The sequence below is a fragment of the Cajanus cajan genome, chromosome 3 (assembly GCF_000230855.2).
Source record: "Cajanus cajan strain Asha chromosome 3, NIPB_CcT2T_4, whole genome shotgun sequence".
Lineage (NCBI taxonomy): Eukaryota > Viridiplantae > Streptophyta > Magnoliopsida > Fabales > Fabaceae > Cajanus > Cajanus cajan.
In genome coordinates this window covers 10,183,275-10,255,363 of record NC_138519.1, presented here as the reverse complement: position 1 = coordinate 10,255,363, position 72,089 = coordinate 10,183,275, and the positions used below count along the sequence as shown (strand labels likewise).

The 72,089-nt window shown below is 33.8% G+C and overlaps 4 protein-coding genes and 1 long non-coding RNA gene across 7 annotated transcripts; 3 read left to right on the top strand and 2 right to left on the bottom strand.

Annotated features, from left to right (window-relative positions):
* Positions 1-10,869: 10,869 nt before the first annotated feature.
* LOC145956503 (uncharacterized) lies at positions 10,870-12,183 on the bottom strand. The gene is made up of 2 exons (XR_014432766.1): positions 12,115-12,183; positions 10,870-11,269 (listed from the first exon to the last, which is right to left on the bottom strand). It is a non-coding gene; the product is annotated as an uncharacterized LOC145956503 (long non-coding RNA).
* A 10,869-nt stretch (positions 12,184-23,052) lies between these two features.
* Positions 23,053-25,303, top strand: LOC145955523 (uncharacterized). The gene is made up of 2 exons (XM_083070360.1): positions 23,053-23,205; positions 23,396-25,303. The coding sequence occupies exon 2, from the start codon at positions 23,401-23,403 to the stop codon at positions 25,102-25,104; it is 1,704 nt and encodes a 567-aa protein (XP_082926486.1). The 5' UTR covers positions 23,053-23,205; positions 23,396-23,400; the 3' UTR covers positions 25,105-25,303.
* A 19,439-nt stretch (positions 25,304-44,742) lies between these two features.
* LOC109818838 (pyruvate decarboxylase 2) lies at positions 44,743-47,975 on the top strand. Of its 2 annotated transcripts, none has more exons than XM_029268925.2 (6): positions 44,743-45,301; positions 45,562-45,725; positions 46,037-46,687; positions 46,770-46,899; positions 47,163-47,351; positions 47,605-47,975. In XM_029268925.2, exons 1-6 carry the CDS (start codon positions 44,786-44,788, stop codon positions 47,773-47,775), a joined length of 1,821 nt encoding a protein of 606 aa, XP_029124758.1. In that variant the 5' UTR covers positions 44,743-44,785; the 3' UTR covers positions 47,776-47,975. The 2 variants fall into 2 exon arrangements, with proteins under 2 accessions (XP_029124758.1, XP_020239956.1); XM_020384367.3 differs by having other exon boundaries at positions 44,744-45,301; positions 46,782-46,899.
* Positions 47,976-54,086: 6,111 nt separating this feature from the next.
* LOC109818835 (cell division control protein 48 homolog C) lies at positions 54,087-61,808 on the top strand. 2 transcript variants are annotated; one of them, XM_029268926.2, is made up of 4 exons: positions 54,087-54,238; positions 59,569-59,721; positions 60,452-60,568; positions 61,245-61,467. In XM_029268926.2, the coding sequence occupies exons 2-4, from the start codon at positions 59,581-59,583 to the stop codon at positions 61,329-61,331; spliced, it is 345 nt and encodes a 114-aa protein (XP_029124759.1). In that variant the 5' UTR covers positions 54,087-54,238; positions 59,569-59,580; the 3' UTR covers positions 61,332-61,467. The 2 variants fall into 2 exon arrangements, with proteins under 2 accessions (XP_029124759.1, XP_082926485.1); XM_083070359.1 differs by lacking the exon at positions 61,245-61,467 and adding an exon at positions 61,489-61,808 and having other exon boundaries at positions 54,090-54,238.
* Positions 61,809-62,725: 917 nt separating this feature from the next.
* Positions 62,726-69,054, bottom strand: LOC109818837 (receptor-like protein 7). The gene is made up of 2 exons (XM_020384366.3): positions 65,621-69,054; positions 62,726-65,519 (listed from the first exon to the last, which is right to left on the bottom strand). The coding sequence occupies exon 1, from the start codon at positions 69,016-69,018 to the stop codon at positions 65,629-65,631; it is 3,390 nt and encodes a 1,129-aa protein (XP_020239955.2). The 5' UTR covers positions 69,019-69,054; the 3' UTR covers positions 62,726-65,519; positions 65,621-65,628.
* Between the last annotated feature and the right edge of the window lie 3,035 nt (positions 69,055-72,089).

The window sequence follows — 72,089 nt, the reverse complement described above, 5'->3', positions numbered from 1 at the left end:
AAGCCACATTTTACTTGGAAGGCCTTGGCAACATGATAGGAAAGCCATTCATGATGGTGTTACCAGTAAGATTCACCTGGTACACCTAGGCGAGAAGCATACCTTGAATCCTCTTTCACCTTCCCAAGTGTTGGAGGATCAAGTATTTATGAAATATAAAATAAAGGAAGAGAGGAGAAAAAGAAGGTTATAGAGTTGGAGGGTAGTGTCTCCTCTAAGGAAGTTGTTCGTAGAAGTCAATTTTCAATAAAATATTCTATTAAAAAATGTCTTATAGTTGAACAACCTCCTTACCTTCTCAATACTAAAAAGACACTACTCTTAGAAAAGAGTAAGGAGGATAGTGTCTCCTCCAAAAATCTTGTGATAAAGGAAAGTCACTTTTTTATTCAAAATGATTGTAAAAAGACTGTTCTTCTTCACAAAGATTTTAGCTATTTTTCTACCACTGCCACGAACTTAAAGCTTAAGATCCACAACCAAAATATTTTTGGAAAGAAAGGATCTCAAGTTCTTAGTCTGGTGAAGAAGTAGAGTTCACCTAGTTCTACTTCTTATGCTACTACTTCGGTGATGCCCAAAGTAGACAACCATTGTTTATTTAGGACTTCTTCTACTTTAATTGTTCTAATAAAGCACCCAACCTTTGATTTATATTATTTATTAGATACATCTCATGGTGTCTTATTTTCTATTTTTGATCTTAAGGGAAGTTCAAACTTCTTGGAACTTAACTTGACTACTTCCCTTCAAGACCAAAATTAGATTATATGACTCTTCTAAACTCTTTACACCCTCTTCCATGTTGTACCTAAAAAATTAATAGAATCAAGGGTTATCTAGGTAGTTTCCTTATTATATTTACTTTGTTTTCTTGTAGGCTCCAAGGTTACTTCATAAGGTACTTCAGGCAAGATACCTTAGTATTTAGGAGTACTTCACTAGTTTCTTATAGTTTTAGTACTTTCACATTTTTAGGATTTGGTTTTACACTTAGAGTACACTATAGTGAGGATCCTATTCTTATTCTTAGAGAAACCATCCTTCCTAGTCTAGGGACCCATGTTAGGACTATAGAAGGAATTCCTCATAGGGTGCACTTTCCACATGTATTGTATGAATATATCATTCCTAATGCTTTGTTTCTTGTTTTTTTAGGTGATGATATCTTTATGGAAGGACCACTGGATTTGAGGAAAAATATTTTTGAAAGGGGAGGGTATGATGGAAGTCTAATCCCCAAGGATCCTTTTGGAAGAGGTAAGACCAAGAAGGGTGAAGGTTGATCCATAGGAGAGCTCACACTTGAAGACCATTGGGCCTTTAACTAGGTCCATGGTTAGGAGGCTAGAGGAGACTTCTACAGAGGAGGTTCTTCTTAGACTTATGCTCAATATGAGCATTAAGTATGATTCCTATTTTTAGTCTCATAGTCTCTATTATACATACCTTATATAGTTTGAGTTCTTGTACCTTGTATATAATAGATACTTGTATAGGTTTATTTTTCCTTTGTATTTGTAAGGCACCTTTTCCTTTTCTTATAAGTCATCCCTTTAGTATTTTACGGTATGTTATTCGGAGACTTTTGCTCTATTTGACCTTGTATTAAAGGTCATTGATTTTCATATTTTTAGTAGTAAAATTGGGGTGACAAATAGTAAAGTGTGAATGTGAAGCTAGCAATTGGGCTTGTAATGGGCCTAGGCTAATTTTTACATATGAGGTTTGTTTTGCTCCATTTAATCCATGGAATTGATTTAGCTAGGTCTCACTCACAGTAGGTGAACCTAACTAAACCAATTCTAACATTTTTGGCTTGGATTAAGTGAAGGAAAACAAGATGGCCGCCTAGCTCTTCTAGCTTCTCCCACACACTTGGTTAGCTTATCCTACAAGCTTCTAGATTGGCTTACTCCACAAGCTTTGAAGCTTAGCTTGTTCCACAAGCTTCCAAGTTACTAGACCAATTAGCTTGAGTGTAAGAAGGCTAACCATGGTTCCCCTTGAACCATAGTTAGCCTAGCTTGCACCACAAGCCACCTCCTCACTATATAAGTCTTTTCCTTCACTTTGTAAACACTTTTGATGCATTATATGAGAGAACTCCAAAATTTCCTTTGAATTTTCTCTCTTCCTAAAGTCTCAAACCTTTTTGATTTCAATCCAATTCTCTTAATCTCTTCATACAAGAGTGTGGTGAGGATTGAAGTGGCTAATCTTCCTCCAAGGAGTGGCGCCACGTGATAGTGTTCTTCACCATTGTTGGTGAGTTCCAAAGCTTCATCCACCATTGGAGGCTTTGTAGAAGCTTTAAGGGAACCAAGGAGCCAAAGGTCTAGGGAGAAGCTTGAAGAGGAATCAACCACAATCTAGTTTCTACACAAGTGTCCATCGGAACTTGTAGTGTGCAAGGGTTTGTGCACAATTTATTTCAAAGAAGTGTGGAAATTTTAAACAAACATACAGATATCAAAGTCAAACTAAAACAGATATTTACAAAAAGAGTGAAAATGGGTAAAAATTTAATTATTATTTATATCATGCTAAATTTATCATTAAATGGGTCTGGCCCTCTTTAAGCTTCCCCAACAAAGTCCTCATCTATCGAAACCCAAAAAATTCTGATCTTGCCCACAGATGGTTTGGATTTTGTTTTGATAATATCATCAGTTTTATGAATGCCCAAAGACCAGACTAATCATTCACCAATAGTTTTTGAAAAAGAGATTGAAGGAGTCACCACCAACATTTTACTCAAAACATCGGGAAAAGGAAATAGTTTCAAAAGTAGATTATGGTTTTCATAGCCATAATCAAGTTCGAGGGTCAATTACACACGGGGAAGGTATTAATACCCCCACAACGCCCTAATTTGGTCCCCTTATGATGAATTTAACATAATATTTACCCTTTTTTTATTAGTCGATCGAGTGCTTGTTATTTACATTGTTACCGATTTATCACATGCTAGTAGGGTTATGAATGAAACAATTAGATAGTAAAAGAGAGGAGAGATAGAGAGAGAATAGATAAAAACCTCTAAAGCAAGCTTTATAAAGGGATCTTTAAATGTTGTGGTACAAAGGTGCGTTTTGGCAACCTTTCACTCTACAAAAGTCTCACAGACACTCTAAAATATAAGGAGAAGAGAGAGAGAATGAATAGCATAGGAATTTCTCGTTGTGTAAAGTGTGGAAAACTAAGCCTTGAGCACTCTTATATAGACACCCAGGGACGGGAACAACCATTCCCAACACTAGAACGGTCATTCTAGGCCATAAAATAGCACTTGGAAGGTTTTTGGGAACATGTCATTCCAAATTAGGGTTATAATGTAAAATTTAAGTTGGGAATGGCTATTCCGAGTTTGGGTAAGGTCGTTCCAACTTATTTCTTTCATAGTGAATTTGAATTGGGAATGACCGGTCTAGGGTTGGGAATGGTCGTTCCAAGATTTTTCCTATGGCTTTAAGTGTTCTGAGTGTTGGAGATTGTTGAAATGATGAAGATCATTGAGATGACAAGAAGACTCCATAAGAAGTTTTAGTTTTGATGATATTGTATAAATGATGTTTGAGCCTATGTAAAAGGCTATTGTATTGACTGTTACATATATAGGCTTGTGTGTGTGTTTGTTTATGTTTGATGATGATTGCTTAATTCAAGAATCTATCAAGCTTTTAAAGAAACCAGGAATTTGTTTTTTAAGTATTTCCATGAGTAAATATGAAGTAATAGATTATCTTGAAAAGGGTAATTTACTACCAAGTGTTTAAACATAGAAATATTATTTGATTCAAAACAAGAGTTTTCAAGGTAACTTTGTTAATCAAATTAACATTCAGGGTAATAGATTACCAAACCTGTTACTGGAAAAGGATATTTAAATGTCCTCTATGTTAATAGATTATCAAGTTTGTAACTAAACATATTTTCAAAGTACTCTCTGAGGTAATTATAGTTAGAAGAAAAACACATAGAAAGGGGGTTGAATATGTGTGTGTGTGAACGAAGAAATTTTAAAAAAGTTTTCACAGAGGGACTCTTTTTTGTCCAATAAAAACATTATTTTGAATACTTAAGAACTGTGCAGGATTTGCTTAACAAAGGATTTTATGTCTGACAGTTTATCGTCTGCACAAGAAAAAAATTTCTCAAAATAATAAGTTAAGTAAGTGTATTTTTCGTCTGAATAAAGTTACATTGATGAATAAGCAACAAATGAAATTTTCAGTATGATGTATTAACTAAAGAAAATTGTGTCTGAAACGTAGATAAATAATGCAAAGATTTTTATACTAGTTCGCTCAGACTGAGCTACGTCTAATCTCCTTCTTTTGAAGGGTTCCACTAGATTTTCAATTAAGTACAAGTATTATCACCACTTCTGGTTTGCCAAGTATTGTAGACTACTTCCTTCCTACTAGTCTTGTTCGTCTTTCTCCTTTTCTTTATCTTTCCTGTTCTCAATGGCTGGTAATGGTGGCGCCGCTTCTTTTGCGCTTGTCAAGGGCAAGGGCAAGGCGCGCGATAGCCGCCGCCGAAAAGAAAAAGGCAGAGAATCAACCTAAGGAGTCCATCCCCGGCATTCTTGGCTACGATTGGGTCAGGAGTGGCGTGGGGGACTTCCAGAGTGTGTTTAGGTCGTTCATGGAGATCAATGCAATGCGAAAATCGCATAGGATCTGTAATTCTTCTGTCTCCAAGTTCATCCGGCTCAAGCCTTTTATTGGTATTATAATTTTTTATGATAAAGTTTGTTTTTACAAAAGAAACAAAAATAGATACAATTTTGTTTAAGGACATAAATTGTCCATTATAAATTGTCAATTTTCATCATCTTTCTTCTAAGTGTAGGCAATCTCTATTCTTTGTATTAGTGTAGGGATAAAATGTCCTTAGACAACCCAAACTTTGTTTGATCTAAACTTGCTCTGCTTCATAATTATAAGGCTTAAGCTTTGTCTATTTACTTATGAGTAAAGGGCCACTTTTGTCTCTAAATTTGGTAGGTGCTGCCAAGTTTCACTAGTGTGTAGGAAATTTTTGTTGTGTTTTGGATATTCTATGTCAGTCGTATCATAGACTTTGGCAATATAAAATGTTTACACATTTTATAATGTCAATATTTGACATAAAAATTCTATTTTTTTATAGCGAGGATCAACATTTATCTACCAAATATGATATTTTAATCATGTAAGCACTGACTTTCTATGTCAAGTGTGACCACACCCACCATAAAAGTACACTTCCTATAGTAAGTGTGATTTCACTCAACATAAAAAGTTTCACATTCTATACTGGGTTGGACTTCACCCATCATAGAAAATATCACATTTTATGATGGGTGAGGCTACATTCGACATAGAATGTACACTATCTATAACGGGTAAGATCACATTCATCATAGAATATGAACTTTTTATTTATTTATTTATTTATTTTAAATATACTCTCATTTTAAATTTTTTTCGAAACTTGTAAATAAAAATAGATTTTCCAAACGATTTAATACAATATATGATGGAATCATGTCCAAGGATCAATTCTATAAAGAACCAAGATGAATGAAATAGACATGAAGGAAGAAGGCCTAAACACATGTTGAGCTTTGAGTTACTTTTTATAGTCAATTTCTTCTTCTTTGTAAATATTTTCTTTTATTTTTGATTTGGTATTTTTTTGCCATTTAGATTGGGAATTTGTTTCCTTGTATTTTTTTCCCTTTAGCGGTGTATTTAGAATTTTAGGGGAATTCAATTAGTATTTGAAAATTGTGCTTGTTGGACTTGTTTGGGCCAAGGAGCTTTTTCTCTCCAAAGTGGATGTCCACTTTATCCCACTCAATCTCTCATTGGCTTCATACAACACCCATCTAGTCACATGTTCCACACATTAGTCACACTTTTTGCATGTTTGCTTCTACACCATTTTTCTTACTACCACACCTCCATCACACCATCCACATTATGCCTAGTGTTTAACTCTCATTGGATGGCTGATGAAAATCTAATCCCTAAGGATCCCTTTGGAAGAGGTAAGACCAAGAAGGGTGAAGGTTGATCCAAGGAGGCTCACACTTGAAGACCATTGGGCCTTTAACTAGGTCCATGGTTAGGAGGCTAGAGGAGGCTTCTATAAAGGAGGTGCTTCTTAAACCTATGCTCAATATGAGTATTGAGTATGATTCCTCTTTTTAGTCTCATAGTCTTTATTGTAAATACATTGCTCTCCAAGCCTCTAGACCATGGGTGGTTAGCTAGACCTTACCATGGTTCCTAGTGAACCATGGTTAAGACTAGCTTACTCTCTAAGCTTCCTACTCCTATATACTTGTTTTCCTTTCGTTGTAAGACACTTTTTGAGATATTGAGAATTATTTTCTGAAGTTTACTTAGATTTTTCTCTTCTAAAAGTCCCTAAACCTCTTTGATATTCATCCAATTCTCTTATCCCTTCACTAGAAGAGTGTGGTGAGAATTGAAGAGACTTATCTCTTCATCAAGAAGTGGCGTCTCTTGGGAGAGTTCTCCACCAAACTGTGGTGGCTCTAAGGTCTCCTCCTCCATTGGAGACCTTAGCAAAGCTTAAGAAGAATCAAGGAGCCGAAGATCTAGGGAGAAACTTGAAGAGGAATCAACATCAATCCGGTTTTCCAACAAGTTTCCATCAATGGCCTGGATCTAGAAAAATGGCACCTAGAATTTGAAATTCAAATTTGAATTTTAAATTTTGGGAACCATGGTTTGAGTACAAATTAACGTAACCTAGATTACATTAACCATGGTTAGCTTAGCACTACAACCTACCAAACTCTATATATGCATGCTCCCTCCATATTATGTGTCACTTTTGATTATGAATAGAAATTGAGTTAAAATTTCTCTCTCAAAAGCTCTTAGTTCTTTCTTTGGAAAATCTCCTCCTTTTGAACTTTTATCAAGAAATTCTTCCTTGTGGAAAGTTCTTCAACTCTTCCTTTTTTCATTGTGAAGTGGTGTGTCATCTCTTTGTCTTGTCCACCATTTATGGTTTGCTTCCAAGCTTAGAGATCCATGGATGAAGATTGGAGCATCAATAGAGCTATTTGAAGAGATACACCAAACTTTTCCTCCACTAGTGATGGCAACTCCTAGTGAAGAAGATTGATGATCTTCACTCTTGAAGTTGCACAACCACTTGATCTTCTCTTTGAGGGAAGCTACACGTAAAATCCAGCCAAGAAATAAGAGATTGAACCGAAAAAGTGAAGGAGGGAAGCACCAATGCCAAAGTGAGTAAATGATTACTCACAAAATAGCTTGAGCCCAGAGAGAATTCTAGAGTTTAAGCTTCAGATAGGATGACTTTGAGGGGAGAAATGGATGAATAAATTTTAGATCTCTCATAAAATGATTCAAGGTGCTTACAAGAGTGAAATAATGGACTTAAATAGGCATGCTAGCTAGGCCAATTGGCGTCAATTTCAAACATGCACTTTGGCGCCAAGAATTTGAATTTCAAATGGAATTTGAATTCAAATTCTTTGGCTGCCATGTGTTGGTCGTGAATATAGAAGATCTATTGCATTTAGATTACATTTAGAGTGTGTTTAAATTGAATTTGATCATGCACATGTTCAGCCACCCTTGGCTAAAAACATGTGACCTAAATTCAACTTAAATGTCTTCTAAATGAAACCTAATTTAAGCTAACTTTGCCTTATTAAGTATTCCTTCTAATTTCATACTCTAATGGCTTAAACACAATGACCAACCAAATACAAACAATAGAATATAATAAAAGAGATAAAATGAGCCCAATATTGGGTACCAAAAGCCCAAAGGCCCATAAAGCCCAAAAACAGCCCCAATAAGCCTGTGGCCCAAACTTGCTAATCTATGTGGTCCAAAATAGAAGACCAAAATATATAAAATATATACTAATATAATATTTACAAAATAGAAGAAAATGGATATCTCAGGGTGTGACCTATGTAAGAAGAAACTTGGGCCTTCCAAGCCCATCGGGCCCATTGGGCTCTGACTAGCCTAAATCTTCATGTCTAACCCATTCCTCTTGGGACCTTCAAGGTATCACCTCTTGACCTCTTTGGCATGATTCCATCATCCCCTCCCTCTTGAAAAGGATTTGTCCTCAAATTGCGAGGGTCTCTATGATGGACATCATCACCTTCAATAATAAAATATCATGCATAAGAGGTGACATATTCAAATGACAATAGTCGAGAATACACCCTAAGAACAATCCTTCTATAAATCCTACCAAACAAATTTACACTAAGAAAGATAGAATCTCTAAGGTTATGGATAGGATCCTTACCTAGGCAAAGTCTATGTGTGTAGCTAAAACCTAGAAATGTGATGAAACTAAGACTATAGCAATTGAAAGAGTTATCCCTAAAAACTAAAACATCTTGCCCAAGGTTCCCTAGATACTGACCTAGGCATTTCCTAGAAAATAAAGAAAGTACTACAAGAAAACTTCCTAAAAAATTATGGATTATATTATTTGTTCGATAGTCATGAAAATATAGTGTCAAATTGAGTCTTGAGAACTCATATAAACTATATTTGCCTTGTAGGTAAGGAGTCAAATTGAGTTCAAATGAAGATGAACATCCCATAAGATCAAACATAGAACATAAGACATTACAAGTTGTATCTACCAAACAATATAAACTAAAAATTGGGTGCTTTATTAAAACAACTAGGGATGATGGAGTCCTAAAATTAGAAAAACTATCTTCTTTGGGCACCTCCAAAGAAGTAGTTTAAGAAGTAGAATTAGGTATAGTCCACTCCTTCTTCACTATATCTTGAAGTTGAGATTCTTTTTCTTGAAAAATGACTTGTTTCAAATTCTCAACTTTATGATCAATGGTATCATGAGGGTAAGAGTTAAGATCTTTATGAACAAAGAGAGCATTTTTTTAATGGTTGTTTGGTGATAAAGTAGTTATCTCTAGTCTCAAGTTCTTTAGAGGAGACACCTTCATCCTTACTCTTCCCTAAGAAAATTTTTTCTTTTCTTTTCTTTCTTTCTTTTTCTTTTCATTTTTTTTTATCCTCAAACACTTGGGATGATGTTAAAGGATAAATTTTTTTTTTCCTATCTTGATGTGTGAAGGATATTTTGTTAGTAAGGCCATCATGTATGGTTTGTTTATCAAATTGCCATGGCCTACCAAGCAAAATATGACAAGCCTCCATAGGGATTACATCACATAACACTATCTTTAAAATCCTTTATAGAAAACTTGACCTTCACTTGTTGATTCACCTCCAATTCCTCACCTTCATTGATCCAATGAAGTTTATAAGGTTGAGGGTGAGGAATAGTGGTGAGAGCTAGTTTGTCAACCAACCTTGTACTACAACAATTAGAACATGATCCACTATCAACAATGAGAGAACAAGATCTTTTGGAAACTAAATATCTTGTATGAAAGATGTTTTCTCTTTGTGATAATGAAGTAGGACAAGGTTGACTTCCAAGAAGCCTTTTGACCATAAGAAGATCACCATCAACGGGACAAAGTTTTTCTATTTTCTTTTCATGGTCACTAGCTTCCTCTTCACTCTCACTAGAAGATGAAGAAGATGAGGACTTTTTACTATAAATGTCTTTACCCCTTAATATCATAGTATTTTTAGTGGGGCATTGAGAAGCAATGTAGCCTCTACCTAGACATTTAAAACATTTGATTTCACTTGTCCTTGAGCTAGTGTGTGAGGTGATCTTTTTCTTCTCCACATCTTTATCATTTTCTTGAATTTTGGAGGGATTTTCTTTAGAATAATTCTTGGGTGAACTTGCCTCCCTCTTGATGTCTTCCTTGAAATAAGATTTAGAGTTGATATTTTTAGAAGATTTTCTAAGAAGTTGTTGTTCTACCCTTATACAAAGTTGGACCAAATCATCAAGGTCCCTATAAGGGAGTAACTCAACTCTATCTCTTATGTCAAAATTTAGACCACTCAAGAATCTTGCTATGGTCAATCTTTCCTCTTCCCTTATCCCAACCCTCATCAAATACAACTCCATTTTTTGTCTATATTCTTCCACACTCATATATTTTTGTTGGAGTCTTTGCAGCTTATCCATAAGCTCCCTACTATAATAAGAAGGAATGTGTCTTCTTCTCATAGCACTCATTAAGTCATTCCAATACTCAATGGGTGGATCATTATGGAGACGCCTTTCCCTAACCAAGGCTGTCCACCAATACATAGTCTGTCCTTGCACTACTATAAGATGCATATTCTACATCGGTTCTCTAAAGTCATCTACATCGGTTCTAAAATCGATGTAGAATAAAGCGATGTAGAAAATGTATACATTTTTACATTGGTTCTGAAAAACTGATGTAGATTTATGCTTAAATCTACATCGGTTCTCCAGAGAACCGATGTAGATTGCATTTTTTTATATAAAAAAATCATGCTTATAATACAGAAGAAGGGTGGATCTAATTTAACAATTTATTTCTCATTAAAATTATATATATCTATAGTCACTTTGATATCCTTTTACATTAAGGGGACTGGAAACTGACCATTATATATAAATGTAATGTATTTTTATTTTATTTTATTTTGATATTTTCACAGCTAAAAGTTCTTTTCTTTACAAAACATTAATATCCAGACAATGTATCATAACAAAATTACTTTTAGGTGAACATTCTCAAAATAAAATATTATTTGTACAAACGTAATCCTTCCAAAATACATTCAACCGAAAAGACACTTTAGCATATTTATGACCTTATCAAAAAGCACAAGCAACAAATATCATATAATTCCTAAGCGAGATCACAACCAAACATTTCAAAATATTAATTAAAAGATGTGATGTTGATTACAGAACCCAAAGGTTTAACATGCTAAAACTATTGGCAAGTACAGTTTTCCACAAAATGATGAATTCAATAAGTGTACATGTTGTTCTGTCTCATCCTATACTATAAAAAGCCACTATAAAACCAAAATCAGTAATTGTAGTTGGAATGCAGTCCCAAACGCAAAGCTTATGCATGTATGCAATACTTAAAAGGGATAACAAACATGAGGCATGAACAATAACTAGTGAAGGTTGACAATAGGTCCCAAAACAAACCAAATAAAACTCCGATAACCATGACAAATCTAATGAGATTTTCAATATACTTACAGAGGGAAATAAATAATCACGTGGATAAACTTTCAAGGAGAGTCCATTTTCAAAATAAAATGTGACAGCTGGAAATCCATCATCAACACTGCAACATAAAATAAAATAGTCATTACACTTCTATATTAAGTTGATACTGACATAAAAGGCATATGATATGCAAAGGTAATAGTCCAGTTATTGGTGCACTCCAACAATACATAATCAAAAGGTTCAAATAACTAATCCTACAATAATAGTAACTGATGAAACACCATTGAAGGAATCAGGCATATCATCATGAAACCATGAGAAGTCAATATATTATTTATGAGATATTGAGAACCATGTGACACAACACACAAGACTACTTGTCCGAAAGTAATATAGTTTACACCTTAACAATAGAATGTGATACAATACATTTTTCTTACAATCATAGTTTATTGCTCTGTGTTGGAGACAAATGCCTCTTTACCAAACAGTGGAGACAAACACTCACCTCCCAGCCAAATTTTAAAGGGAAATTTACCTAGAATAGTAGAAACAAACACGCACCCCCAACCATTCTTAATGTTACATATGCCACGCACCATAGGCACCAAGGCTATGGGAATGCAACTGTGCCATGTTCAATAGCCATGCGAAAAAAGTTTTAGTCAAAGTGACCTTCAAAAACATCATGCCATGACAGTATGGAAGCAATGTTAATAACATTGAAAAACCTGAACCATCATTATCAAAACCAAATACTTTATGCCCTTCTTCCACAACAAACCAAACAACAAAGAACTCTTCTAAAGCCTGTATGCCAAAGTAAGTTACCAAAACACCTATGCTTGTTCTAACCAAAAACAAGACACTATATACAAACATTATGTGTGCATGCATGTTTCTTTTTCAGATGTGTGTTCAAGAAAGAAAAGATGTGAATATGCATGTTATGCATCATACCTCTCAGAATATTGAAAGCATGTATACTCGTCATGGGGAGTCTGAACTTTTAGACCAGGTTGCTGAGAATTAGAAACTATTCATATGTGACACTCAATAATAGAAGCTGTTGAGAACCCACAAGAACTATAGATAAGGCTAAAGTAGAGCTAGTTTTAGGGCAATCCTCACCTCATGAGCTAGACTTCATTCCAGCAAATTTTGAAAAGTATAAAGGAAGGTAGCATCAAACACATCAAAAGATAAAATGCAATTCCATCTTACTGTTAAAGAAAACGAGAGAAAATGACTAAAACTGTTAGAGAAATATAAAATAAAAGAGATATAATCGTTCTCACTGAGTTCATGCAGCACTGCCGCCAATGGCAGTAGCACAGTGCCCATAGCCTCCTCACTCTCAACAGCACTCTTAACGCCTGAATTCAACCATAAAATCAAAGGCATCCAGCTTCCTAAAGCCACACAAGAACCAAATAGTAAAACACTAACAATTCTAACCAAGAGCTTACCTATCAATTCGGGTCAAGATATTCTCAGAAGACATAACCACCACTGGAATCTCTCTAAATACAGACGACTCCTGCAGAGATTAACAAAAGAAAAAAATTAAAAATCAAGGAGAAAAAGGGGAAAACCCACTACTATTAAATTAGCAAAACACTAACAATTCTCCCTTCTCTCTTCCATTCATCTACCACAACAAATTAAATTTAAAATAAAAAATAAAAAAATATTATTTCTCACCTTTATCTTCTTGAGTAATTCATATCCAGTCATCCCTTACATAGAATAGTCTGTCATAATCAAATTAACCTTCACACCTTGTCACCACAAAAATCATACAACAACATAAGCATCACTTCCAAGTGCCAAGTAAAAACCCCAAATTATTAAACAACCCAAAAGCCAAATTTGCTTACATCGAAACTAATGGAGCTCTTATCCCTATCCAACCCCAAATACTGCAGAGCCATGCTCCCACTCTCCACCACCGTCACTGCCAAAACCAAAAACCCATTTCCAAAAACCATCAAAAACTGATCCAGGTGCAAGAGAAAACACCAAAATTTTCCACCTTTAGTTACATACCTTTGCAAGATGAGATTTTTAGCAAGTGTTCAATGACCTTGCGATCGACGTGGCTGTCATCAATGACGAGCACATGTAACTTTCCGGCGCCCATTTCTGGCATGAGAAGATTAGCAGCGGTAGCCATGTTCCCTCGGTTCAATGAAGAAAGAAAAGGGGTGTGAGAAAAATGGGAGAAAAAAAAGGGATTCATGTAGTGTTAGGAAATTAGGGACAATGATGCGGTGGTTGAAGGAAGTGGTTGGAGTGGTGTTGGACGAGGAGAGTCTATCGAGCACGGTGGAGTCGATACGCACTTGAGCGTGGGACGTGGTGACGGTGAAGACGGAGGAGGAAGAGAGCGAAGAGGCCTTGGCCCCGAGTATGCTTTAACCTAGTGTATTCGCGGGGCACATATGAGGGGTTCACTTCTACATCGGTCATAAGAAAAACCGATGTAGAATAACTTCCTGATTCTATTTCTACATCGATCAATCATAAAACCGATGTAGAATTTCTCATATTTACATCATTTCTCCTCCCAACCGATGTAAATATGTTTTCATTTTCTATTTATTTACAAGTTTGCTACCGCGTTTATGATTTACATCGCTTATACTAAAATCGATGTAAATATAGCGATGTTAAACATTGTTTTTGTAGTAGTGTTGGAAAGCTAAGGTGGCCAGGGGAACTTTTATTTCTTCACCTACTTGATGACAAGTGAAGATTTGCTCCACTTTCATTTTCCAATCCAAGTAGGTGTCCACATCCTCTTTACCATGAAAGGGAGGAAGATCAACTCGTGATTCCCTCACCTTAGGTTCTCTAATGATTCTCCTAGGAGTAGGTTGATAGTATTCATCAATGTTTATGATAGAAAAGAATGGCTCAATTCAAGAGGGGGGTGAATTGGATTCTATGACACTTAAAAAATTCATCAGAGTTTTAAGAATCTTTATTTCAACTTAAACTTTTCTAATATGAATTCTCAAAGAAGTTACTTGAAAGACTTGCCAATGGGAATGAGTCCTATATACTTTCTTGATTAATCTTGACTAAGTTCAGTTTTAAGAACAACAAATATGCAATGTTTTGATCCAATTTAAAGCAATGTTAAGCATACAAACATATTAATCAAGATCAGCCATTTAATCACTCAATTAAGATTTTGCTCAATGTAAGAGATAAGGGTGAGAGAAGAATGCACAAGTATTTTATCCTGGTTCAGCCACTCCACATGTGACCTACATCCAGTCCTCAATCATAACCTGATCAAGATTTGTTCCACTATCTTAATGAAGAAGTTTTACAAGCATACAACACATGCATACACTCCTACATTCAAGATAATCACTTTCTTGCCCCCAAGAAAGCACTTCTTATAGAAATCCACTACAAGAATTCTTTACCACTTGAAAAATCTACTCAAGATTTTCTTACACATTACACAAAGAATTAAAGGAATGAATTCACCTGGAAGCTGAACAAATCAGACTATGAATTCCAAACAAATCTTAATCTTTCTCCCCTAATAATGTAGTGATGATGATGATCTCTTTCAAAGCATTTCACAAAATGTTTCTCTTCTTGGTTTCATAAAGAAAACACTTCAAGAAGGTCACAAAGACTTCACAATATCAATTTTTCTCTCTTTTGTTTTTAGTTCATCTCTCTTTTGAAGTTTCAAAGTGTGAAAGCTATTTATAAAGTTTTCAGATCCAGATAATCGATTATTTCTTAGGATAATTGATTATTTTGTTCTTCATGATTTCTGGAAACCACTCAAGAACAAAATAATCGATTATTCCAGAGAGTACTTCTTGGAATAATCGATTATTTCACAGATAATCGATTATTTCAGCAAGGCTTTTTTCACCTGTTGCTGGAATAATCGATTACATTTAATGATAATCGATTATTTTGAGTTAGCTTTCAAAAACTCGATTTTATACTTCAAAAATATTTCTAAGTGTTTTAAATCATCATCACACTCATTCTCAGTCAATTTAGATTAAGATTAACTCATGCACAAGGCATACACATGCAAAATAAACTAATCAAAGCAATACAACATAAAAACTTATGAGCTACTCCTATTACACATCATGATATTCATATCATCCTTTCTTGAATGGTTTGTGTCTTTGGTCAGGTTCAACTCCTTTGTTATCATCAAAACTCTTAGAATCCAGGGCTGAGTTAATTCATTTCCCCATGAATCTCAATAATCTCCCCCTTTTTTATGATGACAAACCAATATGTTTTGCAAACCAGTATTCTACATTGTTAGATGTGAGTAGCTTATTTTGCCTTGTTAATATTCAAACCTGCAAAACAACTCAAACCTTTCTCCCCCTTTGGACAACATCAAAAACATATAGGTATATATATATATATATATATATATATATATATATATATATATATATATATATATACATATATATATATGTGTGTGTGTGTGTGTGTGTGTGTGTGTATGGGTGTCCAGAGACATGGAATTAATTTTTGCAGATTGCACATGTATAGATATATGCACAAGAGTTACTTCCTCAACAACAATGCCACAAGACTAAATTGAATACAAGATTAAATCTTTCTTTTGGTAAAGGTTTTGGAAATATATAAGCTAATTGTTTATTTGTTTCAACAAACTCTACTACACAATCATTCTTTTGGATATGATCTTTTAAAAAATGATGTCTTATTTCTATATGCTTTGTCCTAGAATGTAAGATTGGATTTTTTGTGAGATTGATTGCACTTGTGTTGTCACATCTTAAAGGAATTTTGTTCAATTTAGTTCCATAATCTTTTAGTTGTTGTTTCATCCAGAGGATTTGTGCACAACAGCTGCCAACGACTATGTATTCAGCCTTAGATGTACTTAAAGCAACACATGCTTGCTTTTTTCTATGCCATGAGACAAGTGCACTTCCAAGTAGGTGACAAGTACCACTTGTACTCTTCCTATCAAGTCTACACCCAACATAGTCTGAATATGAATATCCTACCAGACTTGGTGAGACTCCTTTTGGATACCATAGTCCTACATTTGTTGTTCCTCTTAGATATTTAAGAATTCTTTTAACAAATTTCATATGAGACTCTTTTAGATTTGCTTGAAATCTTGCATACAAGCACACAACAAACATTATATCAAGTCTATTAGCTGTCAAATACAAAAGTGATCCAATAATACCTCTATATATTGAGTTATCAACAACTATCCCTTTCTCATCCAAGTCAAGATTGCATGAGTTTGATGTTGGTGTTGCAGCCTCATTACACCTTTCCATACCAAACTTTTTCAATAGTTCATTGCAATACTTGCTTTGACTTATAAAGATTCCATCACTCATTTGCTTAATTTGTAATCCCAAGAAAAATGTAAGCTCTCCCATCATGGACATCTCAAATTCACCTTGCATGGGCTTAGCAAATTCTTTACATAGAGAGAGACTAATAGATCCAAAAACAATGTCATCCACGTAGATTTGAACATACATTGTATCATTCTTAAATTTCTTTACAAACAATGTATTATCTACTTTACCTCTAACATAGTCATTCTCAATCAAAAATTTTCTCAACCTATCATACCATGATCTTGGAGCTTGTTTCAAACCATAGAGAGCCCTTTTAAGTTTATACACATGATTTAGATATTTAAAATCAACAAAACTAGATGGTTGCTCCACATAAACTTCTTGTATGAAACCATTTAGAAAATCATTCTTTACATCCATTTGGTATAGCTTGAAGTTCATTATTGAAGCATAAGCAAGTAGTAATCTAATAGCTTCTATCCTTGCTACAGGGGAAAAAGTCTCATCATAATCAATTCCCTCTTCTTGATTATACCCCTTAGCCACTAACCTTGCCTTATTTCTTATAATGATCCCAGATTCATCAAGATTATTCCTAAATACCCATTTAGTTCCAATTATTGGATAATCACTTGGTAATGGCACTAAATCCCAAACTTCATTCCTTTCAATTTGGTTTAGTTCCTCTTGCATAGTCATTAACCAATGTTCATAATGTAGTGCTTTATCTATTATTTTGGGTTCAACTTGTGAAACAAAATCCATAGTGTTACAAATATTCTTGATGGATCTTCTAGTTGTCACTCCTTTACGAATGTTTCCAATTATATTTTCAATTGATAAATCCTTAGAAGTTTTCCACTCCTTAGGCAAATGTTCACTTGTCTTTTCAATGGTTTCATTTGATTCACTCTCTTTAGGCATTTCACTTTGTTCATTTTCTAAGGGAGGTTGATCAAGAAAATCAGTTTAAGTCCTCTATTTCAGTTTGCTTTGTTTCTTGCTTGTTGGTTTCATCAAACACAACATGTACTGATTCTTCAACTACTAGAGTTCTCTTATTATATACTCTATAGGCTTTGCTATTTGTAGAGTAAACTAAGAAAATTGCTTCATTAGCTTTAGCATCAAATTTACCAAGTTGTTCCTTACCATTATTTAGCACAAAACATTTACAACCAAATACTCTAAAGTATGAGATATTAGGCTTCCTTCCTTTATAAATCTTATAAGGTGTTCTTTTTAGAATAGGCCTAATTAGAACCTTATTTAACACATGACATGCTGTGTTAATTACATCAGCCCAAAAGTATTTAGGTAGTTTAGTCTCATTCAACATAGTTCTAGCTAATTCCTCAAGAGAACTATTTTTCCTTTCCACAACCCCATTTTGTTAAGGTGTCCTAGGTGCTGAAAAATTATGATCAATGCCATGTTCCTCACAAAATTTTTGGAACAAAACATTTTGGAATTCTCCTCCATGATCACTTATAATTGAGGTAATATTTGTGTTTTTCTCATTTTGAACAAGCTTAGCGAATTTCTTAAGAGCAATGAAAGCTTCACTCTTATTTGCAAGAAACATAACCCAAGTATACCTTGAATAATCATCTACCATAACCAACCCATAGTAATTCCCTCCTAGACTCATGGTTCTTGAAGGACCAAACAAATCCATGTGAATTAATTGTAAAGGTCTAGAAGTTGAAATCAGATTTTTACTTTTAAAGCTAGCATTCACTTGCTTGCCTTTTTGACAAGCATCACATAGTTTGTCCTTGCTGAACTTGAGTTTAGGTAATCCAATTACTAACTCTTTTCTACTTAATTTGTTTAAATGATCCATGTGTATATGTGTTGCTCTTCTATGCCAAAGCCAAACATTTTCTTCCTTAGTGATCAAACACTTGGTGTTAGAAATTGTATGATGGAAATCTAATCCCCAAGGATCCCTTTGGAAGAGGTAAGACTGAGAAGGGTGAAGGTTGATCCAAGGAGGCTCACACTTGAAGACCATTGGGCCTTTAACTAGGTCCATGGTTAGGAGGCTAGAGGAGGCTTCTAGAGAGGAGGTGCTTCTTAGACCTATGCTCAATATGAGTATTGAGTATGATTCCTCTTTTTAGTCTCATAGTCTCTATTGTACATACATTGTATAGTTTGATTTCTTGTACCTTGTATATAGTAGATACTTGTATAGGTGTGTTTTTGCCTTTGTATTTGTGAGGCACTTTATTTCCTTTTATTAGCTATTGTATATTGTTTCTAGGGTAGCTTACTTGGACACTTTGACTCCATTTAACCTAATCTATAAATACACTCTTTTCTTAGTTTTCTAGTTGTAGGATTGGGAGTGGCATTAACAAGCTAGAGAGTGTAACTAGCAAGCTAAAGAGTGTTACTAGCAATTGGACCTAGAGATGGGCCTAGGCAAAATTTTACATATTAGACTCATTTTACTCCTAATTTTTCATAGATTTGATTTAGCTAGGTTTCATTCACATTGGGTGAACCTAACTAAACCAAATCAACATTTTTTTCAAAACCGGTTGGAGTAAAATAAAGTCCATGAGCCGCCCACCTTGATTTGTGTTCACATTGCTTGTTCACACTCAAGCTTAGAAGCTTGAAGCACAAGCTTTTCCTTAGCTTGCTTACCAAGCAAGCTAAATGAGTAGCTTGCTCTCCAAGCCTCTAGACCATGGATGGTTAGCTAGACCTTACCATGGTTCCTAGTGAACCATGGTTAAGGCTAGCTTGCTCTCTAAGCTTCCTACTCCTATATTTTCATTTTTCCTTCATTGTAAAACACTTTTGGATGTATTGAGATTTCATTTCTGAAATATTGTTCAGATTACTCTCTTCTAAAAGTCCCTAAACCTCTTTGATATTCATCCAATTCTCTTATCCCTTCACAAGAAGAGTGTGGTGAGAATTGAAGTGGCTTATCTCTTCATCAAGGAGTGGCGCCTCTTGGGAGTGTTCTCCACCAAACCGTGGTGGTTCTAAGGTCTCCTCCTCCATTGGAAACCTTAGCAAAGCTTAGGAAGAATCAAGGAGCCAAAGATCTAAGGAGGAGCTTGAAGAGGAATCAACATCAATCCGGTTTCTCAACAAGTTTTCCATCATTGTAATTGAATGTTCTAAGTCTAGCATGTAAATGTTATCAATTCTTTTCCAATAAATCTAATTTATTTTTTCAATTTATCACAAATCAAACAAGTATTATCAAATTCAATTTTAATTTCTTTATCACTAAGTTGGCTTATACTAAGCAAGTTATGTTTCAACCCTTCAACAAACAATACATTTTCAATCAATGTTGAGGAAGAAGAGTTACCAATATTTCCACAACCAAGAATCTTCCCTTTGTTGTTGTCACCATATGTAACAAATCCCTCATTCTTTAATTTCAGACTTGAGAAATTTGAAGGATCTCCAGTCATATGTCTTGAGCAGCCACTATCAAGATACCATAGCAAGCTTTTGGCTCTCAAGCATTCCTACAAAATCAAAAAATTGATTTAGGTACCCATGTGAAGGGTCCTTGATGGTTAGTTCTCAGCCTTTGGCCCTTTTTGATCCAAATCATTTCACCATTTGGAACACCATATTTTTTAGAATAGCAATTTCTTATTGTATGTCTTTTCTTACAACAATAAAAGCAAGTAGTTTGTTTTATGAAATTGCCTTTAAATTTTCTAAAAGATTGGTTTCTTTTGAAAACTTTTTCTTTTGATGACTTGTTCATGCTTTGATTAAAACCAAGTCCACTTCTACCAAAAGCATGTCTTTGCTTTCCCAAAATGATAATCAAATTTGCATTTCCATTTGTGAATTTTGCAAGAGAGTTTTTCAAATCAGCATTTTCTTTTTCCAAAACCTTGTAACTTTCACAATCAACTATTGAAGAAGGGGAGGTTTCACAATGAGCTTCATTGAAATTTAAAATTGTTTGCAGATTTTCATGTTCATTTTTCAAATTTTCAAGCTCTTGTTTAGCTCTAATTAAAGCATTTTCATACCATGACAATTTGCTTTTAAGCTTAGAATTTAAAGCATCTAATTTCACAACCTCTTTGTGAATTTGAATGAAAGATTCTTGAAGTTGATCATAATCAGAATTAGATTCAAGATCAGAATCACTTACTATTGTATCTTGATCAGCTCCAGCCATTAAACATAAGGTTTTTTCCTCAAATTCAGATTCATCACTTGTTGTGCTTGAGTCATGGTCTTCCCAAGCTATGTAGGTTCTTTTTCCTTTGTTGTTTTTCTTCCATTTATTTTCCTCTTGTTGCTTCTTTAGAAGGTTGGGGCATTCAGCTTTTATATGGTCTGGTTTTCCACATTCAAAATAATTGTAAGAAGATGTGCTCCCTTCATCATTCTTATTTGCCTTCTTGTTGAACTTGTAGGGGGATCTCTTTTTCTTTCTTAGGAATTTTCTGAACTTCTTGACCAGCAAGTTGAAGTTCTCTGAATCAGAATCTTTAGAGCTTCAGTCCTCACATATTTCTTTGCCTTATTGACTGATTTTAAGGCTTTTAGAGACACTCCTTTTTTGATGGAAGTGAGTAGAAGTGGTTGATATTCTTCTTCACTCTCCACCTTCAATCCCTTTTTTCTCTTAAGGTTGACACGCCAATGAAGAGAGAAACACCTTGAAGAAGCTTCAATGGTGGAGAAGCAACAAGGAGGTTCGATAGCTTCTTCAAGAAGCTAGAAGATTGAGGCACCAAGGCACAAAGGTTGAAAACCTTTGTGAAGGAACCTAGGGGAGAGAGTTCTCCACGAAAATCTAAGGCTTTGGAAGAGAGAATTTTGAGAGAAATTCTGATTATTATTCATCCAAAGTGAGGAAAAATGTTAGAGTTACAAATATATAGAATGAGGTAGCTTAGGGAGCAAGCTAACTTTAACCATGGTTCAAGTGAACCATGGTTGAGTTGCTTGACCGTCCAAGCTAGTTAAGAGGCTTGTGGAGCAAGCTTCTCACTTAGCTTGCTTGGGAAGCAAGCTACAGAGAAGCTTGTAGAACAAGCTTCTCAAAGCTTCAAGACATGAGAAGCACTTCAGCCAAGGAGAAAGGATTAGGCAAGCTAGGCGGCCTTGGGTCCATTTTGCTCACTTTGTTTATTTCAAAAATGTTTGATTTGGTTTAGTTAGGTTCATCCAAAAATGACGAGACCTAGATAAATCAAATCTATAAAAAATTAGGAGCAAAATGAGTCTAATATGTAAAATTTTGCCTAGGGCCAATTCTGGCCCAATTACTAGTCACACCCTCAAGCATTGCTAAATGTCACCCCACTTCTACTACTGAAAAAATAGAAAAAGAGTGTACTTCAAAATTAGGTTAAATGGAGTCAAAGTCTCCAAGTAACCTACCCTAGAAACATTATACCATGGTCTATGAACTGAAATAAAATGCCTCACAAATACAAAGGCAAAAATAAGCCTATACAAGGAAACTATGTACAAGTTTATATACAACATATGAAAAGGTCTTCAACATCATCACATTCCTCTTGGTTCTTTTAAAGTATCACCTCTTGGATTGCTTGGTCTTGGCATATTTCCATCATCCCCTCCCTCTTGAAAATGAATTGACCTCAAATCTCGAGAGTCTTCATGATGGTCATCCACGCCGCCTACAAATATATAATAACATTCATTAAAGGTGACATTGTCAATCCAAACATGTGAAAGATATATCCTAAGAGGAATCCTTTGATAGAGCCTAATAAAGAAATTAATGATACTAGACCTTCTAAGATAATGAATAGGATCCTCTCCTAAAGAAAATCTAGAGATATTACTAAATCCTAAGAATGTGCTAAAAGTAATACTATAACATCCTAAAGAATTAATTCTAACAACTAGAAAATCTTGCATAAAGTACACTATGTGGTAACCTAGGCATACCCTAGAAAATAAGGAAAATAAAACTAGAAAATTTCCTAAACAATTTTGGAGTATATTATTTGTTGGATTTATGAAAAATGTTAAATTATTCTCAATAAAAAGTATGAAAAATGGGGTATTATAGGAGTGACAACAAATACATTAAAAAAAATGGCATATAGATCCTAAAAGTAGAACATATAGGGACCCTAAAATATAAAAGAAGAGGTTCGGGGATCACAAAACATAAAATCAAATAGCACACGAACCCAAAGTTGTAAAAGTTAGGGATGTGTGCAAGGACGGAGCCAAGGGGGGACCTACGGGTGCCACGGCCCCCCCAACAATTTTAATTTTTTTTTATATACATATATATTACTATATGGCACCCCCTATTTTTAATATAAACTCATATGTATAATTAAATGAATAACCCAAATTTATTTTTTTATTCAACTTTTGGACTTCTGGTACGGCCTGCTATGTGGTATCACTTTGGAATTTTTTTTTTTTTAAAAAAAATGTAGCGCCTCATTTGATCATTCCAATTCTTGCCTTCTCAATTCTCAAGTAACACTGGCAATAGGAATAGGATTGGGTAGTGACTATTGACTAGTTAGCAACTTAGCATCACAATTCACAGCTTGCACCACGTCAATCAATAATCATCAATTCGTCATTGATTCTTATTTCATAACAACACCTGCACCGCATCATTGGTTCTTCAATCTCTCCTTGGCTCCTTGCGTCTTCAATCTCTCTTTTTATTTTAGTTCTTCAAAAGGTAAATTAACACTTCTTTTTTGTTACTAATATTTTAATGAATGTTTTCTTTTAATTGTTTTAATATTTTCCCCTTTGCTATTATGCTGAAAACCCTTTTCCCCTCAATTTAATTAGAATTTGTTAAGAGTGTTACTGTGTTAGTGTTGTTGCCTATTTCGTATGATTTTTATAGTTTTAAATTCTTTTAGGTTCAATGAAGATGAGGAAGACAACTATTGAATCATTTTTCAAAAGAAAAGAGAGAGATGATGAAGAAACACTGTCTAATACACCAATTTCAAATTTAGATACAAATGTTGATGATGTTGCTGAAGTTGATGAGCAACAGCCACCTCCTCCCAAAGCTTTGAGGACTGAACAAGAACCAATTGAGAGTGGTACCTTGATTCGCGATCCTGGAAAACGTTTACAAATTTGGAACTATCCTATTAATCAACAAGATGATATTCGTAGGGCGTATGTGAAGTTTGGACCATATCAATTTTTAATGGATTTGTATCCACTTTCAGGTCTTGAAGATCATCCTCGCCGATTTCAAGCTCATTGGTTTAGAATGTTTTCTTGGTTAGAATATTCACCGGAAAAAGATGCTGCCTATTGTTTTCCATGTTTTTTATTTTCTAAAAAACCAAGTCCATTCACTTCGGCAGGATTTAGAAATTGGAAGAAAGTGAATAATGGAAAAGATTGTGCATTTTTATCTCACATGGGGAAAAATATTAATTCTGTTCACAATGCTGCTCTTAGATGTTTAGAAGATTTCAAGAATCAATCATGCCACATTGATAAAGTGTTGAACAAGCAAACTTCACAGCAAATTCTAAGCAATCGGTTGCGTCTTAAAGTATCCATCGATGTGGTTAAATGGTTGACATTTCAAGCTTGTGCTTTTAGAGGACGTGATGAGAGTTTGTGGTCAACAAATCGAGGTAACTTTCTTGAAATGATTAAACTCTTAGCTTCTTATAATAACGAAGTAGATCAAGTTGTCTTGGAGAATGCTCCTCAAAATGCAAAATACACTTCACCTACTATTCAAAAAGAAATTTTAAATGTTTTTGCTAGAAGGGTGCAAAATGAAATTCGAGAAGAGATTGGTGATGCAAAATTTTGTTTGATTATTGATGAAGCTCGAGATGAATCTAAGAGAGAACAAATGGCTATTGTTATTAGATTTGTTGATAAGAATGGATTTGTTAAAGAGCGCTTCTTGGATTTAGTACATGTGAAAGATACTACATCATCCACTCTTAAGCAAGAAATCTGTTTAGTATTGTCTGACATAATTCGAACTCGGCTTAAAAAGGATTCTGTGACAGTTGAGCATCATTATCGTGTAGATATATTTACTGCAGCGATAGATTATCAATTGAAAGAATTGAATAGTAGATTCAGCGAGCAATCAACTGAACTTCTTATGTTGAGTGTAGCTTTGGATCCTAAAGATGCATTCAAATCATTTAATGCTTGTGATATTTGTAGTCTAGCTAAGAAATTTTACTCTTCAGATTTTTCTGACCAAGAAATGATTCATATGGAATATGAATTGCAACATTATGAGTTTGATGTGCCAAAGGATCCCAAATTTCATAATTTGTCAACTCTTGGTGAATTATGTCAAAAACTAGTAGAGGTTGGCAAATCAAATGTTTATCCTTTAATTGATCGATTGATACGACTTGTTCTTACTCTGCCCGTGTCAACAGCAACTACAGAACGTGCTTTTTCAGCTATGAAGATTATAAAAACAAGTTTGCGCAACAAGATGGAAGATGGTTTTCTTACTGACTACATGATTGTTTATATTGAGAAGGAGATTGCACGAAGATTTACAACTGATATGATAATTGATGATTTTTACTTCATGAAACAACGACGGGCACAACTTAAGAAATAAAGGTACATACTTGAATAACTTGATCTTGCAATATGTTCGATATATTTATCAAATGTAAATATGAGAAATAATTTTTATTAAATTATGTTAATTATTATCTAGTTTTGTCAGATAATATGCTTTTGATACTTTAATTTTCATTTATTATAAATTATATATTATTTATTCTCGGCCCCCCAGTATTGAAATCCTGGCTCCGTCCCTGGATGTGTGGATCCAAAATCTAAAAGGAGTGGGCACGAACATCAAAAACATAAATAATAAAATGTGGGCACAAAGACCTAAAAAATAAAAAGAATGATTATTAAGGACCTAAGTTGTAAAAGAAATTGATACATGGATTGTGAAACTTTGGACAAGTGTATCAATTCTTGTAAGTAATAAAATGAAAAGAAGTCTAATCATCAATTTTACAAGAACTTGTAACAATCAATTAATCTAATTTAATGTTAATTATAAAAGTATATAAAATATTTGTTTAGAAGAATGCAAAGAGTGTATTTTTAGAGTTTCAATATTAAAAAGTGGTTAATAACAATTGATAAATTTATAATAAAAGATGTTAAGAATTAATTTAATCGACTTTTCTTATATATATCATTTTTAATTATTATTCAATTTAAGATATTATTAGGTTAATTCGATAACTAATACAAGTACTTAAATCTTAATTTTTTAGGTGAGAAATTTTAAATTCCTTAATTAAAATCTCAATTCTTTATTAAAGTTAATTAAATAATTTATATTAAAATTAAAGGTTTAAAAAATTGACTAATAATTCATATTTTATTTCTAGCAATAAGCATTATTAGTGTTATTCAAAAGTTTTTTCAACTTCAATTAATTCTATGAGACTATACAAAGGGTGATCAAGGCAAAACATGCATTAAGAGAGGAAGAACATTAATTAACCGAACAAAACTTAATTGAATAAAAATAGGAAAAGTTTAATGAATTTTGAGTTAACTACGTCAAATTCCAATAATAAGTGAATTAGTCGCTCATGGCTAATGGAATCACACAAAGAAACAAAAGGAGACTTTGAAGAACTTGTTGTAACATACTAAGTTTTCTAAAATTGTTAAAAAAATATTTTAATTAATAAAAAGGATTTTATATAATAAATTAGAGACTTTTTAAATAATTATGAGTGTTTTATTTAATTATTAAAATTTTGTGAACTTATTATGCTTATTATATTATATGGAGAGTGATGTTTTTAATTAGTATGTTTTAATTAATTTGTTTTATTTATTTAAATAATGGAAAGTGGTTTCAAAAAAAGTTTTAAGAGAAGGGAGACAATTTTATGCTTCATTCTTTCTTATGCTCCTCTCTATCTCTCTAAACCAAGAGCTCTAAGAGGAAAATGTAGAGGCAACAAGAGCACATCCCATTTATCATCAATTGTCTTTTGTGGTAACGAGAGTGAGATTTCTCTATCTTGAATTAGACCTACCTATTAATTATATATATATATATATATATATATATATATATATATATATATATATATATATATATATATATTTATTTATTTATTTATTTATTTATATAAATTTTGATGAATTACTCTACCAACTTGCCAAACCTTCTTGAAGTAGGACGAATTAATACTTTAACCCACTTTTAATAAACACGTCAGTTTGTTTCGCCTTGTTTGTAGCGAGTCAAAACAAGTTAGACTTACTTATTTTTCCAGCCTAATAAAAATAATTTTTTCTTGTTATTTTTAATTAAATAAGAATTTTTAAAAATATATACTTAAATGAATTGATAACTAGAAGTGAGATAAGGGAAAAGAAAAAGTAAAAAAAAAAATTTTATTTATAAGAACAAAAGTATAATATAATAAATAATAGTAAATTTTTTTGTTATAAAAATTAAATAAGAACTGATTTAACAATAAAATAATGGTTTAAAAAAAAAGTGAATAATGAATTAAAGATATAACACAGCGAAAGTGAACAAAAAAATACTATTTGGGTAGTTACTTTATGTTTTCCTTTTCAACAATTTTCATTGTGTGATAATTGCGTGTCACATGCATTGTCATTGAAACATCTCTAAATCGGTCTCTTCTTGGTGGAATCTTCTCACTTCATGCATGAACATGAACATGAACATGAACATGAACATGAACATGAACATGAACATGGTGGTGCACGCCTCACTCACATCACATGCATATGTGCCTTCAATTCTAACGTACCCATTCATCGAAAACCTGTCATGTTTCTTACATTGGATTACTTAATTCAATTACCAGCAACTTTGTTTCGGGTTTCGTGTACCTGTCAAGTGGATTTCATTTACTTTAGTTATTTTTCTTTTATTGATTTAATTTCTTTGTTCGTTTTGTGTCGCCCCTGGATTTGCCTATCACTGTGACCAGTTTGACCAATTGAGACACTTTTCTTTGCTGCCACGAAATGGGTCCACCATTCACAGCAGGTATAGCCCTACAGAATCCAAGTTGGCTAGCTACTAGGGTTTTTTTTCTTTCATAAAGGTTTAGGTGTGTTCAATTCCACAAGTTTATTATTGACTTCCCCCTTTTCTTTGGTAAAACAAAATAAATAAAGAGAAAATAAAATAAAAATGTAAAAGCTGTTTAGTAAAAAAATATAAAAGGGAAGTTAATTAATTTAAAAATAATAAATATTTTATTTATTTCTTTTTATTATAATAATAATTTTCTTTATTATTTTATTTTATATTTTAAAAAATAAATCATGAGAGAGATTCATTTATTCTAAAAATGTGTTAGAGTAGATTAAAAAAGAAAGGAGATGATTTGCAAAGAATTGAAAAAAGTTAAGTTATTTGGAGAAAGTGATTTGTGAGAATTTAGGAGTAAATAAATACAAATCTCATTAAAAAAAATTACTCGAGATTTACTAAGAATCTTAGAAAGAGAAAAAAAGGTTCTATACATTACTTGCTTTTTTTTTAATCTCATTTTATTAAATAATGGTTAGATATAATAAAAATATATAATTTTAAAACATTAATTTCTTTTATTTCTTACATAATTTTATTCTATCAAATAACTAAAAATTTTATTCTATTTTCTATCAAATCATTTCCCATATATTTCCTATCATTCCTTTCAATTTCTCCTCTCCCTCAAACAAAACATAAAAATAATTATTAGTAGAGTTACTCCGGTTAATAATAATTTGTAATTTATATTAAATTTTGATAATTTTATCATTAAAATAATTTTTTTTAATGAATAGATCAAATGATTTATCTATCTGACCAAATATCATCATGCACATTTTACCAACCTCTTTCATGGTTAAATGAAAGGAAAAACAACATTTGATTTTAAACTCAATTTCAAATTTTGTAATGTAGTTAGTAGACTAGAACGAGACGTTCTCAAACTAGAACAGGTCGTTCCAACACAAGCTGTTATGCGTAAAATTCGAACCTAGAATGGGCCGTTCCACTTTGGGAACGAGTTGTTCCAGACAGGGTTATTATGGGTTAAAATGCAACCCAAAACGGACCGTTTTGGTTTGAGAACGGGTTGTTCTGGATGTGAATTTTACCCATGATGAAGGAATGCAGAACGAGCCGTTCCGGATCCGAAACGGGCCGTTCTGAATCCGAAACGGGCCGTTCTGGCTATTCCTGACTTCTATAAATAGGCGTTGGGGACAAGAGAGAAAGGGAACTTAGAGAGAGATTTTAGAGAGAAGTTTTAGAGAGAAGGACTTTGGGTCTGTGAGCTACTTTTTCTCCCAAATTTCTCTGTATGATTTTTCTTCTCCTCTAGATCACTAATCTCTTTTGTCTTCTCTTGGAATTCAGGCTAGGAAGCTTACTTTTGGAGGGTTGAAGTCTAGGAGTCGAGCTTTGGAGGAAACTTCTTCTTTTTCTCTGTTCTTGGTTATTCTGAGCCAATTTTCAGGTGAAGGAAGCTAGAATGTAGGTTGTTTGATTTTATGAGAGTTTAGGAACTCCATTGATGCATGAATTTCGAGAAGTGGTGGAATTGAAGAAATTCCTCATTTTTGGGGGTTTTTGGAAAAAAATGGGGTTTAGATGATTTTGATGTGTTGATTTGTTACATGTTGAATTTGAGCTCATTTTTTAGTTGTATGAAGTTTATAAGTTGCGTAATTGATGGAATTAAGTTGTTTACATGTTGTTAAAGTTGTCAAAGTTGTATGGTTGAATAGAAAGTTGTCAAGTTGGTATGTGATGACTATTGTAGTAAAGCTAAATGAAGGGTGTCTATAGTTGTAAAGTCGTAAAGTCGATATTGTGTTGGCTATAGTTGCTCTAGTTGTTTAAGTAAGTAGTATAAAGATGCCTATTGTTGTAAAGTTGAAAGTTGCCTTAAAGTTGTTGAAGTTGAGATTGATGACTATAGTTGCTTATTGTTGTAAAGATGACTATTGTTGTAAAGTTGTTATGATGCCTATAGTTGTAAAGTTGTTATGATGCCTATAGTTGTAAAGTTGTAAAGTTGTCTATTGTCGTAAAATTGTAAAGCTGCCTATTGTTGTAAAATTGTAAAGTTGGGGACATATGGTGAAGATATATGTCCTATGTTGAGATACATAATACTGAGGTGATACGTTAAAAGTTGTTTTAAAGTTAAATCCCTTAGTATTGTGTGGGCGACATGAAAGTAGTCGATCCATGTTATGGTTGAATGACCAATTTGAGTAAGGTATCTAGTTAGAGATGTAGTCTTTGACTAGGTACTGAGGGTGCATGGTACTTGGAAGGTAGTGGGTGGGCTAACTCCATATGTGGATTGGTTATGCAAGCCAAGGCCGTGGTAGGCCCATACCCAAACCCTGCCTTGACAGTAGTACTGAACCTCCAAGTCTAAGTGGCACACCCGAGTAATCGCCTATTGTTGTCTATACCTGGTTCTCTTCGGAGTTCCTAACGATGCCCTATACTGACCTGGTTGAGATAGATCAAACATTGGATTCGGTAGGGTTTATGCTACCTAGACTGCTCAACCTAAGTTGTTGGAGATCTCCTAGTTGTATATGCGTGATGACGCATTAAATTTTAAGTTATATATTATTGGTTGTTGTATTAAAGTTGCTTCTAAGTTGTATGCATGAGTTGAGTTTTTATGTTGAACTGTGTGGTTGTGTTGTGATGATGATTGGATGAATTAGTAGTATAACATTACCCCATACTTGTATGAGTTGTTGATCACTAGGCCTAAAGGAGAAGTTTTCGAAGTTGCTCATCCTATTGTGCGGATTGAGAAAGTTGTGGTGCTCTAAGAGCCCAATTTGTTGAAAAACCCTCCTTGGGAAGTTGTCCTTTGGAGTGGATGTTGTGTTTTCCTCCTCTAGGACTTAATTAGTCGATCCCGTGTATGGGCAAGGTCGAGACACACGTGTATGAAGCGACCACGATATAAGGGACAGACCGAGCTATACTGATTACAAGCGACCAATTTGAGTAAAGTACGATGTGTTAAAAATGTTGTTGCTATTATGATGAGTTGTTTAGTAGTTTGCATTGAGGTGTTCATACTGTGTTGATTAGTGTTGATATGTTGAATATAAGTTGAAATGATGTTAAGATGTATGGTATATGTGATGTTTGTCTTCTGTGTCGGATGTGAAGATGATTATATAGTTGTTATGTTGCATATTTAATTATTATGGTTGTTTATTGAACTCTAGCTTACCCTTCTGTTTCCATGTGGATGGACTGCGATGATCATACCATATATGGGAGAAGATTAGGGTTAGGTTGGAGCTGGCTGCGGTGACCGCTGTGGGAAGTGGAATTTTGTTCCTAGTGTCAGAGTTACCCTCTTGGGTACCTGTTTTGTTGGTGTTTGACCGACACTAAGATAGTATTATTTTGGATGACTGTATATGCATAATATAACATTTTGTATGTAAATATTTATTTTCTTATTCCTTCTTACATATATGTGTATTCTGTCATCCACTCTAACATTTTATTTTAGCTCACTAATAGATTAGTGCGATTCTACTAAGTGTAGAGTGATACAGGAACGTGCATAAGACTCCAGCTAGGATCAGCCTTATTAGTAGTTAGTTAGCCACGTGGCACATCATGAGCCACCAGTTAGTTAGAAACTGCCAAAATTAAGAAGGTTGATTAGTTCTGAATTGTTTCTGAAGTGTATATAACAGTTCCATCGATTTCAATTGATTCATTCATGACTTGTAAAAATTCTTCCGTAAAATTCCTCTCAATTCAATAAAAGTTCTAGTGTTCGGACTCCATTCTCGTTTCCTTGGAATCCCTACCCATTCTTCTTCTTGGTTCTTCTTCGAGATTAGTTCTACCTAGAATAACCATATCAATTGGTATCAGACTGTTACCTTCCAACCACAATCACCATGGCAGATAACACCCGCACCGTTCGCGAAGATTTTGAGAACTTCAAGACTTCCATGGAATCACGTTTCGCAGATCTAGATACATCGTTGGAATCACGCTTCATGGATATTGGGGCTTCTTTAAGGAATTATCTTGAGGAAATGCTTCAAAATCGTCCGCCCCCTTCTTCTGCCGCCACCGGAAATTCCTCTCGCCCTTATTCTTGCAACATGAGGCTTGCGCGGTTGGACTTTCCTCGTTTTAATGGAGATGGCATCAAGAACTGGATTACCCAGTGCGAAACCTTCTTCTCAGTAGATCAAACCCCTGACGATTACAGAGTCCGTTTGGCTGTGATCCATTTTGAAGGGAAAGCACTCCAATGGCACAGTGCTTATGTGAAGAATGTGGGCATTGACAAATTGCCATCATGGAAAGATTATACAGAAATCTTGCTGGAACGACTTGGTGAAGTTTGTGAGCATCCTATGGCAGAACTCATGAGACTTAGGCAAAGAGGTACTGTAACAGATTATCACAATGATTTTGATGCCATTGTTTCTCGAATTGAATTGTCTGAGTCACATCAATTGAGTTGCTTTCTTGGTGGTCTAAAACTGGAGATTCAAATGATGGTTAGAATGTTCCAACCTACTTCGGTTATGAAAGCCTTCTCCTTAGCTAAAATGTATGAAAATGCTAATACCACTGCTACAACAGCAAAACCATTTTCCAGAATACCTAAACTTAACCCTGTGACCAAACCACCCCTGTTACCCAACCCTCCCAAACCAGTGGACAATAACAAACCCAAAACACAAACTACTAAACAGCTTACTCCTGCCTTTATGAGTGAAAGAAGGGCTAAAGGATTGTGTTATTTCTGTGATGAGCCCTTTACTCCTGAACATAGCAGGACATACAAGAAACTTCAAATCCATGTTATGGAATTAGAAGACACCTCTGACTCTGAAGAAGTGGTGGACCCTGATGATGATTCTATTGTTGATATCTGTTCAGATCCCTTAATTTCAGTCAATGCCTTGACGGGAGTTACCAAATTCAAAACCATGAGAGTTACAGGTCAATCAAGGAAAAAACCCTTACATATTCTCATTGACAGTGGCAGTACACACAAATTCTTGGATGTCAGTGTTGCCAAGAGGCTAGGATGTAAAATTGAGGATATGGATTCTGTTACTGTGACTGTGGCTGATGGTGCTAGAGTTCAAATTAATACAATGGTTAAAGGGTTTTCTTGGCTAATCCAGAACACTGTTTTCACCTCAGATATCATGCTCCTGCCCCTGGGGTGTTGTGATATGGTTCTAGGCATAGAGTGGTTGATTACTTTAGGTGATATTACATGGAACTTTGACAAGTTAACCATGGTGTTCCATGCTAAGGGTAAAAGACATATTTTGAGAGGTACCTCATCTACCAATATTAGGACTGTTCGAAAACAGCAAGTGCCTAAGACATTAGCTGCTGGTGTCCACCTCTCAATGCTGCAGCTCTGTGACTCTGGGGATGGGATGCTTCTCCACTCCCTGTCCACTCATGCTGATCCTTCCTCCATTCATAATAGTATTGAGCAACTATTACTCCAATATGCAGATGTGTTTGCAGTACCTACTAATCTTCCTCCTTGGCGTCCCAATCATGACCATACAATTCCTCTGATACAAGGTTCTAACCTTGTCAATAAACGGCCCTACAGATACTCTAAACAGCAGAAGAATGTCATAGATAGCTTGATCCAAGAGTCCTTACAGAGTGGAATTATAGAAAACAGCAGTAGCCCGTATAATAGCCCAGTTGTGTTGGTTGGGAAGAAAGATGGAAGCTGGAGACTTTGTATTGACTACAGGGAACTTAACAAACACACGGTGAAAAATACATTTCCTATACCACTGGTTGATGATCTGTTGGATGAACTCCATGGTTCCACGGTGTTTTCCAAGATAGATTTGAGATCTGGATATAATCAGGTCAGAATGGATGTAGAGGATATCCATAAAACAGCATTTAAAACCCACTCAGGCCACTATGAGTACTTGGTTATGCCATTTGGCTTAACCAATGCCCCTGCTACATTTCAAGGATTGATGAACTCAGTATTTAGTGAGTTTTTGAGGAAGTTTTTGCTGGTTTTTTTTTATGACATTCTAGTGTACAGCAAGAGTATTGAGGAGCATTTGCTGCACCTACAAACAGTTCTGATCACCATGAGAGCCAATGCCTTATTTGCCAAGAAATCTAAGTGTTATTTTGGGGTCACTAGAGTTGAATATTTGGGTCACTTTATCACAGGCAAGGGAGTTTCTACTGATCCTGCAAAAGTAGAAGCAGTCAGGAATTGGCCTTTTCCTCAGACACTAAAGCAACTAAGGGGTTTTCTGGGATTGGCAGGGTACTATAGACGATTTGTGAAGGGCTACAGCACTATAGCTAAACCTCTGAATGATATGTTAAAAAAGGATGGTTTCACTTGGTCTTCTGAGGCTAAACTTGCTTTTCAGTGCCTTAAGGTCCATTTAAGCCAGGCACCTGTTTTGGCTTTACCTGATTTTACACAACCCTTTGTACTGGAGGTAGATGCTTCTGGCATAGGGTTAGGTGCTGTCCTGATGCAGAATCACCATCCAATTGCCTTTATAAGCCGAACTCTGAATATGCAGCAGCAGTCCTTATCTACATATGAGAAGGAACTCCTTGCTGTTGTCTTTGCTGTCCAAAAATGGAGACATTACCTACTGCCTAAGCAATTTATCATCAGAACAGATCACAGAAGTCTCAAATACATTCTGGATCAACGACTTTCTACAGCCTTCCAACAGAAATGGTTGGTCAAGCTTATGGAATTTGACTTCTTAATTGAATATAAGCAGGGCACTACAAACTTGGCAGCTGATGCTTTTTCAAGGGTGGAATGTACTGCTATCTCCACTCACCAACCCAATTCTAACTTGCTGGATGCAATTAAAACTTCTTGGCAGGTTGATGATTCTCTACAGAAGCTGATTGCTGAGGTTCAACTTGACCCTTCTTCACACAAGGCGTTTTCGTGGACAGGTGGGGAGTTAAGGAGGAAAGGAAGGTTGGTCGTTGGCAATGACTCTGAGTTGAGAAGAAAAATTCTGGACTGGTTGCATTCTTCAGCAAGTGGTGGCCACTCAGGTAGGGATGCTACTTATCAAAGGATCAAATCTGTGGTATATTGGAAAGGTTTGTCTAAGGATGTCAGAAGGTTTATCCATCAATGCCCCACATGTCAACAATGCAAGTATGATAATTCTGCATCTCCAGGTCTGTTGCAGCCTCTCCCAATCCCTGATATGATTTGGCAGCACATCACTATGGATTTTATTGAAGGTCTTCCAAACTCCTTAGGGAAGCAGGTGATCTTTGTTGTGGTTGATAGGCTGAGCAAGGCAGCTCATTTCATGGCTTTAAAGCATCCATACACTGCTTCTGAAGTGGCTCAATGCTTTATGGATAACATCTACAAGCTTCATGGTTGTCCAGCTTCAATAACTAGTGACAGAGACCCGGTTTTTATCAGCAATTTCTGGAGGGACTTCATGGCATCTCAAGGAATTCAGGTCCAATTATCCACTGCCTACCACCCTCAAACAGATGGACAGACAGAAGTTGTTAACCGATGCCTTGAGACCTACTTAAGGTGTATGTGTTCAGATGATCCTACAAATTGGTCTAAATGGCTACCTTTAGCTGAATGGTGGTACAATTCCACACATCACAGCACTATTAAAGTCAGCCCTTATGAGATTATGTATGGACAGCCACCTCCAGCCTTCTTACCTTATTTACCTGGTGAGTCAAAAATTGAGCTTGTGGACAGAAGCTTATACAAAAGGGAAGAACAACTTAAAATGGTCAAGTTCCATATGAGGAGAGCCCAGGACAGGATGAAACAATTAGCTGATAAAGGCAGATTTGAGAGGACATTTGAGGTAGGGGACTTGGTGTTTGTCAAACTACATCCCTATAGACAAGTTTATGTGGCTTTCAGAGGCAATGCTAAATTGGCTCCTAAATACTATGGACCATATGCTGCGCTAGACAAGATTGGCTTTGTGGCCTACAAAATACAACTACCTGCTGGATCATCAGTACACAATGTGTTTCATGTGTCCCAATTGAAGAAGTTTGTAGGAACAACTAGCACATCAACTCACTGTCCAATGACTGATGAAGAAACCAGGATCAAGGAACTAGAAGCCATTATAGAAAGGATGTCAGTAAAAAGGGGCAACCAAGCTGTGACTAAGGTGCTTGTTAAATGGAAGCATCTGCTGCCAGAAGAGGCTACTTGGGAGTTCCTCTTTGACTTGAAGAAGAAGTTTCCAAATTTCAATCCTTGAGGACAAGGATTAGCTTAAGGAGGGTGGATTGATACAGGAACGTGCATAAGACTCCAGCTAGGATCAACCTTATTAGTAGTTAGTTAGCCACGTGGCACATCATGAGCCACCAGTTAGTTAGAAACCGCCAAAATTAAGAAGGTTGATTAGTTCTGAATTGTTTCTGAAGTGTATATAACAGTTCCATCGATTTCAATTGATTCATTCATGACTTGTAAAAATTATTCCTGTAAAATTCCTCTCAATTCAATAAAAGTTCTAGAGTTCGGACTCCATTCTCGTTTCCTTGGAATCCCTACCCATTCTTCTTCTTGGTTCTTCTTCGAGATTAGTTCTACCTAGAATAACCATATCATAGAGACCATGATGGGTCGTTACAAAGTTAGTTGTATACGTAAAAGTATCATTAGTAAGTATATTTATTTTATTGTTGGCAATATTTTAAGAATCAAATAACAGCCTCTTGTGTAAAAGTGTTTCAAAATTTAAAAAATAAATAAAAATAAAGGTAGTATTGGATTGAAATTTCATAAGATTTTTTAATGTAAAAAAGTTTTATAAGTTTTAAAAGATTTTATAAAAATTTAATGACTTTTAAAATTTTATAAGAATGTAATGACTTTTAAGATTTTTTTAAAAGAAATTTTTAATCAAAATTTTGTAATATAGATTTTAATGGATTTGTATCTCAAGAATTTATAAGATTTGAAAGAACAATATGACTTTTTATAAAATAACACATTTAGAAACAATTAATATAAATGATAAGGCTTAAATTAATAAAATAAAATAAATAAAATTTTCATTTTTTTAATAAATATTTGATTCTAGTTTTGTGTTTTCTTAATTAATATTTCTCTACGTACAACTTTTTATGTTTTTACATTTTTTCATTCATACTATTGAATTTGAACAATATTTTTAAATTTATGATATTCATTAACCGGTAAAATTATCGAAATATATGTTAATATATGTTTAAAATTATGATATATTAATATTAAATTGATTGAAATAAATATTTATTAAATTTTAATAATTAATTTTTTAATAATATATAATATTTAATAATTCAAAATTATTTTAAATATTTAAAAATTTAAAATAAATATTGATAAATTATACATCAATATTTATAGATAAAAATGTAACAAAAAAATAATGATCAATAAAAAAAGATAGGAGAAGAGAAAGCACAATGAGAAAGAGATAAGAAGATAAGTATGGAAAAAGAGAGAAATAGGAGAAAGAGAAGTTGAGAAGGAGAAAGAGTGCAAGAGAGGAAATAAATGAAAAAAAATCATGTCAAATTTTAAAATTTTTTATAAGATTGTTGAATGATTGAATTATAATAAATTTTTTTAAAAAAAATCTCATAAATTCCATCCTTCAAACTAATCAATTAAAATTTCTAAATTTTTTAATATCAACATATTTTTTGGAGTGAAAATTTTTTTTAATTAAATATTACTAGATTTTAACGTATTTATAAGAAAATTTTTATTGTCTTAATTAAATATCACTATACTTTCATATACTCTTTATTTTTTTTAATTTTAATTAAATAATATTACATGATATTTTTATATTAAAAAATTTTAATTAAATATTACAAGATTTTTTTATAATAATTTTTTGAAAAGTCTTTCAAAATTTCAATTCAATATTCTTTCAAAATCGTCGCATTTATACTGTTTTAAGTAATGCATAAAAAACAGTTTTAAAAAAAATGTATTAATTTTTTTACAGCATAGACAGAATGTATTAATTTACGTTGCCAAATGCGGAACTTTTGGATTCAGAAATTCAGATAAGACAAACGGGAATCAGATTCAATGGATCTTATGAAAATGATACCATTGGCAAAGTTTAGGTTCAGCTTCGGTTTTGCCGTTTATCCACAAACCCACACACTTCGTTCCCATTGCTCTCTCTACATTCTAGAACACACTCCTAATAAACAAAATCAAACAAAACAAAATTATAAATTTATTTTCTGTTCCAATAAATGAAAAAATTCAATTAAATAAATGACATTAATTAATTACTTCATACTTTTTATTTCAACAGTTTTTGGATAACTGTAATAATAAGGGTAAATTTTAAAAAAATTTAGAGTGAGAAAAAAATAATTTGAGAAGTAATCATATATAAGAAAAGAATTATTCAAAAAATGCATATAACAAATAAAATAATCCCCTTTGATCATATAGATTAAAAATTAATTCCGGTCTTAAATTCTCATGAGTATTCACAATACAACATTAATCGAACCTATTAAATAGATCGTTTACTATCGAATAAAATGAATATATATATAGTTAGTATATATGTAGTACTTTTTTTAATAAATTATTTTTTCTTCCAAGCTGAGAAATAAAATAAACTCATTATTTTTTTTTATTCGTCCCTGGAGTATCCACCGCTAATAGCAATGACTAATCTCATCGCTACATTAAAAACACTTTAAAGGGTGGGATAGCTAGTTTCATAAACTCATTATTTACTAACTAAATTATTCAATTTTTTTTTAATGTTTTAAATAATGAAATCATAACTTATAATTTCTCGTTCTACCAAAAGTATATATATATTATATATTATTTTATATTAATTCTTAAAATTTTATTTTAAACTAATCTAACTCAATTAATAGATAAATAAAGTTTAGTAAAAAAATTATTTATGTCAAATATTAAACTCGAACATCATTCAAACAATTCGATATGTAACGACCCGACTGGTCACTACACACAACACAACAAAACCGCACAAAAAAGAACAAGTATATACATATAATGTCTAGAATATATATATATATATATATATATATATATATATATATATATATATATATATATATATATATACAAGGTCCAAATTTGGCTAGAGTCAGAGTGTACAAAATACATTCAACAATGCTAAACTAAGTAGCTAAATACAACAAAATAATCAAATGCCATCTGCCAGCTGCAGACCCTCCTCAGCACACCAACCTAACCCTGCTTTGTTCCCATACCATCGTAGTCCAAACCACATGGAAACAACAAAGGGTAAGTTAGTGAAAAGAATCAACATACATATATATAAATATATGAATGATAAACAATTACAACTATCAGCACATCAACCAGCTTAACAACATCAGCTTATAATATATCACAGCATACATCTCACAACATTCAGTAAATAACAGCAGTAGTCACACATTGCGTCGTCATACATATCGGTTAGTATTGGTCGCTTGTAATTGGTATAGCTCGACCTGACCCCTATACCGTGGTCGTTTTGTACACGTGTGCCTCGACCTTGCCCACACACGAGACCACTAAGACCATAGAGGAGAACAGCTAGTTACCACTCCAAGGGTCAGCTTTCCAGGGAGGGTTTTCAACTAATTGGGCTCTAAGAGCACCACAGCCACTCAATCCACACAATGGGATGAGGAATTTTGAAAACATCTCTTCTAGTCTTAGTGATCAACAGCTCAGCCTTACGGCCTACAACAACTCCTATCAGCACGGAGCACAACACTGCTTAGCAGCAATAACAACATACAACAATATACATCAACTACAGCTCAACACCATAATTCAGCATTATCAACTAGTTAGCACAACAATATTTAACACCAACAGCTCAGTTCAGCATATCTACCAACAAATTTCCACACATATCATCTTAACATCAAATATCATCTCTGCGCCCGGCGCGCTCATGGTCGCGTCCGGCGTGGCACGACCAGAGAGCATCAGGGCTCAGCGCGCCCGGCGCAATTCCTATTGCACCCGGCGTGCTAGGAGGCAGAGACCCTCAAAGGTCTCACACGCCCGGCATGCAAACCCGCGCTTGACGCAGGGTAAGTAGAGACTTCCCCAAGGTCTCACGCCCGGTGCAATATCAATTGTGCCCGGCGCCACTTCTGGCAGAGACTCCCAAGGAGTCTCCACACCCGGCGAGACAAGGTCACGCTCGGCGCCACACCAGAATTCCCCAAGCAATGTCACTTACTGATATCGCGCCCAGCGCGGTCCAACCACGCCCGGCGTGGGCCATCCAGAGGCTCACACCCTCAAGCTCGCCCGGCGCATACACCACTACGCCTGGCGGGCTTGCCCAATGGAGCCCTCTGGTAGTCACGCGCCCGGCGGGAAGAACTGCGTCCGGCGTGATACCCAGCAGCAACCCTCAAACTTCAAAAATTTTCTTCAAAACCTGCACCAAATCAGCTTTCCAAAGACATGCAATCGGCCCAAAGCATCCCATTTTCATCAAACAACCCAAAAATCCCAACTTTACCCACATGCATCCATAAACAAAGAAAATCCCAAATTTCACCCAAAACCCGAGAACCCCGAAAAATGAGTTTTCATCCAAAATAGCTCAAAATCTTTGAAAATCTCAGCAATTCGTGAGTCCTAGCTCACTAAAACACACAACCGGCAAGAAATCCTAGCTTTCCTTACCTCGGTGCAAGAATTCGAGCTCCGAGAAGAAGGCAAGCTCAACGGAAGAGAAGACGTAGAAGAGCTTGGATGGAGAAGAGAAGAAAAGGAACGTCCACACCTCAACAAGTTCAACTTCTAAGAATCAACACCTAGACCACCACAGCAACCAAAATCAGAGGACAAGAGGGAGAAAAGAGAATAGAGAGTGAGTGAGAGTTTCAGAGTTGAGAGGGAGAGAAGTGAGGAAAAACAGCTACGGGTCTCACACAATCTATCTATAAATGTATTTAATTTAATTTACTCCAAATAAGTAGATAATAATTTATTTAACTCACATTCTATTCGATTTAATTCTATTACTCGAATTTCATTATGTACTGAAATAAAAGCTTAAAAACAAGTCATTTACATTTACAGTAAGACTACATAAGTTTAACCCTCCAACTTGGTCCTTTCCAAAGACTTATCTCAGCCGCCCCTGACCAAAAATCACATATATAATAAGTTTTAATTAATCAGTTAAATAAAACTTTTATTTATGGAAATTAAACTCATGTATAAAAAGCAATAATATTTGAATATCCAAAACTTATAAACATGGAAGCGAGGTGACACTTCTTATTTTTCTTTAGTTTTAAATCCATTTTTGGTTTTATGTACTTTCACGAGTGTACACTTTTAGTATTTTATAATTTTTTTATTATAAATCTAGTTTCTTAATTTTTTAAACTAAATAATATTAATCTACTATTAATCATTTAAAATTTAAAAAAAAATGTTAATATATCAGTAAGTAACACTACTTGAAAGTTACTTAGCTACATAAACTTTACTTAACCATTCCTTTTATATTATACATATATGTTATTTTCTTTTTAATTTCAATTAAAATTTATAATTTATTAAAATAATTTATAAAATTTGTTAATATTACTATTTTCTCATGTAACTAACTAATTGTAAGTAGTATCACTAATGAACACTATTTTGTATTTTTTATTTAATTTTAAATGACATGTTAATAATACATAACTAATTAATGTTGGAGATCTCATATCAACTAAAGACAAGGTCATAATAATATATATTGTAACGACCCGCCATGGTCTCTACACTTAGTGAAATCGCACTACTACTAGTGAACTAAGAGAAATATTAAGTTGGATAACTCATACTTACAGGTATAAATAAGAATGAAAATAACTAAGTTTCTGGTTATAAAATAAAACATCATATATATACACTCATCCCAAAAATAATATTCCCTAGTGTCGGTCAAGCACAGACAAAACCGTTACCCAAAATGGTAACTCTAACACGAGGATCAAACTCCTCGTCTCGCAGCAGTCACCTCAACTTCAAGCTAACGCTGACCTGCTCCCATACAAGGTATGATCATCGCAACTCCACCACATGAAAACAAAAGGGTAAGCTAGAGTTCAAAAATCAATCATACAAGTACAGACAATAGTCAATACTACAGAATCATCCAACTATCAATCATGTTCATAGAGTCACACCATACTCTATCCATTACTACTCATGCATAGCATAAAATACAATCCATCAATCATGAAGCCAAATACCACACACTTTATCATATTAACAATCATGCAATAAATGCATCTCATGACAGATATTAATGCATATCAATCATCATCACAAACGACCATACAATTCAACATAAAAACCCAACTCATTCATACAACTTAGAAGCAAATTTAATACAACAACAACAATATACAACTTAATATTTAATGCGTTGTCACACATGTACAACTTGAGATCTCCAACAACTAAGGTTGAGCAGTCTAGGTGGCATAAACCCTACAGCGTTTGACCTATCTCAACTAGGTCAGGTATAAAACAACGTTAGGAACTCCGAAGAGAACCAGGTATAGACAACAATAGGCGATTGCTCAGGTGTGCCACTTAGACTCGAAGGTCTAGTACTACTGTCAGGACAGAAGGGTTTGGGTATGAGCCTACCATGGCCTTGGCTAGCATCACCAATCCACATATGGAGTTAGCCCACCCACTGTCCTCCAAGTACCACGCGCCCTTCAGTACCTAGTCAAATACTACATCTCTAACTAGATACCTTACTCAAATTGGTCATTCAACCATGACATGAATCGACTATTTCCATGTCGTCCACACAATACTAAGGGATTCAACTTTAAAACAACTTTCAACTTATCACCTTAGTACTATGTATCTCAACATAGGACATATATCTTCACCATATGTCCCCAACTTTTTAACTTTACAACAATAGACACCATAACAACTTTACAACAATAAATATCTGGCCGCTTGTAATCGATATAGCTCGGCCTGGCCCCTATACCGTGGTCGCTTTGTACACGTGTGCCTCGACCTTGCCCACACACGGGATCAACTAAGTCCTAGAGGAGAACAACACAACGTCCACTCCAAGGGACAACTTTCCAAGGAGGGTTTTTCAACAAATTGGGCTCTCAGAGCACCATAACTATCTCAATCCACACAATGATGAGCAACTTTGAAAACATCTCCCCTAGTCCTAGTAATCAACAACTCATCATCATAGCTTAATCAGCTTAACAACTTAAACAATATACAATTTTTCAGCAATAGATATCTTAACAACTTTATAGCAATAGATATCTTAACAACAATAGACAGCTTACAACAATAAGCATTATATACCAACTTGACAACTTCTTATTCAATTATACAACTATGCAACTTTAATAATTTTAACAACATGCAAACAATTTAATTAAACAACTACAGTCATTACAATATCAACTTGACAACTTTATAAACAACTTCAGCAATATACAACATATTTGAAATTCATCTATCATGTCAACTTACACAATATAAACATCATAAATCAACTTAAGCACTCAACAACTCAACTATTTCAACAAAAGAACACCATGCATAAAGCTTCCCTAACTCTCCTGAAATTAAACAACCTACATTCTAGCTTCCCTCACCTGAAGATTGACTCAAAATAGTCAATAACTGAGAAGAAGTAGAATTTCCTTCCGAAGCTCAACCCGGAACTTCAATAATCCCAAAGCCAACTTCCTAATATGAATTTCAAGAAAAGACAGAAGGCATTAGTGATCTAGAGGAGAAAAAGAATCATACAGAGAAATTTGGGAGAGAAAGGAGCTCACAGACCCAGAGACCTTCTCTCTAAAAACTTCACTTTCTCCTCAACCACCAACCCCTATTTATAGAAGTTCTGGAGTGGCCAGAACGACCTGTTTTGAATCCGGAACGACCCGTTCTGCACCCCTTCATCACGTACAAAAATCACATACAGAACGCCTCATTCTGAAATCAGAACGACCCGTTCTGCGATTCATCCAGAACGGTCTGTTCTCCATCCAGAACGGCCTGTACTCCCTCTAGAACGCCCCGTACCCCCTCCAGAACGTCCCATACTCCCTCCAGAACGGCCCATACTCCATCCAGAACGACCCGTTCTCAACTATGATTTACAGGTCAATTTGATAGTTTGGAATGGCCAGTTCCAGATTAGGAACGGTCCGTTTTGGGCTAGTAAATCACCTATATTGGGCTTTTGGGCCTTCTAAAATAACTTACTACGTTACATATATAACTATGAAATAATTTTCATCTTATAAATTAATTTTGTAAACTTAAATTAAACTCAAGATCACTTTCTTAAAATAATATCAAATCTTATTTCCCCGAATAATATTGGACCTATTGAGTTACTTGTTATCAAGTCGACATTGAATTATCCATTTTCTACTAGTTTATACATGTGATCCAATATAATTTTTCTTGTATTATATTTTTTTTATGGAATTGAAGCAAGGATAAAGTTGTGTCTTACCATCATCTAGATTTTTCATTACTAAAAAAATGAAGACAAAGTTGTGCCTTTCCATTATCCAGAATTCTCATTACTAAAAAAAAAGAAAACTAACATTATTTAATTTTAAGAACTAAAATATCAAATTTGTGATAAAAATTTGTTAGAGAACCAAATTTGTCCACTTGTGAAACTACATATAACAAAAAGTGGATTTAACCTAGTCTAATAAAAAATTGTTAGATAACTGAATTTGAATATTCGTGAAAGTATATACATGTAACAAAAGTGGATTTAATTAACCTTGTCTCTAGTTACATCACATCAACAACAACAATCACTGTTTCTTACTGGAGAGGTGTACGGCTGAGGATTTTTTAAGAACGTATTTGGAAATAAAAATGCAAGCCATGAGTGTTAAGATTAAGAAGCAAAAAAGAGTTTCTATAATTATATGTGTTTGAAGTAAAGGTGTTGGAAAGGAAAAATAGGAGAAGACCGCATTAGAGATTCGAAAAAGCATGCAACCAAAACCCGTAAACCGCCCCTTGTAAAGCCATCCACCTTCTTCTCTCCCACTGTCTTCGCGACACTCATATAAATCCCCTCTCACTCCAAACCAAACCAAACCAAACCTCAGGACTTGTTATTCTCAAATGGACACAAACATCGGATCCATCGACGCGTGTAAGCCCGCCAACAGCGACCTCGCCTCTCCCCCCAACGGCGCCGTTTCCACCGTCCAGGGCTCGGCGGCCCTCGCCTCCTCCGAGGCCACGCTGGGGCGCCACCTGGCGAGGCGGCTGGTGCAGGTGGGGGTCACCGACGTTTTCTCCGTGCCCGGTGACTTTAACCTCACCCTCCTCGACCACCTGATCGCGGAGCCCCAGCTGAAGAACATAGGCTGCTGCAACGAGCTCAACGCCGGCTACGCCGCCGACGGCTACGCCCGCTGCCGTGGCGTCGGCGCCTGCGTCGTCACCTTCACCGTGGGCGGCCTCAGCGTGATCAACGCCATCGCCGGCGCCTACAGCGAGAACCTCCCTCTCATTTGCATCATTGGTGGGCCCAACACCAACGACTTCGGCACCAACAGGATCTTGCACCACACCATTGGCTTACCTGATTTCAGCCAGGAACTTAGGTGCTTCCAAACCGTTACTTGCTACCAGGTCCATATCTCATCCTCAACTCCATATTTATATGATTATATCATATAACATGATCATTCTAGTTAGATCTTTATTTATTTTGTGCGGGAGAACGGAAAAGCATTCCATATGAAGGATCTACGTATTTATGTTTCATGAAACCAGACAATGACAGTAAAGAAAAATGCATTTTTATTGATTTATTTATGTTAAATTTTTAGATGGATATGAATGAATTTCATGGGTTGTGTGTTAAGTGATTTTTGTGCATGGTTTGATAGGCTGTGGTGAATAACTTGGAAGATGCTCATGAAATGATCGACACCGCGATCTCAACTTGCCTGAAAGAAAGCAAGCCTGTGTACATTAGCATAAGTTGTAACTTGCCTGGCATTCCTCACCCCACCTTCAGTCGTGAACCTGTTCCGTTTTCTCTCTCTCCAAGGTAAGCTTTTGTATATTATTTTAAGGGTTTAATATATAGTCGCTAACCATTTCTCTCAACTAAGAAGCAAAAAATGGTCATGCGATCGGGATGCAAATTTTTATGCTGATTCTGGTTGTGGTACTCATTCTAGTCGTACGTGATGCTGATTCCAGTACCAGAATCAGCTCTATTACCGACCAGGATATTATAGTTTGAGATTGGTTGATTGTTTTTAACACATAATTTTTTTTCTCTTATTTTAAATGGAAATGATCATGATTGGTCTGTATGTATCTCATTGATTTTGTTTACTTATTGGTGTTTCACAGATTGAGTAACCACTTGGGGTTGGAGGCAGCAGTGGAGGCAGCAGCAGAGTTTCTAAACAAGGCAGTGAAGCCAGTAATGGTGGGTGGTCCTAAACTGAGAGTGGCCAAGGCAAGTGATGCATTTGTAGAACTTGCTGATGCATGTGGTTATCCATATGCTGTGATGCCATCAGCCAAGGGCCAACTCCCAGAGGACCACCCTCACTTCATGGGCACATTCTGGGGTGCTGTCAGCACTGCATTCTGTGCTGAGATTGTGGAATCTGCTGATGCATACCTTTTTGCTGGCCCCATTTTCAATGACTACAGCTCTGTGGGGTACTCACTCCTCCTCAAGAAGGAGAAGGCCATCATTGTGCAGCCAGATCGTGTTGTGATCTCGAATGGACCTGCATTTGGGTGCGTTTTAATGAAGGATTTCCTCAAGGGACTTGCAAAGCGTCTCAATAAGAACACCACTGCATATGAAAACTACTACAGGATATTTGTCCCTGATGGACAGCCTGTGAAGGCTGAACCTAGGGAACCCTTGAGGGTTAATGTTCTGTTTAAGCACATACAACAGATGCTGTCTAGTGAAACTGCTGTCATTGCTGAGACCGGGGACTCTTGGTTTAACTGCCAAAAGCTGAAGCTACCAAAGGGGTGTGGGTAAGTAGCTTTGAGAATGTTATTTTTGGTGTTTGTTGTTTTGTTTTTTTGCCATTGTTCTTTTTTCAGTTTTGAAGAAAAGGTATGTTGATAGGTATGAGTTCCAAATGCAATATGGCTCAATTGGATGGTCTGTTGGTGCAACTCTTGGCTATGCTCAGGCTGTTCCTGAGAAGCGTGTCATTTCTTGCATTGGTGATGGAAGCTTTCAGGTTTGTCTTAGCATAACTACTTAAAAGAAGAAAAAAAATGTTTTTATTTAGTTATACTCAGATAAATTTCTAATTTTTAACCAAAAGGGGTATGGTCTAGCATAAGGAACTAGTCCCACAACATGATGTATCTGACTATATATGTCTTGAACAAAATTTTGAAGGGAAAGTAAAAATATTAGTGGGTGGGTTTTATTTTTTTCTTACTCATAAATTCTAGAACTGATCATAATGTTTCTATTTTGATTTTCATTTCTTTGTAGGTAACAGTTCAGGATGTGTCCACAATGATAAGAAGTGAGCAGAAGAGCATCATCTTCCTGATAAACAATGGTGGATACACCATTGAAGTTGAAATCCATGATGGGCCATACAATGTGATTAAGAACTGGAACTACACTGCCTTGGTTGATGCAATCCACAATGGTGAAGGAAAATGTTGGACCACTAAGGTGAGATTATTCTTAACATAGTAATATACATTCTTATAACATTGAAAAATTGAAGGTTTAATCATCTAGTATCTATAATTTCATAAATGTTATCTTTTAATTTTTATAATTATAGAAGACGGATTAAAAAGAAACCACAATGACATGTAGGAGACTAAAATAACATTTTTAACTATCAAAATTAAAAGGAAAAAAGTCATCTAAAAGAATAATTAAACTGAAATTGAATATTGCTGCTAATATTATGATGCAGGTTACATGTGAAGAGGAACTTATTGAGGCAATTCAGACAGCAACAGAAGACAAAAAGGATTGTTTGTGCTTCATTGAAGTGATTGTTCACAAGGATGACACAAGCAAAGAATTGCTTGAATGGGGCTCAAGGGTGTGTGCTGCCAACAGTCGTCCTCCAAATCCTCAGTGAATTTCAGATTAAGAAGTTTATGGAATCAATGGAGTTTTGCTATGTTTAAGTTGAGATCAATTTTAATTAAGATGCTTATGTACGAGAGGAATTTTCCTTTGTCAATGCTTTGAGCATTTATTAATTAAATGAGTGTACTACATTTTATGTAAATTTTTTCTTTGCGGCCGAAAGTTAATCTACCACTTTATTATGAATCATGCTTCTGGATTCTTAATTTCTTATGATTAGACTCACCTTGTTTTATGGGGATTGAGTGTGGAAAAAACAAAGCGGCTGAATTAGTAATTATTACAATCAAATTACAATGATACGGTTTAGAATATTGAACGACGACCTTTTCTTTTTAATTCTTTACTTTATATATAGAATGTGCTTACTCTTCCAGCTATTAGAAAAATAAAATAAAATAGACCAACTTAATTTCATGTTGGAAACAAATATGTAACTATTTTTTTATATTTTGTTTTCATTTTATGGATGGTATAATGAAATTCATTTTTTAATTAGCTTTCACCAACAATGATAATTGTAAATACCTATATATAAAATTTAAATAAATATAATTGCGCGCGTACATAAAGGTGAAAATAATAAATAATAATACAGTAGGATGTTACTATTATATATATATATATATATATATATATATATATATAAAGCTTACAAAAAAAGAAATATTTTATTAAAAATATGTTGTCTTCATTGTTTTTATAATTAAATTTGTGTTTTCATGGTGATTATTTTTATGGTTATTGTAATATATTAGACAATTTTTTTAATTAATATACTACAAAAAATATGCAATTTAGCGACCACCAAAATTGGTCGCTAAATTGCAAAAATCGATCGCTATTTATATTAGCGACTGAATTCAATCGGTCGCTAAAACCCTGGTCGCTAAGCTATTTAGCGACCGAAAATTTTGGTCGCTAAAAGGTTGAAATGATGACCAAATTAGTGACCGAATAAATCGGTCGCTAAATCGGTCGCTAAATATTTATTTTTTATTTTATTAAATTTTATAGACGTCGCAAATTTGGTCGCTATGAACCACTCATATTTGACCTCTTAAGGATTTTATTTCACAATACTTAATTTTTTAGCTTGTTTTGTCCTCAATTACACAATTTTTAGAAACTTCCCAGAAGGTCACCCATCCCAACATTACCCCAAGTCAAGCACGTTTAACTGTGAAGTTCTTATGAGATAAGCTACCGAGAAGCAAATGCATATTGTTAGTATAAGTAGTACAAATTAATTCATTTAAGTTATCCTCAACTATACAATCTCATACTTATATTATTTTTGGATCCTTATCATTTTGGTATATCCGGACCGTTATAAATATATAATAATATATATAATAATTATATTACTAATAATAATAATTATATTATATTTAATTAATCTTTATTTATATATATAATTACTTTTATAATTAACAATCTACTTATTTCTATTTAAAATTAATTTTATGATACAATTTAAATTATTTATTATAAATTTAAAAGTTTAAGTAATAATTTATATATTTTAAAATGAGAAGGGTTATAATAACACTGGTATAACTTTTATTAAGTATTACACCGCTCAATAAATTTATATTAAATGTGAATTTTGTAAATCTAATCGATAGATTGAAAGTTCATATCACTTTATATATTTATATCAATTTTTGTTAAAATTAAATAACAACTTAAAAGTAATCAAAGTGCTCATATTTTATTTGAAATGTATATATCACGTCAATTTTATTTTACAAGAATGAAGTATCAAATCATCTTGAATTCATGTAAGATTCTGTATATATGATCTAAGAGTAAAAAACTTTCAATCTAACGGTTGAATTTATAAAATTCATATTTAATATAAAGTTATTGAGCGATGTAATACATAGTAAAAGTTATACCGATGTTATTATAACCCTTCTCTTTTAAAATATTATTTTTATAAATTAAATTTTAACATTTTAAATAAATTATTAATTAACTTAATATATTTATTCATCTTAAATCTAAGATATAAAATTTAAAAAATGTATTTATCCTTGCTTTATTTTCTAATTATCAACCATTAATAAAATACTAATTTAAAATTTAATGTCTTGCACTTACAAAAAAAAGAAAATGGGATTGATACTCAACAAAAATATTATCATCATTTTTAAGCAATTTATAATTTTTTTTTAAGTTTTACTTAGTGACCGAATAGAATTTCGTTGCTAATTTTAACTAATATTTAGCAACTGAATAGAATTACATCGCTAATTGTAACTAATATTTAGCGATAGAATTTAATTCTGTCGCTAAAAAAATCAAAATTTCTGATTTAGAAACCGAATTCAATTCTGTCACTAATTTTAACTAATAGTTAGCGATCAAATTTAATTCCATCGCTAAAAAAATCAAAATTTTTGATTTAGCGACCGAATTAAATTTCGTCGCTAAATTTAACTACTATTTAGCAATCAAATTCAATTTTGTCGCTAATTTAACTAATATTTAGCGACTAAATTCAATTGGCCACTAAAAAAATCAAAACTTCTAATTTAGCGACCGAATTCAATTCCGTCGCTAATTTTAACTAATATTTAGCGACCGAATTAAATTTTGTCGCTAATTTTAACTATTATTTAGCGACCGAATTAAATTCCGTCGCTAAAAAAATCAAAATTTATAATTTAGCGACCGAAATAGCCACCGAATTCAATTCTGTCACTAAATTTAACTACTATTTAGCGACCGAATTCAATTTCGTCGCTACTTTGAACTATTATTTAGCGACTGAATTAAATTCTGTCGCTAAAAAAAATCAAAAATTATAATTTAGTGACTGAAATAGCGACCGAATTCAATTCTGTCGCTAAATTTAATTACTATTTAGCGACCGAATTCAATTCCGTCGCTAATTTTAACTATTATTTAGCGACCGAATTCAATTCCGTCGCTAAAAAAATCAATATTTATAATTTAGCGACCGAAATAGCGACTGAATTCAATTCCGTCGCTAAATTGAACTACTATTTAGTGACCGAATTCAATTCCGTCGCTAATTTTAACTAATATTTAGCGACCGAACTAAATTCCGTAGCTAAAAAAAATCAAACTTTTTAATTTAGCGACCGAAATAGAGACCAAATTAATTCCGTCGTTAAAAAGAATCAAAATTTATAGTTTAACGACCGAAATAGCGACCGAATTTAATTCCGTCGCTAAAAAAATCTAAATTTTTTATTTAACGATTAAAATAACGACCGATAAATTTCGGTCGCTAATTTCGGTCGCTATTTTGCAATTTTCTAGTAATTTTCGCCAACAATGATAATTGTAAATACCTATATATAAAATTTAAATAAATATAATTGCGCGCGTACATAAAGGTGAAAATAATAAATAATAATACAGTAGGATGTTACTATTTTATATATATATATATATAAAGCTTAAAAAAAAGAAATATTTTATTAAAAATATGTTGTCTTCATTGTTTTTATAATTAAATTTGTGTTTTCATGGTGATTATTTTTATGGTTATTGTAATATATTAGACAATTTTTTTAATTAATATCTTTCATATATAATATTTTTTATTTAAATCATATTTAATTTTATTTAATATTGTATATCATTCATTTAAAATTGTGAGCTGAAAATGAGCTTTCTTATTTATTTTATTCTAATTGTACTCCTCTTCTTTAAAATTATAATTCCATAATATATACTTGTCGTAACATGGTTGGACTATTACTACGTGGAAAAGGTGGCATGCACTTTTTTTTTTATCAGTAAGTGGCATATTTTATTGCAAGATGCTGGTCAAATGGCATTTTAATAAATATCAGTACGAGGGTCAGCAAGATTTGTGAACACCAGACAATCACAGGTGTTTCACATCTTTGTAATACCTCGTACGTAAAGATGGATTCCTTAGCTTTTGTTAATCTTGTCTGTGGGCGAAAGAGGAGAGCAATAAAACTTTGGTGTAAAAATAATGCACAGTTTTATTTTTTAAACATTAAATAGTTGATATTATATTTGATATTGACATATTGTATATAAATCTTTTTGTCTCTTATTTATTTTTATTTTTATTTTAAACACATCTCAAAAATATCTTCTTTTTTTTGAAAAAACAGCAAGAGTTACTCTACTTTGACCGTAGGAAAATATTTTATAGTAGTACGTGAGAGATGATTTGCACAAGAGTAACTTTATCATTTTATAACATCTTGCGCCACTTGCATCACTCAAATGAATTGAAAATGATTGAACACCTCAATAGTCAATATCAGAGACATTCATTTCATATTTCTCTCTTTTTTGTTATATCATATTATTTATTATTTTTATCTCGTTTTTTTTTTTCCTTTCATTTTCTCTCTCTTCAAATGTTAATAGAGATATTAGTATCCGCAAAACATTATTCAAAAGATTTTTCACTTTACAACAGTCTGTTTTAAGTATGCGACTATATTGTAAGAATTGCACTTTTAATTTATACAAATTTGATTTTTTTTCTTTCATTTCTGTCTTTTACGTCGATCTATATTAGTCTTTTTTCTGTCAAATTTTTGAAGCAAACTCTAATTTTGAACATTATATAAACATCTTCCTTTGTGAAGTGTCAATAATAAGATTTTTTTTCTAAAAATAATATTTCTTTTGTTTCAAGCCAATTCACAAAGAAAAATACTCATTAAAATACTTGCAATCTTTAAATTAAGTATTCAAGAGGTCTTTCGTGTCAAATACAAATATATCACTTGTAAAGAATCTAACATTCAAATCAGTAATTATAAAAATGATAGAGTCAAATTAGAGTGAATGTATAACTTGTACCTATTTTGATTAATATCTAATGTGATGTCTATATATTGATCATCATGTTGTGTTGGTCATAGATCGTTCTTGACTTTAGTTTAAATTAACTTGCTTGTAATGCTTACCCGTGAACAAGCATGTTTGATTTGTGAGTTTAGAATTAAAATGTAGGTCCAAGGTATGCCTGATATATTAGTCCATAATATCTTTTATTATCTCTAAGTAATTTTAGTACTTACAAACCCTAACCCTCTATCTTTATGTGTTAGGTGTGAAATTCTAATGCAAATTTTGACCATACAATTGAATATTAGCAACATATTCTCAAACATATTGACTCCCATACTTTATATTATTAAATAAAATTTATTAGAAACACAAGAAAAATTCATTAAATAAGTACTAATAAACAAGTCATATATTTAAGAGAGAATTGAATTAACAATTTAGTTAGCTTTTGCATCTTGTCTATGACATCCTTTCTTATTTGTCTACTTAAGTTTGACTTGGAAATATGAATAATTAGACGTTAACCTCTACACAGGTATACAATTTTAAGCTAAAAAACCAGTACAACATCACGTTCCAATAGTAAAAATTCTAAGAAAAAAATGGATATATGCCAATTTCATTTTTATAAATCTAGCCTACAGAACAATTATATTCAAATTTTGAATATCCATAGAATGGTAAAACTAACTCCCCCAACACGGGTTTCTCGTACCCAAGACTGAAACCCAACGTTAAAAGGAAAAAAATTAAGCATGTATACTTGAATCGATTACCTGATTCAATTTCATTGAGTTATTTAATAAAATTTAAACATTAAACTTATAGAGCTAGACAAAATTCAGAGCTAATTCCAGTTGAAAATCCAAAGAAAAAAAAGTTCAAAGTCCCCTCTCAAAATGATTTGCTATAGGTAAAGCAAATGCAATTTGACATGATTGCATGTGTAACAAATCAAGTTGCAGTGATATAGGAAATGAAATCTAATGGAATGACGAAGTCCATCTCGCAAAGTTCCTCCTACTGGAATTGAGGTCAAACCATCTAATATCACCATACTTAAAAGCAAGGTAAGGTGAAAAGTTAAACTCTCCTTTTTCCATTTTAGATGGCAAAAATGCTTACCTTAACTACATACTTGTGCTTCATTTCGTGTACTCAAAAGATAAGCTCAAAATTAGTCTTGCTTAACATAAGTGTAGAGAAAAACTAGTACTACCGGACATTGTTACGAGGTTCCCTTGGTGCATGAACCAAACGTCCATTTTGACGTAGGTTAGAAGGAAAGGAGGATTGGCAGCTGCTAATATGTGATTTTAACCGTGGCATGGTTGGATGCGCACTTCTACATCTGTGACACCTCAACTCCATAGACAGTAACTTGTCATCATCTTTCAATGTTAGAAAGATTAGGAGCGTGTTTGGAAATTCATTTTTTTAACGAAAATATAAAAACATGCGTTGCAAAGTACTAAAATACAAAGTAACTTTTCTTATCTTTTACATTGAACATAAGTTTGCAAGATTTTAATAATAAACCAAACACATACTGCGTCCTATAGCTTTAGAATGTATGAAAAACATCGTATTTAAGTTGGCCATGGGTCCTATCCTCCACTTTTCTACCTCTGGTAAAATTTCTTTTTCTAAAAAAATTGTTGTAACTTGTAAGTCTTGCAAGCTGTTGGGAAAACTCGGACTTTCCCGCTTCGTGAAGTTAAGATAGGCACTTAGAAATTAAAGGTAGTAATGGGAGCACACGAGTTAAATTTTCCAATATGGAGATTCTTCCACTATGCAAAAGAATAGTAGGATTACAAGAATGTAATTACAAAATAGACTCACTCTATGGTGGCACACTCAAAACTTGAGACTATCTCTCTTCTCTCACAAAGAGGCTTTCTTACTTTCTCACTCTAAGAAGTGGATTCACTCTTGGCTTGGATTGGATAGGAATGAAGCCTCCTACCCCTATTTATACTACTCCACCTTCAGAATGAATGGTGGGGATCAAGGGTTGAGATTGGTTCTCTAGAATGTTCCACACATTCCAGGAATCTCTACTCCCTTCTATATCCTTCTATACTCTTCCATAAGGTTCCGGAAGGCTCCACACATCTCTAGAATGTTCCAGAGGATTCCACACTATTCCACAAACTTCTAGAGAATTCTACAATTCTCTAGGATTCTCTAGAATGTTCTAGAAAATTCTATACTTCTCTAGAAAGTTCTAGAATTTTCTAGAACCTCTCCAATTAAGGAGGGATCCTAACAAATCTCCCCCTCCCGACTTAATTGGGGGGCAGTAGTAGACCTGCACCTTGACAGCAATCTTCAAACTTCTTTGTCGGTATTACCTTGGTCATCATGTCTGACCAGTTCTCGTCTGTGTGAACCTTGTCAAGATGCAATTTCTTTTCCTCGAGGACTTCTCGGATCCAATGATATCTTGTGTCAATATGCTTCGTGCGGGAATGAAATTTTGAGTTCTTTGCTAAGTATATTGCGCTTTGATTATCACACTTTACCACATACCTTTCTTGTTCTACTCCCAGCTCAAGAAGCATGTTCTTCATCCACAGCATCTCCTTGCAAGCTTCAGTAGCTGCAATGTACTCCGCCTCTGTGGTGGATAATGCGACACACTTTTGCAGTTTTGATTGCCAAGAAACGGCTCCCCCTGCAAAAGTAGTTAGGTATCCAGATGTTGATTTCCTTGAATCAATATCTCCAGCCAAGTCTGCATCTGTGTATCCCTGTAACACAGGTTTCCCTTTTCCAAAGCACAAGCATCTTTTGGAAGTTCCACGTAAGTATCGGAGGATCCATTTGACCGCTAGCCAATGTTCATTCCCGGGGTCGGCTAAGAAGCGGCTGACGACTCCAACTGCATAGGCGATATCTGGTCTTGTGCATATCATCGCATACATGAGACTGCCTACTACAGATGAATATGGAATCTTCTTCATCTCCTCCATTTCTCTCTCACTTGTGGGACTTTGCTTCGAACTCAACCTGAAGTGTCCAGCAAGTGGTGTGTTAACTGGCTTACATTTGTCCATGTTAAATTGTTCCAACACTTTCTCTATGTATCTCTCTTGGGATAGCCACAACAGTCTCTTTGATCTATCACGAGTTATTCTCATCCCAAGGATTTGTTTAGCCGGTCCCAAATCTTTCATGGCAAAACTCTTGCTTAGATCTTTCTTCAAAGCAGCTATCTTTATGCGATCTTGTCCAAAAATCAACATATCATCAACATAGAGTAGAAGTATGAGGAAGTCGCCACTTGCATACCTCTTTATGAAGACACAATGATCGCTTTCTGTCTTTTTGAATTCATGTTCTGCCATGAAGGATTCAAACTTCTTGTACCATTGCCTAGGTGCTTGCTTAAGGCCATATAAACTCTTTGTGAGGCGACACACCAAATTTTCTTTGCCTGGAACTTTGAATCCTTCGGGCTGCTCCATGTAGATCTCTTCCTCTAGGTCACCATGAAGGAACGCCGTCTTGACATCAAGTTGTTCAATCTCTAAATCTTGAGTTGCTGCTATGCCAAGGATAACTCGAATGGATGACATCTTTACCACGGGTGAGAATATTTCTTCAAAGTCAATACCTTTTTCTTGACCGAATCCTTTAACGACCAACCGAGCTTTATAACGAGGCTTTGTGTTGTTATCTTCGGTTTTGATCCGGTATACCCACTTGTTCTTTAAGGCTCTTCTCCCCTTTGGCAGCTCTACGAGTTCATAAGTGTGATTCTCATGCAAGGATTGCATTTCTTCTTGCATGGCTTTCCTCCACTCTTCTTTATGAATATCCTTGATTGCTTCTTTATAGCTTTGAGGTTCCCCCTCATCAGTGAGCATAACATACTCCTCAGTGTTATACCAAGTGGATGGTCTTCTTTCCCTTGAGGAACGCCTCGGCTCTGGTGCTGGTAGAGAACTAGATTGAGGATCTTCCTGAGCTGGTTCATCATGAGTCTCCTGGTTGCTTTGCTCTAACACAGGCTCATCTTCTTCAGGATCATTGTCTTGATGTGTCTCATTATTCTCATGTTGAACTGGAGTGAGTTCGGTACTCTTTCTCAATCTTGGCTTCTCTGAGTTTTTAATGTCTTCGATTGTTTGGTCTTCGAAGAATACAACGTCTCTACTACGGACCACCTTCTTATTTATTGGATCCCATAGCCGATAGCCGAATTCATCCTTGGGTGAGCGGAGATAGATGCACTCCTTCGTCTTTGCATCAAGCTTTGCTCGCTCATCTTTGGGGATATGAACAAATGCCCTGCACCCGAACACTTTGAGATGATTGTATGATGCCCTTTTGCCCGTCCAAACTTCGTCTGGGATGGCACCACCCAAAGGGACTGATGGTGTGAGGTTGACAATGTCAACTACAGCCATTATAGCTTCTCCCCAAAATAACTTGGGTAACTTAGCATGAGAGAGCACACAGCGAACTCTTTCTTCGATTGTTCTATTCATTCTCTCAGCTAGCCCATTTAATTGCGGTGTCTTGGGTGGAGTCTTCTCTAACCTAATGCCATGTTTCTTGCAATAGGTTTCAAATGGGCCTCTATATTCACCTCCATTGTCAGATCGTACACACTTGATCTTTCGTCCAGTCTCACGTTCTACCAGAGCGTGGAATTCCTTGAAGGCATCAAGTACTTGATCCTTTGATTTTAGCAAATGCAACCACACCTTCCTTGAATGATCGTCAATGAAGGTCACAAAGTACAGTGCACCCCCAATGGATTTCTCAGACATTGAGCACACATCAGTGTGTACAAGGTCGAGAATGTTCTTTCTCCTTACGGGCGGAGAAGATCTTTGAAATGCAACTCTATGTTGTTTTCCAGCTAAACAGTGAGCACAAGGATCAAGTGATTTACCTTTCACATTAGAGAGGAGTTGCTTACGAGCGAGTATGTGAAGACCCTTCTCACTGATGTGCCCAAGTCGTTTATGCCAAACCTCTAAGTCATCAGTGGTTATATTTACCTCTCCTTTGCAAAGCTTAGCTTGCATTACGTACAAGGATCCTTCTTTCTTTCCTCGAGCCATAACTAGACTACCTTTGGTGAGCTTCCACTTTCCTTCACCAAAGTAATTCATCAGACCAGCATCATCTAACTTTCCAGCAGAGATAAGATTGAGGCGCATGGCCGGGACATGCCTCACATCTTTCAAGACTAGCCTACATCCGGTGCTCGTTGTCAGGATGATGTCTCCTATCCCGACGATCTTGCTTCTATCTTGATTTCCCATTTGAACGGTACCAAAGTCACCACTTTGGTAGGATGAGAAGAAACTTCCATGAGGAGTAACATGGAAGGAAGCACCAGAATCCACAATCCAAGAGCTATCATCATAAGCAATGTTTAGGATGTTACCTTCTCTAATGATATATAACATATCTTCTTTAGATGCTACGGCAGTGGTAGTCTTTTCTTCTTGCTTCTTCATTGGGATGACTTGGTCTGGCTTGACAGTACCTGCCTTCTGATCTCTCTTGAAAGACCGACACTCCATTTTCCTATGACCCATTCTTCCACAGTAATAGCATGTAATCTTCGAGCGTGATTTGGATCTACCTCGAGATTGATACTGATCTCGGCTCTTACTACGTCCACGAGTCTCATTCTTTCCCCGGTTTTCAATGATATTAGCCTCGGGATGGATAGACTCACCTCGTTCCATTCTCCTCGATTCTTCTCCAAGAAGGCTATCACTAACAGCATCCATAGTGAGCTTTCCTTCGGGAGCAGAGTTACTAAGTGTGACTACTAGCGTATCCCAACTTTCCGGTAAGGAACTAAGGAGTAGAAGGGCTTGCAACTCATCATCAATCTTCATCTCAATTTTGGTTAATTGATTTACAAGCCCCTTGAAGTTATTCAAGTGCTCAATCATACTATGACCATCCTTATACTCCAGCTTCACCAATCGACGAACTAAATTGGCTTTGTTACGAGGTGTTTTCTTTTGAATCATGGACTCAAGTTTTGCCCATAATTCATAAGCATTTGTGTATGTAGAAACATGCTCAAAGAGAGATTTGTCGATGTACTTACGGATCATAGCAACGGCCTTCCGATTCAATAGCTCCCACTGAGCATCGCTCTTGCCTTCCACCTTCTCTTTATAGATGATGGGCTCATGCAAATCCTTGCAGTATAAATGATCCTCCATCATTGGCTTCCAATATGAATAATTATTGGCAGTAAGCTTGAACATGTCTCCATCATGAGCAACGTTGTCCTCCATCTTGAACTGCACGAGCTAATGACAACTTTTGATGAACCAGGCTCTGATACCACTGTTGGGAAAACTCGGACTTTCCCGCTTCGTGAAGTTAAGATAGGCACTTAGAAATTAAAGGTAGTAATGGGAGCACACGAGTTAAATTTTCCAATATGGAGATTCTTCCACTATGCAAAAGAATAGTAGGATTACAAGAATGTAATTACAAAATAGACTCACTCTATGGTGGCACACTCAAAACTTGAGACTATCTCTCTTCTCTCACAAAGAGGCTTTCTTACTTTCTCACTCTAAGAAGTGGATTCACTCTTGGCTTGGATTGGATAGGAATGAAGCCTCCTACCCCTATTTATACTACTCCACCTTCAGAATGAATGGTGGGGATCAAGGGTTGAGATTGGTTCTCTAGAATGTTCCACACATTCCAGGAATCTCTACTCCCTTCTATATCCTTCTATACTCTTCCATAAGGTTCCGGAAGGCTCCACACATCTCTAGAATGTTCCAGAGGATTCCACACTATTCCACAAACTTCTAGAGAATTCTACAATTCTCTAGGATTCTCTAGAATGTTCTAGAAAATTCTATACTTCTCTAGAAAGTTCTAGAATTTTCTAGAACCTCTCCAATTAAGGAGGGATCCTAACACAAGCCTTAGATTTTCCTTGAAACCTATGCAGGAAGCAGTCAAAATGGTGCAATCTTCAGAAACAAGAGAAGGGTTCAATCTCATTCCTGATGTAAAATGGGAAGACGTTGGTGGCCTTGATCTCTTAAGAAATGAGTTTGATGACTATATCATAGGGCCTATAAAATGTCCTGGGGATTATGAGGTGATTTTCAAATACTGCACTTCTTTTATTTCTATTATATTACAATTGCTGTTAAATCAAAGTTGGCTCATGCATCAAGCTTTTCTTTTTTTGTGATTAAATACTGAGATGAAATAAATAGCAGAGTGTATTTGTAATAAAAAGGTGATGAATGGCCTGAATTTTAGGAAAGGAAACATCAGGGTCTATTTGTTAGGACCTCAACTAATAAGTCGGCAAAGGGAAAAATATATGTGAGGAATATATATAGTCTTTTAGAGGGAGAGAACGAGGGAAAGGATTGACATTGTATCTAGTATATTTTATTTTTGTTGCTGGTACTGCTGTACAACCAAAATGATTGCAAAATGTATCATGACCAATTTTAACACTGTTTTCTTAACTCAATATTCATTTTGGCCTCTTTTCTCTCTTCAAATTTTTTGATCAAACTAGTTGTCAAAATTTGAGTGAAGAACCTCTGTTTCTGTTTACATCAATTGGCTTGTTTCTGTCATATGTTCTAGAGTAATAGTGCAACCAGCTTCCTTATCTGTGTAATACTATACTATTCACAAAATTCCTTAGATGGTTTGATATCTTTATTACCAATTCTCTTGCTATATTTTATTTTTGTACTCTAAAATTGATCAATTATTTTTTGTCTTTGCTGCTTCATGAAAAAATAGGATTAGTTGTATGTCAGATGTGGATCACTAATCAATAATATTATTGGATTTATTCATTTCAGGGATTTGGGCTGGATCTTTCGACAGGATTTTTGCTTTATGGACCTCCAGGTTGTGATAAACCACTGGTTGCCAAAGCTGTTGCCAATGCTGCAGGAGTTAGTTTCCGTCATATTAAGGTTTGTCTAAAATATCATGTCCTATTTTAACAGTTTTGGTTTGTATGATGTTCCTCTGTTTATGATAAACCATTTTTAAATGCTCTAAATTCTTTTTATTGAATTGTTAGGGACCTGATATTATAAATGAGAATATGTTGGAGTAAGTGAGAATATTGTTAGGAAAATATTTGGTGCTGCAAGGTCTTGCGCACCTTGCATACTATTTTTTGATGAGATTTGTGGTTCTTTGTCCTTAGGAATCTTGGTTAACCCCAATATTTATCATGACAAAATCAATAAATTCTGATCTGTAAACTATAAAAATTCATGTCTGAAATTCTATTTCTCTGAATGATTTATCTATTATTACTATTACAATCTGTTTTTGTTGTGCTTCTATATTTGTTATGTTGTAAATCTCACTCCCAGCTTGCACTAGCAGTCATCATTGTGCATGTTGGAAAAGTCATTTTTTGTTTACTTGGTTGACAAGTTATATGCAGATTATCCCTTAAGGGCTTATATGAGTTATCGGCGAACTGATTTTATTGTACTTGTGCATCCATTATGATTTCCTTGATCTATATGAAGGGACTTATGAGTTCTTGGTAAACTGATTTTGTTTTCAATTGTTTGCTGGTATGCTTCACTGTTAGTTTCATTGTGTATTAAGAATTATTTTTACCATTTTCAGTTGGATGCAAACTTCTTTGTAGAGAGTTTCAAACACATGAGCTTCTTTTTTACAAAGAGAGGGGGTAATAGAGTGGCACATGAGTAGAACATTTGTTACCAAAAATGAAATAATATTATTAATCATTCTGTAAAGAGAATTTTTAAATAATATCTCTTGCTTGTCTCTTCGGAAGAAAACGAATCTGAATGATTTTGTTTCTGTGGATTGATATGATAAAACCAAAACATTTTATTTTGGGCAGTTTGGTAAAAGAGTAATGAAAATGTTACCAAGTATGACAGAGGGGATTATTCCATACCTTACCTCCTGCAAAGGCTTATTTAGAAAGAGGCTCCATATCTGGTGACGTGGCAGGGTTTGATTGGAGGGTTAAGATTTAGGGGCTTACGTGGCATACCTTTTATGGGTAAGCTGTTTCAGTTGATACTATTCTTGTTTAAAGATACAACGTTATGCATAATGTATAAGTGTTAGTTTTAATTAATATAAAAAATCACATTACAAAAATGTAAATTACTTAGCACTTTAAAATTTGAGTAATGTATGATTTGATGTTTCACATTTAAAGAGATGTATTTTGATCCCCCACAATTTTAACATATGAAAGCAACCCTTGTTATAACGATTTCATAGTTAAATTGCCGTGAATTATTAATTATTTGGTTATTCGAATCTAACTCAGGAAATTAGCTATGGGAATATTTTGTGAATTTTAAAAATATAAAAAATCAAAATACACTATTTTAAAAGTCATCAAAAATAAATCCCACGTGGCATTTAGGGTACTAATTAATTAGTAAACTTTTTTTTTTGAAGCAAATGAACTTCACTCATTTCATTAATGATAAGAGATGCAATACATGGAGGAATAAAATCAAAAGATTGGTGACTAGCGGAAGATCTTGACACCCTTGCTAAAGTGTGGGCGACCCGATTGACTTGTCTCCTAATAAACCTAACCTGAAGGTTTTGATGGGAACGTAACAGGGATCTACATTGATTTATAATGATCCCATATTCAGAGTGAAGAACGTGCGTGTTGTTTAGATGATCCACTACTTGCTTGCAGTCCGTTTCCACACAGACATTTTCGTATGGAGAATGAATGAGGTATTGGAGTGCTTCCAACATAGCTGCTGCTTCTGCCTCATGGGGTGGTGGTAGGTCATGCTTCCATCCAGATATAGCAGTCTGGAATAATCCTCTTGTATCACGAACACAAATACCGAACCCAAAAGTGGAGGAATCCTTGAAGAGCGCCGCATCAACGTTGCACGTGAAGGTGTTGGTAGGAGGTTTGGTCCATCTGTGGTTCACAACGGGGGAGGCATTTTGTGTCAAGTTCCTTTGTGCAGATTGCCATGCATGGAAGTGTTGTTCCGTTAGCTGGATTGAGGTTCTTGGGGGAGGGGCACTCTCCTTCCATACTTTGTCGTTTCTCCGCCGCCAGATGCACCAAAGCATGAGGGTGAACGATGTTAAGTCAGAACCTGTTAAGTGACCTAGCAGTTTCCACGTGGTGTCAATGAAGCTGATGCCTTACTCTACTATACGGGCGATCCGCGGCCAACATCCTGAGTCTATCCATATGGATATGGCGGCTGGGCAGCTATAGAAGAGGTGCCATTCGTTCTCCTGGTTTGCAGAACAATGGGGGCAAGAAGACGTGCATGGGACGCCTTTCTATTGTAGGTTCAGGCGCGTGGGAATGCAACCTCTCAATAGTCTCCAAAGGAAAATCTGTGTTGAGTGAGGGATCTTCAAGCTCCATAGTTTCATCAAGTCACCCTGCACTCTCAATGTATTGTTGGAGATGACATGTTCCATGAGATGGTGATATGTTGTGCGTACTGAGTAGGAGCCATTGGTTGTTAGCCTCCAAGTTAAAGAATCTGGGCGTGAGGGATTCAACAATGGTATAGATAGGATGGATTGAGCATCTTGATGATTGAAGAGAGTTTGCACTCGATGCGAATCCCACTTGTGAAGAGTGCGATCAATGAGGTCGTGGACAGTGAGAGATTCGTATCCTTGAGGGGCTGTTGAGGTAACATACGGGCTAAACTTTTTGAAAAGTACTAATAAAAAAATTACATTAAAAATTAACAATTTCCTTTTTAAAAAAGTGACGTAATGTAAGGTGATATACGTTAGTTATCTTACACCTATAGAAGAAACTTCGACTTAATTAAATCTACTTTTAACCTCTAATTTTTTTTATAAAAATAATAATACGGGCTATATAACGTTTAAACTAAATCTATTGCCTAAATTCCTTCTTTGGTGGCGTTGTATAATTTTAAATCTAATCCGAAAGTCTAAGGAGAAAGTCAAAAGATATATTCCTTTTAGTAATTATTTTAATTTTTATATTTTATTCATCATTATATTCTTTTATTTTTTAAAAATTAGAAAAATAAAATATATATATATATATATATATATATATTTTATCAAAGTTAATACCTTAAAACTAATGAACTAATTATATTACCAATTAAATCATTATATTTTTATTATTTAATTTTTATTTTTATTTTATTTTTAATTGAGACATGAAGTGCCTGATAAATAAAGTGAATGTGAGAGACGTATGAAAGAATGGAGTTAGTATTTGCATTTCTACTCTATCACCTTTTTTTTTTTTTTTTTTTGCGTTTCCTTCTATTTACAAACAAAATTTTCAATTAAAATTCTAAGTTTCTCATGCTTTTCTATGTTATACTCATGCTCTATTTGAAATAAATTTATTTCCTAATATAAGAGAATCTGAAGATGTAACTATAAGAATTGGATTTGTTATCATGATTATAATATCTTGATTTTCTCTTATATTTGTTTAATCAATTCTTTTTATTATAAAATTCTTCTATAAATTTATAAATACTGTTGTAAGCTGATTTTGAATTTTCAAGGTGTTACAAAATGAAACACTATTCAATAAACAATATAAATAGTATTCTTTTTTGCTACATATAAATAGTACTTTAAATCTTAAAGAGATGTGACTAAGATTAATTAAGATTAGCTTACAACTTGATAAAATGGGTTAGTTTGATTCAATAATATATCAGGCTAAATTCAGGCAACAACCAAAGTCGATGTTTATAGTCATGGTTGTACTATATTATTTTTCTTTTGTTTTTGTATTTATTTATTTTTTATTTTATAATTTTTCCAAATTGATAAATATTATTATTAATTAGTTTTGAAGTTTCAGGGTATACCAAAAATAATGAAGCACTATTCAATAAACAATATGAGCAGTAAATTAACCCATTGTTTTATTTTATTTATATTGGATTAAGCTGATAATATATAACTTGATAAAAGAAAGTTAGTTATAAAGCCTGACTGGGGCAACTGTACTGTGTAAGGATTTTCTTTCCTTTTTAATATTTTCATTCTCATTTCCTCACTCTTTATTTTTCTTTTGTTTTTTAAATAAACTTTAAAATATTATTTTGTAAAGAAATAAATAAAATATGAAAGCAGGAAGATTTATTTAAAAAGAAGACAATTTTGAATAATAATATTATTAATTTTTAAAACGTAAAAATAAAATTAGTTCATTGACACAAGCTCGTATTTATTTACAAGGAAATTCTTTTAATCGAAGATAAACTTTTATTTTTTTCTAATGAAATGCAAAAGGACTGAAACATATTCAACCACAATATGATTGAGACTCAAAAAGAATACTATGATGATTTCAAATCTTAACGTATGCATAAATAATTTTAATGTATGAAAAATCGAAATAACATGGTAAATGTTTTTGCAACAAATAAATTAAACTCTTAAATGAACTAAAAGTAACTTTCAATACTAGAGCTATTTGATTTAACTGCTAAAAGTTTGTAAAATGAACATCTAATTTCATTTTTAGGACTAGCATATGTCTTTTTCCACAGTACCGAAGTATGAGAATAAAGAGTGCATTGTTATTTAAGAATTTACTTTTCATGGGCCTTTATTTATTTATATTAATATTGATATATGATTGAATGACAGTAAATTTCCATCAAGATGTGTATTATAATTGGTTATTTAAACTATCAAGTAAGTTGTGCACACCAAAAATATAATATCTAATAAACTTAAATTGTTGGAGCATACAATATGTTGAATACATACATATGTATACAACTGAATATAACTTAAACCGAGGGAACTATGAAACAACCACTAAAAACATCTTGAAACTACTTACTATATGTTGCTTTATCATTGGGTTCAACATGGTTAATGAGCTTAGTCTTTATTTTGACACTGTGCATAAACAAAAAAAGATTGATTCAGAAATACAAAACTGAAGTTTATGAAAAATGTAAATTTTCTTAATGCATAAGCTAAATTATTTAACATTTTACCTTAGAATTCAGTACCTCCACCTAAGAGTTCTGTATCTCTTTCCTCCACGGTGTTCATATGCAAAATCAAGCCGTGAGATGATCCTGTATAGCATTTCTTCTACTTGTTTGGAATACCACAACCTCCATCTACTCCAGAAAATAAGAGGGAGGATGAAAATTCCAAAGCCAAAAATAAATCCCAACTCTGCACTTAATAAATTCCAATCAATTGAACTCTCAGTATGTGAATGAGGTGTTTCATGTGTTGGCACTTTATCATTGTTGCAATTATGCGTTAATGGAGGTCCACATAACTCTTCATTCCCTTCAAAGGAATCAGCATCAAATGATTGAATTTGGGTACCCATTGGAATTTCCCCCACCAAGTGATTATATGAGAGATTCAAATATGCAAGGAAAGATAGACTTGCAAGCTCTGTAGGAATTTTTCCATTGAAAGAATTGTTTGATAAGTCTAGAGACTCAAGATTCTTCAAATTTCCAATAGATGATGGGATATGACCTGAGAGGGCATTGTTTGACAAGTTAAGAGCATTCATTGCCTTGAACTGCATTAGCTCATTGGGTATTGGACCCTCAAAATGGTTGTTTGACATATCCACATAAGTGAATGCCCTTTGGATTCTGTCCAACTTCATTTGTTGACCTTTGTTGGTAATAAGAATTGAATTTTGATATCGAGAAATATCCACTACATAAGCATCAGAGGATCCCTGGTCAAGGATGGAACGAGATATGTTTGTAACAAGTTTAGTTAATTTTGCTACAATATTTTTGTCCAAATGTGACAATAAATCTTCATAATTTTTGGGATCATAGTGGTCAATGATATCAATGAATAAGTGCCCAAATTCTGGATCAACATCGGCATTATCATACGTCATTGCTTTCCAATTATTCAATAGTATCCTTGGTATCACACCACTAAAATTATTAGAGGATAGATCAACAATATGAAGCATTTCCCAATCACCACTACTTCTAGGGCATCTAATTGACCCGTGAAGTTTGTTTAATCTTAAATCCATGATTCTCAAGGTGGAAATATTACTTAAGAAACACGGAAATCCACTAGAAAATGAATTTTTTCGAAGGTTTAGGACTTGCAGATTCTGGCAATTGGCTAAAGATTTTGGAATAGTACCCTCCAAAAGATTATCATTTACATCCAATAACTTTAGAGTACATGAAGTTGTGAGAGAATTTGGAATATAACCTTGAAGTTTGTTTCCACCAAAATTTAACACCCTTAAGGTGCTACTCAACGTAGCAAAACACTTGGGAATCGTTCCAACAAAGTTATTGTGAGACAGATCTAGCAAGCGAAGACTTGAAGCATTGCAAAAGGATTCTGAGATTTGTCCTTGAAAACTGTTATTTGAAAGAGACAACAATATTATGAAAGGGAGACGATTTCCAATGTCAAGTGGAATGGCAGAGTTGAATCTATTATTTGAGTAGTCCAAATAATTTACAAACGTTGGAAAGAAAGGATAAGGCCCTTGCAAATGGTTGGAACTAAGATCAACCATCAAAAGGTTTGAATTCAAGTTTGAAACATTTCCTTCCAAATTTGTTAGGAAATTTTTTGAAATATTCAAGATAACAAGATATTCAAGTTGCCAAATCCAATAAGGTATTGGTCCTTCAATCTCGTTGTTAGCTAGGTCAAGATGTAGTAATTTGGATTGATTTCTCAAGAAATTGGGGATTCCTCTCAACTTGCAAGATGCCAACATTAGATTTCTTAGAACAGGAAATGGTGACAAGTCACGATCATCTTTAGAGTATATATCAACTGACAAATTGTTATGCGAGAGGCTTAAAGTAGTTAAATTACTCAGCCTACGGATCATGTCCAATTGTATTGTGCCATTAAGCTTGTTTGATTTAAGTTCAATGACACGAAGTGTTCTAAGATTAAAAATAGACATAGGTATAGGCCCTTGCAAATTATTGCTCCCTAAATCAAACATCTCTAACAAAGGGGAGGCAATCACAAACTCATCCAAGATACCATTGAGTTGATTAAAGGAAAGTTTAAGTTCTCTCAAATAAGGGAGTTTAAGTAGAGATGAAGGGACACTCCCAGTGAAAAGGTTAAATCCTAAATCAATGCTGACAAGATTTTTAAGGCCTTCAAAATGACTTGATGGTAACACCCCACTTAAATGATTATTAAAGAGGGATAAATATGTCATATTTTTGGACATATTAAAAGAAGGGAGTGGACCAGAAAAGTTATTAGAAGACAAATCCAGATAAACAAGTTGGGTGAGTTCTGACATTGAATTAGGAAGTGTTCCATTAAATTTGCAATGAGATAGATCAATTGTAGATAACTGCTTTAAATTGGAAATTGCACCTGGAAGCTTTCCTGAGAAATTTGTATTGCTTAGAATCATGTCATGAAGAGAACCATTTGGTTGAAAGTTTGGCAAAGAACCCCTAAGATCTTTATTGTCTGAGATGTCAAGGACCTTCAAGGTTGGTATTTGGAAGATATCTTTTGGAAAGAAACCATTCAAGCCGCAACTTCTAAGTTGTAGTGTGACTAAATTGGAGAAATTTACAAAGGATTGTGGCACTATGCTTGACATGTTGTTATGGCTCAGTTTTAGAACGGTGAGTGACAGAAGCTTTGCCAATGAAGAATCAATAGGTCCAGAGAGATTGCATGATGACATGCTCAAAACACGTAGCATGTGCAATGAAGATAAAGCATGACACCATTCTTGTCCTTTGCCATATATTTCTACACCATCTAGATATAATTCTATGATATCCGTAAGGTTTTCCAAAAGCATAGCAATATTTGGCTTCTCCAGTTTCAGCCTATGATGTGAGGTAAATGTAGAAGACAAATCAAGAGTTACTAACCTTTTGAGGTGAGAAATCTCATATGGAATCTGCCCCTCAAAGCCAGCATTAGACAAGTTCAAATATCTCAAATTATTCAACTTGTATAACTCTGAAGGAATCATTGAACGGAAGTTATTGAAAGCCAAATTCAAGCTTTCTAGATTTTGAAGATCGAAAAGAACACTTGAATTTACAAGTCCTCCTGAGATAGACTCTTCACTAAGATCAAGGGCAATCACAATGCCCTTGTTGCATGTCACCCCATGCCATTGGCAACAATCTTCACTTCGATTCCAAAGAGTAAGCTTTTTGGACATTGTAGGGTTGAATATTAGGTTATTTTTCAAATGTAACAAGATGGAACACTCTTGGCCAAGCAAATAGCCATTGGCTGGAAAGACGTTGGCATTATAGTTTATTGAGCATAATGATATCAAGAAAGACCACAACAGTACGTATGCCCTCATTGTGAATAGAATATGGTATGTATTAGCAAGAATTATGGTAAAGAGATATTTTGCCATTTGAAACATCTATTTCTCCTTTTATAGACTACAAAAGATGTAATATTCATGATATGAATTTACTCGGTCTAACACGCAATTAAGTCACTTTTGAGTTTTGAACCACAAGAACAGCTACGTACCACATCTTTTACGTACCAATTTTTTTAGGCCATATAATTTTCTATTAATACAGTTTTTTTTTTTTGGTAAATTCCTATTAATACAGTTAGTTATACTATTATGATAAAAATATATTTAAATCTTTATCTTGATGCTTAAATTAATTTTTTTAGTTTTTGTTTGTTATATAACTAGAGTAGATTACTCATGCAATGCACGGGTTAAGTAACATATTGAATATTAGTTAAATTTAAAATTAAAATTAATCAAACTATGTATATTATGTAAGTATATACAAATAAATATGCATATAAATATTTCAAACCAATTAACATTGTCCGACCCTAATAGATTCTTAACAAATTTTATTTTCTTTCCTTTCAAGTATCTATTAATTATTAAAATCATTTCATCAAAAGTACTTAATAAAAGGTTAAATTAATTGATAGTTTTCTCTCTAATTGTAATAATTTTTAATTAAGCTTTCACTATTTTTTAAGAGTTAATTAATTTTAAAGGAAAATGGGTATGTGAATGTATTTTATTGCCTATTTAAGCTGAATTAAGTATTTGCTGACCGTTGAATTCTTAAATCAAAATGTTGAAATAAAATGGTTGAGTATCAGATCAAACGGAAGTCTTGTTCCCACTTATTTTGTCATCATGCGGAAATGGAAATCTATTTCCCACATATTTTGTCAGTGACATACCAAATGAGAAATTTTCAAAGATGCCAATTCTTGAGAATTTTATCAAAAAAAATTTAAAATTAAAAAAATTGAAATATATTTAATATTTAAAATTATAAAAATTAATTGAAAACTTGATAAAACAATAGAATCCCACATTCTAAGTTGCCATAATAGTTTCCCTAAAAAAAAAGTTGCCATAATAGAAATTCAAAATTCTCTCTTTCTTTAATGAATTCGATAAACACCATGACTACACAATTTCCAGTGTTCTAGTGGTAATTTACAAAGAATGAACTCCTTCAGTATGTTTTTTCTACGTATAAAACTGCAGGTATTTTTTTAATAGTTTATTTATTGTGTTAAATTATTTTTATTATTATTATTATATCATGGAATTGTTTCGTTTCAAGTGTAGAACCCCCGTAGATTGTATAGAGAACTTACCACTACCCAGTGCATGTTAGTTAGATTATATGACAAAATTTATATTTATATACTATCATTAATAAATTATATATTTAATGACATACCACCAGTTATTAAGTTTGTTCAGTAACTTATTATCCTAATACATTTAAGTCGATAGTCCAATTCTAATTTAATACTTCATAACAAAAATCATAACAACTAATTAAAAAAGTTAAAATACTTTTTTTCCCCTAAAATTTCACTTATTTTATCTTTTAACTCATTTATTTTAAAATATACTTTTTTAGTCATTATATTTGGATCTGTTTTTATTCCTATATTTTAAAATAAGTTTTTTTTTTTAGTTTTTATACTTGTAGTTTTTTAATCTTTTAATCTTTGTTGTTAATTTTTTATTATAATATTCTCTCTTTTATTAACATGACAAAGGTATTAATTCAACTTTATATATTTTATGTCAATTTATTTTACTTAAATTACTTTAAATTAAATCTTGAAACAATTTTTTATCTTTACAAAATTAAAGTTTTCTACCATGTCAATATAAAAAGAGACAATGTTGCGAAAAAACAATTAATAATAAGAATTAAAAAGACTTAAAAACTAGAACTAAAAATATTTATCTTTAATTATGAGAATTAAAAATAATTTTAAAAAATAAGTATAAAAATTAAAAATGTATATTTTAAACTATAAGAACTAAAAAAATAAAATAAGTAAAATTATAGGGATTAAAAAATATTTTAACCTAACTAAAATTAAAGATATCATATCAATTTTTGAAAATAATTTCTTAAAGAAAGTTATATAAATAAAAAATAATAATTAATGTCAATTAACTGATATGATTCATCATAATGATTCTATAATATTCCGACGACTATAATGCATATTCGGCTTTTACATTGATATTAATAATATATCCTATAAAATTAATCTGAATCTCTGTCCTTGAATAAAAGTGATTTTTCGAAATATTAATAAACAAGAGTATTTATTTTACGAATTATTTTTATTGAAAGCTTTCTTAGAAGTTATTCCCGCACTCATTCAGTCACATGTCTTATTCTAATATTATATATTAAGCTTTTGATTTTATATTTGATTAATCGTTTATTTATTTTGAATCAAATTTTTAATTTTAATTTTAAATTTATTTTTATATAACAACTTATCAACAAATAAAAATTTGACCACCTCAAACAACTTTTATTTTATTTTTATTTGTAAACCTGATGGTCTTAATTTCATATATGTCCGTCTATATCAAAATAATGTTAGCTCAACAGAAATTATATTATGTAAGTATGGATTAATTTGTATTGTCCACTTTAAGATATTGTGAGAATTATATTTATGAAAAACAAATTCATTTAGCCTTTTAATTTTATTCCTCGTTTGAATTTCAATATATTTTTTTAAAAAAAATCTCTTGCATAAAACCTCTTGTATATTAAATTTAGAAAAGGCATATAAGTGTTTTTAGGAGTTATATTTTAATGATAGTATTTTTAATTTTTTTTAATTAATAACATTTCGAGTATTTAATAAATCTTACATTAATTAATAAATTTCTTAAATATTGTAATAATATTTTTGATTAAATTTTTACAATTTTATTAAGAATCAATTTTAAAGGAAAATGGATATAAATTACCAAAAAAAAAAAGGAAAATAAACATCATTTTTATTTGTATAAAAATAATATTTACATTGTGAGTATAAATTTGTCCTTAATTATCACTTTTGAGATATTACGTGATTCATGTCCATAGATTTATTTTTTTTAAAAATGGGAAAATGGGTATCTGAAATGTATGTTATATTTATTACCTATTTAAGCTCAATTTAGTATTT

Coding starts and splice junctions, on each gene's coding strand:
- LOC145955523 (XM_083070360.1), top strand. CDS start 23,401: ATGAAGATGAGGAAGACAACTATTGAATCATTTTTCAAAAGAAAAGAG.
- LOC109818838 (XM_029268925.2), top strand. CDS start 44,786: ATGGACACAAACATCGGATCCATCGACGCGTGTAAGCCCGCCAACAGC. Junction 45,302..45,561: donor AAACCGTTACTTGCTACCAG/GTCCATATCTCA, acceptor ATGGTTTGATAG/GCTGTGGTGAATAACTTGGA. Junction 46,688..46,769: donor AAGCTACCAAAGGGGTGTGG/GTAAGTAGCTTT, acceptor TTTGAAGAAAAG/GTATGTTGATAGGTATGAGT.
- LOC109818835 (XM_083070359.1), top strand. CDS start 59,581: ATGGTGCAATCTTCAGAAACAAGAGAAGGGTTCAATCTCATTCCTGAT. Junction 59,722..60,451: donor AATGTCCTGGGGATTATGAG/GTGATTTTCAAA, acceptor TATTCATTTCAG/GGATTTGGGCTGGATCTTTC. Junction 60,569..61,488: donor TTAGTTTCCGTCATATTAAG/GTTTGTCTAAAA, acceptor TATTTTGGGCAG/TTTGGTAAAAGAGTAATGAA.
- LOC109818837 (XM_020384366.3), bottom strand. CDS start 69,018: ATGTTTCAAATGGCAAAATATCTCTTTACCATAATTCTTGCTAATACA.